At 37.5% G+C, this 72,089-nt stretch overlaps 3 protein-coding genes across 3 annotated transcripts; all 3 read left to right on the top strand.

Annotated features, from left to right (window-relative positions):
- The first annotated feature begins 7,858 nt into the window (after positions 1 to 7,858).
- LOC104094542 (BTB/POZ domain-containing protein At5g41330) lies at positions 7,859 to 9,780 on the top strand. Its single transcript, XM_009600494.4, has one exon. It carries the CDS (start codon positions 8,057 to 8,059, stop codon positions 9,446 to 9,448), a length of 1,392 nt encoding a protein of 463 aa, XP_009598789.1. The 5' UTR covers positions 7,859 to 8,056; the 3' UTR covers positions 9,449 to 9,780.
- Positions 9,781 to 32,740: 22,960 nt separating this feature from the next.
- Positions 32,741 to 35,411, top strand: LOC104103878 (cytochrome P450 86A22). The gene is made up of 2 exons (XM_009611820.4): positions 32,741 to 32,992; positions 33,424 to 35,411. Exon 2 carries the CDS (start codon positions 33,446 to 33,448, stop codon positions 35,102 to 35,104), a length of 1,659 nt encoding a protein of 552 aa, XP_009610115.1. The 5' UTR covers positions 32,741 to 32,992; positions 33,424 to 33,445; the 3' UTR covers positions 35,105 to 35,411.
- Positions 35,412 to 49,119: 13,708 nt separating this feature from the next.
- Positions 49,120 to 49,512, top strand: LOC104103879 (uncharacterized). The gene has a single exon (XM_009611821.1). The coding sequence runs from the start codon at positions 49,120 to 49,122 to the stop codon at positions 49,510 to 49,512; it is 393 nt and encodes a 130-aa protein (XP_009610116.1).
- Positions 49,513 to 72,089: the final 22,577 nt, after the last annotated feature.

The following is a 72,089-nucleotide window of genomic DNA, read 5'->3' as shown; positions in this document are numbered from 1 at the left end:
TGCGATTACATCAGAGGTAGAAATTTCCAGAATTGGCTTAAGTTCACAATTCTATCCGATTTTGATCTGAATCACACTCGGGGTACTCGGGACCCCATCCAAACATACCAACAAGTCCATAAATATATTACAAACTTACTCGGGGTTTCAATTCCCGCCAAACAACATCAAAATTACAATTCACACCTCGATTCGAACTTTTAAGTTTTAAACTTTTCAATTTGTAAATCTTGTGCCAAAACATATTAAAATAAATCAGGAATGACTTCAAATTTGACACACAAGTCATAAACGACATAACAGAGCTATTTAAATTTCCAGAATCGGATTCTGGCTCCGATATCAAAAAGTCAACCCCGTGGTCAAACTTGGAAGTCTTTAGCCTTTAAATTGCTAATTCCGTTAAATGGTCATAACTTGAGCTAGAGACCTCCAAATTAAATTTTGAGAATACATCCAAGTCCCAAATTACGATACGGAGCTACCGAAACTATCAAAATACTGATGCGGGTCCGTTTGCTAAAAATATTGACCAAAGTCAACTTAGTTGAGTTTTAAAGCTCTATTTCATATTTTAATCCATTTTTCATATGAAAACTTTTCGAAAAATTTTACGAACTGCGCACGCAAGTCGAGGAATGATAAATGGTGCTTTCCAAGGTCTTAGAATACAGAATTACTTATTAAATTTAAAGATGACATTTTGGGTCATCACACATGTGCTAGAATGTTCTTTGCCTCTATAATTTTCCTCACCATCCAGCTTGCTTGTTTTGGCACTGTTAAGTACTCCAACTGGTGCCCTTTTATATAATATGCATGTATTCACCTTATCCATATCCTATCTTCTTTTCTTGCCAGATCCCAGTATAGTTTTATAATAGCAACCTTGTTCCAGATTCTTAAGTTTATTAAATTCCAGCCTCCACTACTTTTAGGGTAGCAAACTCTCTCCCAATTAATTAATGATTTCTTTGTTATGACATTGTTGCCTGTCCATAGGTAGCTCCTACAGAAACCTTCCACTGCTTTCATCACCTTTGCTGGTAGAATAAAAAATTGAGCCCAATAGGATTGCACACCAAACAATACACTACTTATCAGTTGACTTCTTCCTGCATAAGATAATTTTTTTACTGTCTATGATGTGATTCTTGCCACAATCTTCTCAATGAGAGGCTGCCACTGCATTATTATCAGCTTCTTAGTACATAGAGGGACTCCCAAATACTTGAATGGTAGCACTCCTTTTGTAAATCCCAATTTCCTTAGCATCAATTCCTGATCATTCTGTGTTACCCCTAAAAAATAAATGGAGCTCTTCCCTAGATTCGCTTGCAAACCTGAAGCCTTTGAGAATTGATTGAAGCTGTTAAGTACTTCAGTTACTGAAGAAATATCACCTCTAGAAAATATCAACAGATCATCTACAAAACATAGATGAGTTATTTCCAGCTTTGCACTTCTATGATGATAATGAAATTGTTGCTTCTCTGTCATCTCCTTTAAGATTTGACTCAGATATTCCATTGCAATACAATAAAAATGGAGACATGGGGATCTCCTTGTCTGAGTCCCTTTTCAGTATTGAAGGGATCCGTTGGCTCTCCATTCACCATGATAGTGTAATTCACAGTTTTGACACATTCCATCACCCAAGCTATAAATTGTTCAGGAAATCCCAATAGATTCATACTTTGTTCCAAGTAGCTCTATTCAACTGAGTCATAGGCCATTTGCAGGGCTATTTTTATCATACATTTTGGTGTCACATGTTTCCTTGTATATCCCTTGATTAATTCATGAGCCATTATGATGTTGTCACCAATTTTTCTTCCTGGAATAAACCCAGCCTGTGCTTCACAAATGATACCATCAATTACCTTTTGTAATCTTGCTGCAAAGATCTTGGAGATTAGTTTATATAGCACTGTGCAGCATGCTACAGGTCTGTACTCTTTGATTGTTGTTGGATTATCAGTCTTGGGGATCAAAGTAATAGCTGTACAATTAATGGCCATATACAATCTTCCTGTTGAAAAGAACTCCCTCACTGCCTTAGTCACCCTTTTTACCAATATTGTGCCATGTTTTTTTTGTAAAACACAACATTATACCTATTAATTCCTGGGGCCTTGTCATCCCATATGCCTTTCAGACCTTCATGTACTTCTTGCTTTGTGACTTCTACACATAATAATTGTCTTTGTTCTTGATTCAGTGTTGGTCCCTTCTTCATTACCATTTTGTTTACTGCTGGAAGGTTCCTTGCAGCTGTTCCCAGTAGGCTCTTATAGAATCTAATGGTCTCTTCTTTAATCTCTCCTGGTTGATTAATCTTTCTTCCCTCCAAAGTTGTCAATCTTTTATCTATTTCCTGTGGTTCCTCTCCTTCATTACAGTTGAGAAGTACTTTGTGTTTGCATCCCACAGCTGTATCCATTTAGCTCTTGCTTTCTGCTTCATAATACTTTCTTCAACCATTGACCATTTCTCTAGTTTCTGTAATGCACTCCTTTCTTGTTCCTGCATGATCTCATTATAATTCTACTGCAGCTGACTCTGAATTATCATAAGCTCATTTCTTGCATCTTCTATATTCTGAGTTACATTTCTGAATTCACTATTGTTCAGCTGCTTTAGTCTGGGCCTGAGTGCTTTCAACTTCTTCCATATTCCCCTTATGAGCCAAGGGTCTTTTATTTGCTTCAAAGTGTCTTCAACCATATGTTCAAAATCTTTATGTTCTGCCCATACATTGAAGAATCTAAATAGACATTTGATGCTCAGCTGGTCATCTCCCATTGCAAGTAACATTTGAGCATGGTCTGATATTCCTGGTACGTCATACTTCATTACTATATTACCCCATTTCATCATCTACTCATAGTTCCCAAAAGCTCTATCAATTCTGCTTAAAATTCTGTCTTTCACTTGTTGTTTGTTAGTCCATGTGTAGTAGTCTCCTCTCCATAGCAGTTCACTCAGATTGGTTCTTTGCATATAATCAACAAAATCTTGAATATCAGCCTGATGGACTGGATTCCCATGTACTCTATCCATTGAGCACATTATTGCATTAAAATCCCCTATCACTAGCCAAGGTTTTGTAATGCCTTGAGCTAGTGTTTTCAGATATTCCCATAGCTCCTTTCTTTGCTCAATAATGTTGAATCCATAGATGATAGTGATCATATAATCAATCTGTGTGGCAAGCCCTCTTACTTCACAATGCATCATTTGAGCACCTTCTACTAGCTTAGTAACCTGATATCTGTTGGTGTCCTATAGTACACATATTCGACCATTACTAGCAGCTGAATAGTTATATAATCTATCTCATCATGGAGCTATATTTTTACTAATAATTTTAGCCTTATTCTCCTTAACCCTTGTTTCTACAATAGCAACTATTCTTATTTTTTTTGTTTTCAGAATTTTCTTTACTTCCTTCTGCTTATACCTCTTATTCAGTCCCCTTATATTCCACTCAAGCCAAGTCATACTGATCTCTTTGTTTTACCTCCTATATCAAGAGGTTCAGTTTGAGCCCCTTTCACCTCTCTACTCAAAATTTGAAACCCATTCCTCACTGGTACTGAACCAAGCACTGGAAAATTGATATCGTTCAACTCTGGACTTGCTCTTTCCACATCTTTACTCCTGTTTGTAGCAATTGGTATTTTATCTTTTTGTTGCACTTGCATAGTGTTCTTCACCTCCCCTAAACCTTGCCCTGCATCTGTGACAACATTTGTTTCCACCTGATGGTGAATGACTTGGTTTTGCTCTGGCATAACTTCCTCATCTATTTGTTGCTTTGCTTTGCCTTTCTCTTTAGTGATCCACTGTTGTACTATCTTCTTTGGCCCTTTTTTTTCATTCATTGGTACCCTATACTGCTGCTCCTGTCTTCTCCCTTCTTGCTGACACTTATGTCCAATAACTTGGCATTTATCACAAAAACTTTGGTTTCCAATCATAAATGATTGGTTGCAAGAAGGCTCTCCCATTTGGATCCTCCATAGTTATTTTATCTAGTAGAGGTTTGGTCACATCAACTTCGATTAGCATCCTTGCATAAAAAACTCTTAACTGTTTTGCAGTACATTCATCAGCATACATAGGAGATCCAATTGAACTGGCAATCCTACTTAATGAATTAACCCCCCAGCAATTCAATGGAAGTTTAGGAAATCTGATCCATAATGGAAGTTTAGGAAGTTTAGGAAATTCAATAGGTTTATTATTGATTGTATATGGCCCAGAAAATAAAATCTCCCGCATGTCTTCCCTCATTTTGAACTTGATGATGTAGTATCCATCCTCATGCATAAACAGATCTAGTTTTGGGATAGCGTTCCAATTTATATCTATGTATCTCTTCATGACATTATATCCCGGCAAATCCTCAATTACATAAGCTATTAAAGCCCCTCTCCACTTCTCTCAGTTTCTCTGTCAACCTCTTCCCTATCCAATTGTACAATTATTTGTCCATTGACAACTTGTGGTGGGATATATGTTAGTGCCATATCATTTTCTGCCGCTCTATTCTTAGCAAATAGATTTACCCACACTGGATTATCCGCCGTCTTTGGTTGCTCCTTCCTCACCTCTACTGGATTTACTGTTTCATTGGTTTGTGCTTTTGGAGTGATACTAATTTCCTTTGTTGCTTCCGGTTCTAGATTTGTTCCTTTCACTGCTACTTCTGAACTCATTTGAATCTCCTGCATGCCTCCATTTGAAGTCTCTCCTTGATTCTCTTCTTTAGACCCCCTTTGTGCATGAGGGGATATTGACATATCTTCTTCATTTTTCCTTGGATTTGCGCTATGATTCCTAGCTGTACTTCCAAAATTGATGACCGGTATCTTCCTTGGGCGACCTCGCCTTCTTCCTTGACCACTACCTCTGCCTCTCGCCCCTGCCATAGACACACCGGTGCAGGTTAACTACCTTACGCCGAGAGCATTGAGAGAGAGTTCTTTAATTATATAAAGAATGTGATCGATTGATCGATCAATTTTCTGTTGGAGTTTCGTGCTATTATAATAGTATATGGATAGATAAAAGAAGACAAGATTAAAAGAGTGAAATATTATTTTCCTATATATTTAATAGTTTTAATTTTATTCTTACATCGTCTTACAACTTAATGAGAATAAATTAATGTAATTTGTTGAAAATACTAAATGTTAGTAGAATTGTTCTTCAATAATATTACTCTAGTTGTTGACTACTTTAAATGGACGTAAATTTGTGTACTGGCCTTCCAAATATTTGACCTTTTTAATGATTTATTAAAGGTAAAATATTAATTGCCTTTAAGTCATAAATTTAGGTATATACTTCAAATAAGAAAATACTTAATAATCAAAATTTCAGTGAATTTTCGAGTTCTAAATATTAGGAAGATAATTTAATTATAATTTTATCCAATATAAAATCTATTTTTAAAGGGTAAAAAAGGCGATCGACATTTCGTTAAGGACCTTCGTACTTTTAATATAGTATAGATTAACTAACATGTTTTGGCAGAACTTTAAAATTTATTATTAGAAGTTAATTACATTTAGTATAATGTTGGACTGAAAGTTTTCCATAAGAAACAATTTAGATCGATAAATTTGTCAAACAACGTGGAGTTAAATCATGATAATTACACTAACTTTTTCAAGCAAGGAATGCAAATTTCAAACTAAAATAAAAAATAAGATTGGATCAAAGCTGATTTAAAGAAGATAATATAGTTTAAGGGTCTTAATTTATTTCTTCAAGAATCATGATGACTATAGTGCATTAAAATTTGGGGGCTGACTAGAGGAGCTACGCACATGAGTGGGCGCCGCCAATATTGTTCCATTTTTGTAAAAAAATAAAACCTTTTCTTTTTATATAGAAATTAAACTCAATAGAATTATTGCACGAAGCAAATATTATCTCAAATATTGTCACCCTGGTTACTTTAAGCCTATTTGGCCAAACTTTTGTTTCAAAAAATATTTAGAACTTTTTTCACTTTTAGCTCGCGTCAAAAACTGTTTATATTTGGTAGCTGAAAAAATATATAAAATTTATATAATATATATATATATATATACACACACACACACACACTTTTTTGATTATTATTTTAAGAGCGACTACACAGTATTATTTTACAAATATTTATTTTTCTTAAAGAAACACTTATTATAAAAAGGTGTTTGACCAAGTTTTTAGAGGAATTTTTTTTGAGTAGTATCAGGAGCTATTTTTCAAAAGAAAACAATAACTTTTCCTTATAAACACTTTGTGAAATCTTAGGCCAGTATAAATTACTGGGGAGAAATTCAAAAATAGTCTGATTTACAAGTGATAATTGAAAAATAGCCACAGTTTCAAAAGTAATTGAAATTTAGCCACTTTTCATGTAAAGATAAATCTTAATGAAAATACTGTTCAAAATCCGAAAAATATTCTAGCATAATATACTGGAGTTCCAGTATAATATACGGTCCCGCATAATATGCTGGAAGTTCATACACATGTGCTCCAATCTTCAGTATATTATGCTGGAACTTTTCGCGTGTTGGAGTTCCAGCATATTATGTTGGAAGTTCATACACAGGTGCACCAATCTCCAGTATATTATGCTGGACCGGTCCGTGTTGCAGCAAAATAGTGGCTATTTTTCAATGACTTTGCAAACACTAGCTATTTTTGAATTACCAGTCCGAAAACTAGCTAGCTCATGCTATTTTTACCTATTACCGCTCTAATATTGACAATTAATAATTTTTAAATTAATTAGCAAAACATAGACTATATTTTCTGCAAAAGTATTTTTTTCCAAAATACTTTAAGGAAAGCAGCTTTAAAAATTTGGCCAACCAAACTACTAAGCTAAAAGAAAAAAAAGAAAAAAAAGAAAAAGAAGAAAAAGAAGAAGCAATATAATAGAAACCCATAAGCATGCCGCCAATATTGTTTGGTCCCCAAGATATGCGACTATTAGTTGTAACTTTCAATTGAGAGTAATTAACATATGTTGGCCAAATTATAGGGGATGTGTACCTAAAGATTTATTAAATTAAAAGTTCATTATAGGGTTGACATTGTTTTGGATTTTAATAATTGCAGTGCCACCTTCCCCTAAATAGCCATAATATTAATACACATAATATTTCATGTTTTAATTTCAATACTTGTTCAAGACATAAATCAAGCTTTTTTTAACTTTCATTTGATGAACTTAATTATAAAAGACTAGGGCAAAGATCACTTTTAATTCGCAACCGAAATTATTTATATCTGATAGCCGCAAAAGTATATAAAATTTATATATATATATAATCGACTATTATTCTGATAGCGACTATACCGTATAATTTTTCTAAAAGAACTAGCCTTTAGTATTATTCAAATTCTTGATTGAACAGTACAAAATTAAAAGATCATTAACTATATTCATATAATCCTCTTTCCTTTCCCTTTTCGTCTATAAACTATACTCCTTTTTGTTCCTTTTCCCCATTCCCAAACCACAAAAAAAAAACAAAAAAAAAAACTAAAAAATAAAAAAACAAAAACAAAAATGTGGTCTAAGTTGGAATGCTACATTAACCCTCGTGCAATAAAAGTCAACAACTTGAAATTCTAGAAACCAAAATACAAAAAGCCATTATTGACCAGCTGCGGTCTTTTTGACTTTCTAATTTCTAGAGCCCCTTTTTTAGCAAATCCACATTTTTTTAATAACTTAATTTTCCCTTATTTTTCTCCATTCTTTATTCATCATCCAACCACGAAACTTCTAAAAATAATAATAGTCTAAAAATAATAAGTCTTTTTTTGTTAGTCTGTTGAATTCCAAGATCCCAACTTTAACTTTCTAGAAAATCAAGCCCCTATATATATACTCTTGAAGGAACATTCTTGAATTACCTAAACTACCAAATTTTCAATAAAAATTGAGTCTTTATATTTCCTCTGATTGAATTCCAAAAGTCCCAACTTTATTTTCTTGAAAAAATTATTTGGTTCTGATTCTTTTTGGATTCTCAAAAAGATGCCACCTTTTGCTGGATCTAATCCTCTTTCTTATAGTTTTTCAAGAAACTCCATTGATTCAGCTTCAAATATTATCACCATTGATGTTGGAGGTCAGCTTTTTCAAACAACCAAACAGACCTTAAAGCAATCAGGTTCAAAATCCCTTCTTTCTGAAATTACCAATTTTGATATTGGTGTCATTCCTTTTATTGATAGAGACCCTGAAATTTTCTCTATTTTACTTTCCCTTTTAAGAACTGGAAATTTACCCTCAAAAGCTAAAACCTTTGATATTCAAGATTTGATTTTTGAATCTCAGTTCTATGGTGTAGAACACCTTTTGTTGAATTCTCAATCAAACCCATCTCAGTTTGAGCCTTTTGATCTTGAAAAATCTGTTATTTTGCCTTTAAGTGGTAGGGATTCACCTACTGCTATTTCCACAACTCAACTTGGTTCAGTTCAAGTTGCTCATGGTTGTAAAATAACTTCATTTGATTGGTCACTTAAGAGAAAATCCACTATTTTGACTCAATTTGCTGGAATTGATTCTATGTTATCTTTGTCCCCTAGTATTGTAGCAGCTGGTGCTACTGACTTTTCAGGATTACAAATTATTGATGTTAGTAAAGGGTTTGTTAAGGAGACATTAAATTGGGAAAATGTGACTAAATCTGGTTCAACAGTACAAGCAATTGGATCCTCAAAAGATTTCTTGTTTACTAGTTTTGAATCAAGTAGGAGAAATTCTAACTGCATTATGATATATGATCTTAATGATAGTTTTAGGCCCGTTGCTGAGATTGGACATTATGAAATATTTGGTGCTGAATTGGATTCAGCAATTCCAGCTACTAAATTGAGTTGGATTTCTAGTCATAACTTGTTAATGGCGGCTGGATCGCATAGCGGACCTTCTGGTGTAAGGGGGAATATTAGATTTTGGGATATAAGGTCAGGTAATGTAGTGTGGGAGATAAAGGAAAATGTTGATTGTTTCTCTGATTGTACAGTTTCGGATGATCTTTCCGCCATTTTGAAAGTTGGCGTGCATTCGGGTGAAGTTTTCATTTCTGATTTGAGGAATATTGGTGGTGAGAATTCTTGGACTTGTCTTGGTGATCAAAGAAAGGTAACAAATGGTAAAAAAGAAGGTTTTGGTTGTAAGATTGAGAGTCATGGAAATCAAGTATTTTGTAGTAAAGGAGGAAATCTTGAATTGTGGTCAGAGGTTTTGATTGGTAATTCTATAAAAGATAGAGTCTTTAGGAAAAACTCAATGGGAAGAGCAAAAGATATTTGTGGTAATAAGATAACACACTTCAGTTTTGGAGGGAACAAAATGTTTGTTACAAGAAAAGATCAGCAATATGTTGAAGTTTGGCAGAGTTCAGTAAGGGGATTTTAGATTTTACAAGCTTTGGCTTTCCCTGGCCCCGGCCTCTCACTTCATTTCGTTCTTCTTCTGTACTGTCGCTTGAATGAAGACACCCGATCGGCCCGACTCTAGTAGAAAGAAAGGGTAAGCTCGGCAACTTTTACACCAATTTTCAAGTGAGATCGGTCGAGTGGTTTCAGTTGGTGGAAGAGTAGATTAGCTGGAATTGTTTTTACTAAGTAACCACCTTGTTTTCAATTTCTGATTCTTATTTATTTATCTGTAAATACTTTCTTTAGTTCATTGCAAAAAATTGTATGTATATGATGTGTGGAATATCAAAACATAATATGCTTGCCAATTTCTTCCATCTAGAGCTTGCTTTTCTCTACCTTATGTATGATTCCACTGTCACAATTTCCAGCCTTCCCATTTTCTGAGTTTTTGTGACTCGCTTATTTCAATTTCACGGAAACAACCTCTCTACCCTTTCGGAGTAAGAGTAAGGTTTGCATACACAATACCTTTCCATACCCCAACAACAAACCCAGTATATTCCCACAAGTGGAGTTTGGGGAGGGTAGATAGTACACAAACCTTACCCCCTACAGTGAATGTAGAGAGGGTGTTTCCAGTAAACCCTCGGCACGAGGATCCTCCCCAAACCCCACTTGTGAGAATTCACTGCGTTTATTGTTATTGTTGTTGTTGTTGCTTATTTCAATTTCAATTTGTCACCAGTTGTTTGGGTCTGAATTTGCTGTGATATTGAGGGATCCTTATTTTACTTTACCAGAAAATCTTGCTGGCTGCTGGGACATATATAGCACATGTTATATGTGTTTTGTACAATACAAGTGGAATTGTTTCTTAGTTTTCACTTGATTCTGTCATTATGGGACTGCTTAGAATAGATCTCAATAATATAAATTAAGTAATAGCGGCCAAGTCCCCCAAATACAGTTCCATTGAATTTTCTCCTTTTATTGTCCTTTTTGGTTTCTCACATGGTATCCGGTATCTGCGTATTCGTGATCATATCATATTTATTCAAGAGTCAAATAAAAGTTATGCCATAAATTAATAACAAACAGTGGCGGAGCCACATGTACCAAGGAGGCCCCTTCGCCGGAAAATTACACTGTATAGCTTGGTAAATTTTTAAAAATATGTATATATACTATATAGCGACATCCCTTAACTTTTTGGTGAGTTTGTTTATTTATATTTTGATTCCCCTTATTCTGGCTCCGCCACTGATAACAAAGAGAAGGAATATTAATGGTGTTAGTTTGATAATCTGAGTTCCTGCAAACTTTTTTGAGTATTAGCATCTGATAAGTAAGAAAAGGTACTGTTCTTTTGTCAATAGGAAAACTATATATATATCTTTTCGCTTATAAATGCTCCAAATCCAATGGTAAACTTCAGTTGCTGAATAGTCTGGTTTTCAATAGTCACCTAGTTGAGACACCTCATTAGAGAAAGTGCTAAATGAGTCAAACAACAAAAATAACATACCCAATATAATCCGTGGAGTATGGGGAGGGTACCCCTATCTTGTGCAGACAGAGAGGCTGTTTTCGATAGACCCTCGGCTCTAGCAAGCATGCATAATCAATCATAACATAATAGAGAGAGAAAAACAGTAGTGAAAAAATAAAAAAAACAGTAATTCCTACAAGATAATAGAATAACCAGAACAAAAGTATCTGGCAGTAATAAAAATCTAATGGAATATGAAACTACCCGGATAAATGAGTCAATGATATTATATTATATCGAAAAGGATGGAAGTGATGAAGCTTTATTTGGATCTTAGTGTTATTACTCTGTATTTGTAAAATAATTCTGGAGAAGATAAAATAACATATAAACATAAATATAAAAGAAACAAAATTTAATCCAAGCTCACTGAATTCACAGTGTTTCCTTAAGTAATTTAATCCCCTCCTAGTACCCAAGGTTGTGGATTATTTTCTCCCAGGATAGAACGAATTATACACTGGTGTAGCGATACTTCAAACCCCAGTGTTTCAGCGAACACAAAGTTCGGTAGCAAATCACACTTACTGTTGCTTTGTTTGAAGTTAAAACAATGCAGAAGAAAGGAGGAGAAGTTAGAAATTCATATGGAAAATTTTAGAGAATGGACTGGTATTTATAGCCAATGTTGAGCTCAAACTGAAGAGGTGCAACTCTTCAAAACTTAAGAGATGCAACTCTTCAAATCCGAAGAGGTGCAAACTGTTTCTTCAAATCTGAAGAGGCGCAAACTGTTTCTTCAAATCCAAAGAGGTGCAAACTGTTTCGGCCATATTATAAATGTCTTTTACAAAAAGCGAAGGGCATATACTGTTCAGTTGGATTTAATATTAACAAATAAATTTGGTCCAAAAAATCAATTATTTGACCCGAGCCGAGTCGAGCACACCGCGGTGACGACGACGGCGTGAGGCTTGCCTTCTTCTTAACTCTTTAGAGCTAGAAGAAGTGCAATTGTATATATACCCATAAAAACTTTTTCCTCTTCCAATATGGGACAATGTCCCTTTGTCAATGAGGGAAACTCAAATATTTTTAATTTTTCTCCATTTTCCATTCACCCTCTTTTAAGCTACATTTAAGCTTAAAAACCCAACACTTGGTTCCGTCTTATGTTAATTGTCATCTTGTTTTACATCCACTAATTGACATCAGCTTTACCAATGCTTTGTCTTATGCATCCTAGACAATCTGTTTAATTACCAAACTTATTGTCATGTTGTTTTATAGCCACTAATTGGCATCAGCTTTACCAAAGTTTTGGCCTGGCATCTAGACATCAGTCTAATCAGCAAACTTAATCTGAGATGAGGAATCTTTTCTCTGTATTTAGTGAACATGTCAGCGGCTGATTGGGGTTAGGACTACGTGCATACTACCTTCCTCATATTCTACTTGTGAAAATATACTGGTTATATTGTTGTTATCAACAGCTGATTGAGTTAATTATATATAACCACGTGGTGAAAGGAAATCACATAGTTTATAAACTGGTTGGTACCTCAATTAGATTTTGCATCATTTTAGCCTTTAGATAAAGCATAGTTAATTTGGTATGTTGGTTGGTTTTGATTGCTCAACAAGTTTGCAACTAGTTGCCAAAATTTGAGAGACTATTCATGTTTGCAGACTGAAATTTTTCAGACTGATAATCTGGACAATAGGACGGGGAGCCATGGAACAACTGTAAAATTGTCTCCGTGTGACCTATAGACCACGGGTTCGAGCCCTGGAATCAACCACTAAAGCTTGTATTACGGTAGGCTGCGGCCTACATCACACACCCCCTTAGGATACGGCCCTTCCACGGATCCTGCGTGAACGCAAAATACTTCGTGCACCGGGCTGCCGTAATCTGGACAATAGAACACAAAACCTCTGTCAAAATTAGAAATTAAAAACTTGCAAACCTGAAAGTTATGTATGTTTAATCTTAACCTGTATGTTGGGGTTCTCTTCCTTTTTTCAAAAAGTTTGAAAAATATCTTTAGCCATTCGATATCCGAAACTCACTGCGCGACTAATTTGGAACGTTCACAAATCACAATGGTACATGTAAAAGATGTCGCACTAGTTTTTATATTCTTTTCTCCTTCACAATAAACTCTAATTCACTTCAGCAACTACTGACTAATTATTATATTCTTTAGTCCTTCACTTTTTTTCAGCCCTGCTCTCATCTCCTGAAATTGAAATCCAACATACAGAAGGTGCAAATCCCTCCTTCCTGATGTTGACTAGGTCAACATTTTCTAACCAATACTCCGTTGTTCCCTCATCGTTGCACCGTTAGCGAAGACGCTGAGTCCATCCAGGTGAAACCTCACCGTCCAGCTGCTCGAGCACTTGATCAATCTCACCAGGATATTCAATATCTGCTTCCTCATCATCACTATTTTCATTTACTGATTCTTCGTTATCTCCTTCTTCCTCCTTTATTTTCACCATTGCAATTTCATCTTCTTGAACGATACTGGAAGAAGAATTCGTATTGTTGTTCTCTATAGAAGCGTATGCAGTGTAGAGGCTATGTGTTCAACTAAACCCATAACTTTACTCAGACAAGCTGAGGCCGTCTTTCGACACAAAAGGTTAAGGAGTTGGAGTGTCTGTGCTGATGACACTGCTGTATAGGTCAAAATCTGCCCTAGAATATTTAGGGCAAGATAGCATTAAGAAAAGGGTTAGTCGAGGTCGACTAGGAAGCAACGAGATTCGTGGTTGAAATGTCAACAATGGTCGAGGTCGAGCACCGTTAACAGAACTGTAACGGCTAATTTTCAAAATAGGATATTAAAAAGAATATTCTAATGAATATTTTTTTCACTTGTAATATTAGGGTTTGTTAGGGATATCTCTTATATGTACACTTTGATAAAAAGATTCCCTCTCTTACCAAGAAACAAATAACACCCTTTTTATCAAAATTCTTGTCCACATTATTCCACACTTCCCACCAGATCCGAAGATAATTCGAACATCTAAGGATTTATTTGTCATTCATCATTGTTACGAGGAATAATATCTAGCTTCTCCTTTATTGGGTGAGTCATTTCTTTATTTATTCAAATGCCATTTATTATTGTTCATTGCTATTTAATACTCATTTATTACTCACGTTATTTGGAATGATTGTCACACACCATTATTATTTTTTTACCAAATCTGTTAATATTAATTACGCTTTCATAACTCGCATCTAAAAATATTATTGTTAATTAGGATTTACCCCTTAATATATAAATTTAATTATTTGAGCCAAAAACCACACTTTTTGGTCAAACAACTGCTTTGCTCTTTCCCTTTCAAGTAATCCATTTCCTGCATGTATTGTATAATGTTTGTATTTACAAATGATGAACACCAACTGCCACTATTATCCTTACTCATACTAGTACACTATAAATGCATATGAAGATGAATCTTGAATCTTTATATGTGACATATTTTTTGATAATTGAGAAATCCCTGGTTAATTATTAATTAATTAGGATCAAAAGTCAAGGGAATGTTGGCCTGCCTGCCCCTCTAGCCTACTCCCACTCAAATACCTGACTTTGTGAACATCCTGTGTTGCATCCTAACCACTTTCCCTAGTGCGTCCTTACCACCGGGGATAGAGCTAGAGCATCGGGAGTGGGTTCGGTCGAACCCACTAGTTTTGGTTCGAACATTGTATTTGTCTTAAAATTTTTATTGAATAATTTATAACCCAATAACTTAAAACGATTAAAATTTTGAACTCATAAGCTTGAAATCCTGGCTCCGCCTCTGCTTGCCGCATCCCCTTAAACTGCAATTAAAATAACTAATTTCATTATCTGATATAGAATAGTGTTGGTATCAATCCTACTCCTTAAAGTTGAGATTCAAAGGACAAAGCACTTCTTATAGAGATTACCGCAGATAAAAGTGCAAAAACTACTTTAACTAGAACTAGAAAACCTATTCATATATTATTTTGAGTACTACAAAACCTATTAAAATATTATTTTGAGTACTACAAAAGCTTATTTAATTTTTATTACTACACATCCGAGAAACTACATAAAACCAAACTCTAAAACAATTTGGGTTTCCCAGTCCAGTTATGAATTTTTCTTCCAGCTTTGAATTTGCGTTGGAATCCTACTCCAAATAAAAGATTTTATTATATGGAGAAAGATAGAGGCACATTATGGGCGAACGTATTATTTGGTTTGAGCAATTGGGCCATTTAAAATGTTGGGCTATTTGGCTGAGTAGAATACTAATGTGACGTAGAAATAACACCAGGTAGCCACTATAATGATTATTATTCTGAATTTTAAATTTTTACTGAAGTTAAAAATTTTAGTTTAATATTTCATGACAAAATAAGTAACTGGCTAATCTCTAAATAAAATCCCTTAGAGTGGCTATTTGTGCACTTGGCCCACTAATGAGACATTACCAATGTAATAACAACTTAGGCTTGTGGTATCTGTGCGCTAGCTGAAGTAAGGGAATAAGGTAAAGAGAGCATAAAACTTCCATTATTTGGTTAATCCCTTGAACTAACAATCGATATAAGCCTGAATTATGTGAACTAACATGTATGCTCTCTTTTCCCTGGTATAAAAACGCCTTGTGCTTCTGGAATATTTATAGCCTGATGGCTGATTGACACATCGTAAACAATATAATGTATTGCATTTCCTACCTTAATAGTTGGTTTTAGGGGCGGATGTAGCTTACCGGTTATGGGTTCATCTGAACCCATAACTTTTGATACAAAGTATAAAATATATTTAAAAATGTGTTAAAATCTCAATTAATAGTACAATGAGTTTAGTGCTAAAAATCTTCAAAGCTGAACCCGCAACTTTTCATACAAAGTATATAGAATGTATATAAAAATCTGTTAAAATCTCAACAAATATTAGATCTGAACTCATATTTTTAACAGTACAATAAATTTAATACTGAAAATCTTAAAAGCTGTACCCATAAATTTAAATCTGGATCCGCCTGATTCTTGAAGTGAAACATTGGTAGAATTCTATGGTTGACTTGTACCTATTGCACAAGTCTAATAGTAGTAATATCGACCTTCATTCCATCTTTAAGTGCTGACTTTGATATTTCAGCGACTTTTGATTCTTTATCATCCTGCAATTTGGTAGAAAAAATTTATCCGCCCTCGATATTATATTAAACTATTAAACATATGATATGTGTCGTTAATAGTTAATATTTGCGTATATATAACCTTAATGTACCGCTTAATCATGGTAAACTAATATGATTTTGATGTACCTAACGAATGTGTGAGTCAATTTTTTCTAAATACTAGTACAAAATAAGAAAGTCAACGTCTACACGCACACACACATATGCGTCTTAGTTTTAAGTTTGTTGGTAGTTTACAAACGAGACCATGAATGCAAATTCTATTAATGGCATTTCTTTCAGTTTGTTTGTGAATGTCACAATAAAATATAATATATAAAAAAAAAGAAACCAAAAAATAAATGAAGATCTTTAAAATAGCAACTTGCAAAAGGGGTTATTATTGCAAGGAAAAAAGGTCGTTGGTGCAAGAATTATGTTGTGGTTTATGTCCAAACGTCGGCAGAAAATCTCGCATTTTTATTACTATCTATTTTTTCCCCAAAACGTGGAAAATCTGAAAATGACTTTTCTTACAAAATTAAGATGTCATGACGTACATTAAGTACATTGGATATATCTCAGTTAAAAACTTTTGTGCTTCTTATTTGGACATGTGGAAGGGATAATGTTCGAGGGATGTGAAATTTTACTAGTATATATGAGCATTCACAATTATAGTAAAATTAAGCTATATATATATAGTATAAGAATTAAGATATCTACTAATATCGTAGACTCGTCATATCAATTACTATTACCTGTATTTCTCAATTAGGAATGTAATCGAAAGATTTCGTTTTTTTTTCATTGTTAAGAATAATTATTGCGGATGATCATCCAATTTTTAATTTACTGCACTAAAGCCAAAAAATATTCAATTATGTTTATATATCACGGAAAATACAAAGTACAAAAAATGCTAATCTGGTGGCGGAAATATAAGCAGTTTTTTTTTGGTTTTCCACCCGGTGTCCGCTATCCGCATTGGAGCCCGACCGTATCTGTATTCGTGTCGCATAGGGCCCCATTCGGGGGGAAGCGCTACATACCAAGGATTTTTCCATACCCAGGGCTCAAACCCGAGACCTCTAGTTAAGGAAAGAACAACCTCTCATCGAGCGGCGTACGCAGAAATTTTTATAAGCGGTGTCGAAATTTATAAAAGAACAAAAATAAATAATATTAATTATCATACTTCTAGACAAAAAATAACCTTAGTAGAGGATTTCACAAATATTTTCCAAAAATAGTTGTTATGTGGGATTTGAACCTTTGACATCTTAGAGCCAAAAAATAGATGCATTACCAACATGCCAAGAGACAATTTGTGTTGAGCAATGTTATTTTTTTCTACTTGATCGTTTTCACATAGTATTAACACATATATTTAGTAAAAAATTTGACACCGCTTTATCGGACGTACATCCGCCCCTGACCTCATCCGTTGCACCATATCCTTGGACGGTTACACAAGCAGCATATTGAGGCATGTATATTTTCTTAATGCAATAGTAAATTGTATATATACTTCTGATCTTGTCCCACTAACATTTTAAAAAAATACTACGAATTTCATCGTTAATCTGTTGCTAAATTGCTAGTAGCTAACAGAAATATTTAATAATTTATCGATAATCCGTCGTTAAGTAAGATTAACAACGACTTTTGCTATTTAACTATAGAATTTGTCCGTTACTAATCCGTATTTTTTAGTATGAAAGTGATGCTCTGCCTCGTTAGTTCGTCATTGCCTGATTGAAACCTCTACTTGTATTATTATCATTAAGAAATTGACAAATTATATTACAAAAAGTTTAGGAAAGAAGTGACTGAATGATCCATAAAGTAATGCGTTGATTGAGTCTTCTGCATATATGAGTATATTACACGGCATGCAACAACGACATTCCATATGTCATGGGCTGCTTTCCATCATCGACCCATGACCCTTGGACGCGCCCCGTGGCGTCCCGGCAAGCCTCCCAACGCCTAGCGCCACGGTCGGCCCCGTGGTCTTGGCAGCGCCAAGTGACAAGCGAGCATGCGCCTCTGTCGCCCCACCGATAATCAATGCCAGCGCCCAGCGACTGGCCAATGCCATCAGTGCCGCGCGCACCGACAATGCCGCGCGCACAAATCATCAAGTTGTCATCAGCGCCGCACATCCAGACAGTGCCCCGCGCGCAGGCCCAATGCCAAGCACCAGCGCCCCGCCGCTGGCAGATCCAAATAGTGCCGCGCGCGCCCACAGCAATGCGCGCGCAGACCCTGCTGCCCAAGACAAAGTTGCTGCCATCGGACTTGCTTCCATAGAAGACTAAGTCCTTTTCATTGTAATTATAGAGTAGTTTTACTTCATTCATTTTCAGTGTGCTTCTACAGCTTTCTTAGGTCAACTCATGTAACTTTGGTTTATTTTTTTAAGCATTATTAAGGGGGACCAAAGCATTCAAACATTCAAGCATTCAAACAATTCTCTGTACTGGTGTCTCTCCCCCCGACACCGCATAGCATCTTGTAATAGCTTTCATCATCATCATCATCATCATCAATACAATCATCAGCTTTCATCATCAGTTGCTCATTTTTCGTTGCTCAATTGAACACGACATTGGTTTTCCCGTACGGCACTGACAATCTAGTCTAGCGTACGGCGAGGACCTCAGTTGGCGCATAGCAACCGCATTGACATCGGTTGCTTAGGCTTACGTCGCCCTTCCAAAGAATATCAGGAAGGCGCCGCATAACAGTTGGTATCAGAGCCTAGGCTCGACATCGGACGAGGGAAATCATTGGCATCATCATCACCATTTCTGACCATGGTGAATCATGGGGATCGAATCACGACCCTAGAATAGACGGTTGACGCATTACGGCCCATCATGGATACGTTGCCTGATCTAAAAACCAGCCTAGTGCAAAGGTTGGACGACCTGGACCGCAGAATGTGGCAAGCCGAAAATGACATTGCAAACATCAGTCAAGACTCCGAGGAAGACCGACAAACGGCTGCCGTCGAGGCAACCAAAATTCATGCCCAATTCGAGGACCTTCAACAGGAGCGTGCCGAGGATTTAGCCCATCGGGAACTAGAGGCAGACAAACTGACAGTCATGCAGCAAACCATAGACAACTTGACAGGCCAGCTCAATGTTGTCAATGCTGCCCTTCAAAGCCTGCTCAAAGGAGGCGAAAACCATATCAGGGGTGCCATGAACATTGCCCCCATTCCACAAAAGCTCAAAATTCCGGAGCCCAAGCCATACAACGGAGCCCGGGATGCTAAAGAAGTGGAAAACTTCATCTTCAACATCGAACAATACTTCGATGCCATTGGACATTTGGAAGAATCCAAAAAGGTAGCAATTGCTGCCATGTATCTTCAAGGCGATGCAAAACTCTGGTGGCGAGTCAAATACGAAGCCATCAGGGCCGGTGAAGATACTCTCCAGACATGGGCAGAACTGAAGGCCGCCATACGCCTACAGTTCTTCCCCAAAAATGTGGAATACAATGCACGAAGAAAGTTGCGTGAACTCCGCCACACCAGGTCGGTGCGGGACTACGTGCGTGAATTCTCCGCACTCATGCTAAACATACGGGATATGGGGGACAAAGACAAACTGTTCGCATTCATAGAAGGTTTGAAACCTCATGCTCGTATGGAACTGCAAAGACAACGGGTAGATACCCTGCCCAAGGCCATTCAAGCTGCAGAGTGCCTTGGGGATTATCAGTTGGAAACTCAGAAGGATAGGCCCCAGCCGCCTGTCCGAGGGGGATACAACGGGAGCCAACCTAGCAACGGTGGCCCCAACAGAAACGGAGGAGATCGAGGTGCATCCAAATCCCAGACTCCTACCTCAAGCAGTAACACTATTGCATCAGTCAACAACCATCAGGGCAGAAAGCCCCCATCAGAATGCCGTCATTGCGGCGGGGAACATTGGAACAATCAATGCCCCAATACACAAGTCAATGCTCAACAAACTGTTGACGATAACGAGACAGACACCGACGACCGAGACGGCACCGATCAAGTAGGTGCCTTTAACGCATTTGTCGGCTCCATTCATGATACCTTGGCGGGAACCAGCACTGGCAACCCCAAGAAGAAGGCATTCCCAATAGACAAGAAAGGGAAAGGAAAGGCGGACGAAAGGCCTCCCACATCACAAAAGAGGACCCTAATATTCGTTGACATGAAAGTAAACGGCAGACCTATTCGGGCATTGATAGACACGGGTGCTAGCCACAACTACCTGGCCTCAACTCAGGTGCAACGCCTCGGTCTAGCAGTGCAAAAATGCAAGGGTCATGTCAAGGCTATCAACTCTCCATCTCAGCAAGTGAATGGAATAGACAAAGAAGCGTCAATCCAACTTGGCCCATACAAGGGAATATTCGACCTACGCATAGCTATCATCGATGACTTCGAACTGATAGTGGGATTGGAATTCCTCAGGCAGACCAACACCATCCCGGTACCATATGCCAACATGCTCCTAATGATGGGAGACAACGGGGCCAAACCCCACACCATACCATGCATATCCAAGAAGATGGCCGCTGGAAACATCACGGCCATGCAGTTTAAGGAGGGAACCAACAGACCTGAACCCACAGTTCCGGCTGCCCTCAACATCATCAAACATGCATCACATCATCGGGGTCCAACAGCTCATGGCACCCCTCATTGAGTGAAGACTTGTCAAGCATTCCCAAAGAACAAGTCGGATCACCCAGCACAGGCGGGACTCTTGGAGCCGCTACCTGTCCCACAGAGACCTTGGGAAAGCATTTCCCTGAACTTCATCACAGGATTACCCAAGGTCGGAAATCATGCAACCATCATGGTGGTAGTAGACATGTTTTCCAAGTATGCTACCTTTATCGCAGCCCCACAGAACATGTCGGGAGAAGAAACAGCTCGACTCTTCTTCTCCCATGTTGTCAAACATTGGGGTATGCCCAACAACATCATCAGTGACTGCGACCCATGCTTCACTAGCAAGTTTTGGACCCAACTCTTCAGTTGCCTCGGATCCAAATTGAGTTACAACTCAAACCATCATCATCATCAGCAAACACATGATCAAACAGACCGGTTCAATGACATGCTGGAGGAATATCTCTGCCAATTTGCTACCGGGTCACAAACACATTGGGTAAAGCTTCTGGATGCTGCTCAACTGTGTTTTAATTCACAAAAGTGCGCCCATACAAACAAAAGCGCTTTTGAAATTGTTACTGGACAGCAACCGCGACTCCCACATAATGTGAATGCACCAACCATACCATCATCTCATCGAGCTGCCAGTTTCTCCACAGAATGGGAACACACTTTGAAGATAGTGCAGAGCTATATTGTCAGGGCCCAAGACAGGGCAACGAGGCATGCCGAACAAAACCTTCACTTTGCCCAACATCAAGCAGGGGACAAAGTGATGGTAAGAACCCCGAGGCGGAACTTGTTTGCAAAGAGGACCCAAGATCCTCGCCTATTGCCAAACTTCATCGGGCCTTTTTCTATTGAAAGGCGCATCGGGAAATCCACATACCAGCTGAACACACCAGCCTGGTGGGAAAATCCATCCAGTCTTCCATGTCATCCGCCTCAGGCCATTTCATAAATGCATGGAAGATCATTTAGAACGACATCCCACAGCACCGAGGGGAACAGACCTCCCAGCCATCAAGAGCCTGACCAATCGTCATCATCCTGCAGGTAAGGCTCCGAGGACGTCACTAACTCAGGTGGGGGAGAATGTCATGGGCTGTTTTCCATTATCGACCCATAACCCCTTGGACGCGCCCCGTGGCGTCCCGGCAAGCCTCCCAACGCCTAGCGCCACGGTCGGCCCCGTGGTCTCGGCAGCGCCAAGTGACAAGCGAGCATGCGCCTCTGTCGCCCCACCGATAATCAATGCCAGCGCCCAGCGGCTGGCCAATGCCATCAGTGCCGCGCGCACCGACAATGCCGCGCGCACAAATCATCATGTTGCCATCAGCGCCGCACACCCAGACAGTGCCCCGCGCGCAGACCCAATGCCAAGCACCAGCGCCCCGCCGCTGGCAGATCCAAATAGTGCCGCGCGCGCCCACAGCAATGCGCGCGCAGACCCTGCTGCTCAAGACAAAGTTGCTGCCATCGGACTTGCTTCCATAGAAGACTAAGTCCTTTTCATTGTAATTATAGAGTAGTTTTACTTCATTCATTTTCAGTGTGCTTCTACAGCTTTCTTAGGTCAACTCATGTAACTTTGGTTTATTTTTTTTAAGCATTATTAAGGGGGACCAAAGCATTCAAACATTCAAGCATTCAAACAATTCTCTGTACTGGTGTCTCTCCCCCCCGACACCGCATAGCATCTTGTAATAGCTTTCATCATCATCATCAATACAATCATCAGCTTTCATCATCAGTTGCTATGGGAAGAAAAATCTAGTCTAGCGTACGGCGAGAACCTCAGTTGGCGCATAGCAACCGCACTGACATCGGTTGCTTAGCCTTACGTCGCCCTTCCAAAGAACATCAGGAAGGCGCCGCGTAACAGATAATATGATTTAAATCAACAAAGACCCAATGACCCGTGAGCAGTGACTAACGGTGGTGCTATTTTTTTTGTCCTATATAAAATAAATTCAAAGGGAAATCTAAGATTTTATATTTTTGGATCTTGGACACAATTTTTTTTATTTACAAGATTCTATATAAATTATTTAAACATATTAAGTGATTTCTTAACGCATATATTAGGTTTGAGACTTCGACTATAGAATCGGTCCCGCGTAATTTGGAGAGGATAACCACATTTGACGGCCAATTACTCTACTAGTAATAGGTTTTCATTGATGAGGGTGAAAATAACTCCATTGTCAAATTGTCATGTCTAGAGTCTAGACGACTAAGAAGTGAGTAGAGGTTGAAAATTGAAAGTACAATGTTATGTAGAAAAATGTCTTGCCAACTTTTATCCAACATATCACAAAATAGCAGAATTTTTACCTAGGGTGATAAAGATGATGCTCGGGTCAGTTTGCGTTCACTCCAACTATTCCGCAATAATTTGGCTGGCCATCAAAATTTAGATAAAATTAATTACCAAGTATACTTTATTTTTATCAAAATTTTAATTTTAGGGTGTGTTTGGTACGAAGAAAAATATTTTTTTTAATTTTTTCATACTTGGCTGACTTTAAATATTTTAAAATATTTTTCTCATAAACTCATTTTCTTCCAATTGGAGGAGAGAAAAATGACTTCCCTACGAAAAGAGGAAAAATATTTTCCAAAACTCTTTCTCAACTTTTTCCATCCTATTTTCCACCTCTACCCTCCACCCTGCCCGGTCCTTATCCCCCACCCCCACCCTCCACCCCAAACCATCGCCACCACCCAGCCACCCTCCCAATATCGCCACCCCCACTCTGGCTCCTAGACCTCGACCTACCCTCCCCCCGTCACCTGTTACCCATTTCGTCTCATATAGTGTTTGCCTATATTATATATTTTTCAAAAATATATTTTACTACATAACCAAACACCGAAAAATAAGTAGGAAAACTACTTATTTTTCAAGAAAACATCCAAGAAAAATATTTTTCTTCGTACCAAACATACCCCTAATATCTCGTGATTTTCATCTAGTTCATTAACCACTAAAAGTCACACATTTTAAGGGTTTGTTCCAAATTCTTATTTAGGCGTGATCAATTTAGGTAGCTCTATCTTAATAAAGTCGTGACAGAAAAGATAAGAAGAAATTCGTTTAGAGTAAGATACACTGAATAAATAAATGGAGTGGACAAAGAAAGAATTATACGTCTGATGGCAGTGAAAAAGCATGAGAAATATTCAATGGGTGAGCTTGTTCAGAAGTCAGACAAGTCCATGTTTAATGTTTAATGTTTAATGTTTAATGTTATGTGTTGTGAAAGGTTGTCCAACCACAACAACTTTTAAAGCTTCCAGGTTGTCTGTCCATCTCTCTTTTGTATCCATTGCCGTCTAATTACTTATGGCTGTGGCCCCAACTTTTGCATAATTTATGATATTCGAACTTTGCCCGTCCGATAAATTTAGATTCGCACTAGTTAGGTTTTTTTTGGTTTCTCATCCGGTGTGTGGTACACGGATTAAAATCTTATTATATTTGGATTCGTGCCGCGTATGATCTCATTCGGGAGAAAACGCTCCCTACCAAAATTTTTTCCATACACATGGCTCGAACTCGAAATCTCTGGTTAAGAAAAAAATAACCCTATCCGCTTCACCACATCCTTTGGTGGTGCACTAGCTAGGTTCATTTCGAAGAGTAACGTGCTAATTACCAAAGGTTTTTGATTCGTAGAGTTTGAATTTAAAATAACTACCTAAAGGTGAAAACACCTCGACCATCCCATTATTATGCATCTTGTTGATTACTGTCACGACCCGAAATTTTCACCTTCAGGATCGTGATGTCGCCTAACATTTCACTTGCTAGGCAAGCCAACATTAAAATAATCTTAACTATTTTAAGCAAATTTAATTAAATAGAAGTCAATTACTGAAATAACGTGCGCAAGACCATAAATGTTGAATTATCAAAATACATTCCGAATTTGGTGTCACAAGTGCACGAGCTACTAGAATAATACAAATAAAGATATGAATAAAATTCAAGCTATTTGAAAGATAATACACAGCTGAGATAAGATAGAAGGGGACTTCAGAACTGCGAACGCTGTGCAGTTATACTTCAAGTCTCCTTTGAGTAGCTGAATCCGAGCACGTCTATGGCATGCTACTGGGACCAACTCCAAAATCTGCACAAAAAATACAAAGTATAGTATGAGTACAACCGACTCCATGTACTCCGTAAGTGTCGAGTCTAACTTCGATGAAGTAGTGACGAGGCTATGACAGGACACATACGTAAACAACATGTACAAGTATATACAAATACGAAGCAACAATAAAACAATAAATAACACTTTATAAATTTGGGAGGGAACATGGGAAGGGGGTTGATATAATAATTTCAGCAGGAGAATTATCACTTAGCAGCCAAATAGTTTCTCAATAATAAAATGAGCAACTGATTATATGAAAATGGCACGGTACCATCCTTTGTGCTTTACTCTCATTTGACACAGCATCATCCTTCGTACTTTTACACTCTCTGAAAATGACACGGCATCACCCTTCATGCTTTTATACTCACAAATGGCACGGCAACACCCTTCGTGCTTTTACACTCTTCCTTACCATGACAATGATATTATAAATAATAAAAATAGCACGACATCACCCTTCGTGCTTTTACACTCTTCCTTACCATGAAAATAATAATATAAATTTGGAAGAGTATTTAAATGTGGGGATATACACTTATCAATCAATTAAATACCTGAATACCGACTTCACATCCCAAAATATTCAGCAATAATTAAATGAATAATAATTTCACAAGTAATGATCAAATAATCAATAATAAACTTAAACATGAATATCTTAATTAAATAGGTAATTATTCATAATAAACAAATTCCACCAGCATGCTTTGACTCAACCACAAAGCATAAGTACTCGTCACCTCACATATACGTTATACCCGCACATTAAATCACGTAGCAAATAGACAAATAAGTCTCACTCCCTCAAGTCAGGGTTAACCACGACACTTACCTCACTTTGCAACCAAATTCAAGAATCCAATAAACCTTTGCCTCGCGAATTCGTATCCGAAATTCTCAAATCTAGTCATAAACAATTCAATATACTCAATACAAATCGTAGGAATTAATTCCATATGAATTTACTAATTTTCCGGATTAAAATCTAAAATTCATCTAAAAATTCAACAGTGGGGCCCATATCTCAAATTTCAGAAAAACTTACGAAATCCAAACACCCGTTCCGAGACGAGTTCAACCATACAAAAATTATCAAATTCCGATGTCAAATAGACCTTCAAATCTAAATTTTTCATTTTAGAAAAGTTTTACAAAAAATTCTAATTTCTTCCATCTAAATCCGAAATAAATGATGAATATAGACATGGATTTATGAAATATAATCACTTTTAGTTATAGAACACTTACCCAATTCAAAGTCATGAAAAATATCTTTGAAATCGCCTAAATCCGAGACTCAAAACTCAAAAATGAGTAAAAATGACTACTTCCGATTTTTATGGGTTCTGCCTAGCCCTTTTTGTATCTGCGGACACTTGACATCATGTGCGGATTTCGCTTTTGCAAAAATGGGGTCGCTTCTGCGAGATGGCTCGCTTTTGCGGACAAGAGTCCACTTATGCGGACTCGCTTCTGCACAAGGCTGCCCCTTCCCCCTTTCTCGCTTCTGCAGCCAAGGCTTCTCATAAGCGAAGGCACCAAAAGCAGCAAACTTTCAGATTTTGCTTAAGTCCAATTTTTGTTCCGATTTCGATTCGAATCACACTCGGGGCTCGGGACCCCGTCCAAATATACCAACAAGTCCCATAACGTAATACAGACTTATTCGGGGTCTCATATCACATCAAACAATGCTGACATTACAATTCACACCTCGATACGAACTTTTGAGTTTCAAACTTTTCAATTTACAAAACTTTTGCCGAAACATGTTAAATGAATCCGGAATGACTTTAAATTTGGCACACAAGTCATAAATAACATAACAGAGCTATTTTAATTTTCAGAATCGGATTCCGGCCCCTATATCAAAAAGTCAACTCCGTGGTCAAACTTAGAAATCTTTAGCCTTTAAATTTTTAGTTTTCGTTAAATGGCCGTAACTTGAGTTAGGGACCTCCAAATTAAATTTTGGGCATACGCCCAAGTCCCAAATTACGATACGGACCTATCGGAACTGTCAAAATACTGATCCAGATCCGTTTGTTTAAAATATTGACCAAAGTCAACTCAGTTGAGTTTTAAGGCTCTATTTTACATTTTAATCAATTTTTCATATAAAAACTTTCCGAAAAATTATACGAACTGTGCACGCAAGTCGAGGAATAATGAATAATACTTTTTGATATATTAGAACACATAAATAATTATTAAATTTAAAGATGACCTTTTGGGTCATCACAATTACTCTCTCCGTCTCAAATATGTCGTATTTCTGTTTTACATACCTCTTATGAAAATACTCCCTTTGTCTCAAACTATCTGCTATGTTTCTCTTTTACACTCCTCTTTAAAAATATTAATTGGGAGGAGAGTTGAACTATTTTACCCTTATTTATGTCTTATGATATAATCTATCTTCATTTAATATTTATTTTATTTATGTGTTATTTCCATCTTCAAGAACAATTATTATTAAGAGTCAAATGGAAAAAATATAAAATATTTTGTCTTGAGCTTCTAAAATGATAAATAATTTGAGCACAACAGATAATTTGAGACGGGAGGAGGAGTAACAATTAGGAGGTATTTGACTATTTTACCGTTATTTATGTTATATTGATTTTTGAACAATATAATATTATCCCATAATTGAGGTGTTTGTAGTCTCAAGAACAATTACTACTAAAGGTAAAATAGAAAAGAAAATTATAAAATTTGTCTTGAAATTAGAAATCACGACAGATAATTTGAGACGGGATAATTATTTATTTTTGTCTGAAAGTGAATCCATTAAATTGCAAATTTTGTAGGTAGCTTTTAATTCAAATATAATAAATTAATCCATATCCGACAAATCATTTGCTAAAACAGATAAATTCGGTGTCTTTTCCATACTTCTTCCATTCACTTTTTTTCTTTACCCTTTGTGCGGTATTTTATCTCTTGCAATTAATAGACAATTATTGATCTATTAATTGCTTTATAAAAGTTAGGTGTAATTGCTTCCACCGCGTTTACTCGGTCTCCACTCCAAATTTCATTTATTTATTTTCAAACTTAGGTCTAATATTTCGATCTTGCAATCACTTGTGTGGCTATGACTATTGATTGCATATGGACCATTTCCATACTACATTTCGAGGTCATTCTATTTTTTAATTTTGATTGTATTTAAATTTCAAGATTCATTTCTCCTTTTGGTTCATAACAAGTAACTTTTTTACCTTTTAATTTTGATCCAAAACAAATATCCTTTTATATAACTAAGAAAGTATGCACTTTATTTTTCCACATGTACCCTTATTTACTTATTCTTAGAAAACAGAGCTACGGTGAGTGCTACTATAACTACTTATGTAAATTTTTATTAAGGATAATTTAGTCAAAATACTTATTTTTTTTTAGAAGTTAGTATTTTTTTAATGAGCGTGTTAAAAATAAAAAAAATTACTTATTATAGACCAAAGAGAGTATCTATTAATCTATATTATTAATCTAGATGTGAGTAACAGTATCATTCTCTTTAAGATGAAGGAAAGAAATAATATAATTTTATTTTCAGCGTAGAACTGATACTGAGTTTTATAAACCAGTTGGACATTCTCTTTATTGTCGGGTGAAACAAGTTTTTGGCATATATGAAATAATTCAGCCCGCTAGTGATATTGTTCGCTCTGGGTCTACATCCTCATGAGTTTAAAACGCGTTACTAAGTTTTAAGCTTGTTAACTTATATACACATCATCCCTCTCATGTTTTGTCGATGTGAGATATTATCTAAAATCTGGGGTGTTACTACATAAATCTTCCTAAGATCTTTTTTTAGACTTCAATGACTTGCCAACTAACATCCATTCTTCTAATTTTCTAATTTTCTAATTCTACACACAAACCTCTTCACTACCAATTCAATAGTCATTATGTATTCATTATTAACTTACAAATGTTGACTTACCACAATGGTTATTTTTTCTTCCTTATCTTAAGTCTTTCACACACAAGAAACATTCTGTTATGGTAAGATAATATGTTAGTTTCGTAATTATTTGAGAAGTGATATATATAATCTCCTCACACAGTAGCAAGGCCAGAATTTTCATCAAAGAGGTCCAAAAAATTTAAAAAAATAAATATGCGGAGAAGCTAAAGGAATTCAACATCTTATAAATATATATAAAATAATTACCTTATATACACAGTGTAATTAATATTCTTCTCCCCTTAGCTCCGCCACTATCCTCACATATTTCCCCTAGCTCTTTCCCTTTTCAAAAAAGTAATGAACTAATCATTTCAATTTCTTAAATATATGATAAAAAGAGGGGAAAGTAAAAGCTAATAACATTTCAAGAACAAATTTACTGTTGTTTTCTTGTTGCTTTTGTATGATTTTTTCTTTTTTCTTTTTTACCCTTTGGATAAGGGGACGTAAATGTTGCATATGACTTGAATCCTATAAGTGCACGAGGCTCGACTGTAAATCAACTTCAATTATCATTACGTATTCATTGTTTACTTACAGATATTGACTTACCGCAATGGCTGTTTTTCTTCCTTATGCTAAATTTTATTATTAGTTATTTCAATACCGGCATTCGAACTAGATTAAATGTGAATTTGCACCAAAAAATTTCCAAACAAAGATAACTTCATAAATAGGATTCAAACATGAGACCTGAGCTCTGGTTATACTAAATTCACACAAGAGACACATTTTTATAATAAGATCATATACATGTTTAATTTTGCAAGTACAAGCAAAGATATATATATATATATATATATATATATATATATATATATATATATATTTATAATAAGATCATATACATGTTTAATTTTGCAAGTACAAGCAAAGATATATATATATATTGTCAATCACATTCAATAACTTCAAAATGACTGAGTGTTTATTAGTTATAATATACAATAATTCTACTTGTTTTCTTTCCCTTTCAAAAGATAATATATTACTATAAATAATTAGTACATATCGCATGCTTGGGAAATCATAATACACTATTTTTCATCCATATTAGTATAGGTACTTGTTAACTATCACATGTTTTTAACTCCCTTCTCTCTCTCTCTCTCCATTTGCTATTATTTGTAATCTTATAGAGATTATTTGAGAATTGAGATTGCTGAAACGTGGAAGTTTTGGTTCTACTAACATTGGATTACTTTTGACCTTTTAGGATTCCAATCTAATCAATGATTATTGATCAGTCTTAGGCCTGTGTAATCATATCTTAATCAGGTAAAACTCAGGATTTGCTTAAAAATATTAAGTTTTCCTGAAGCATCTCTAATAATTAATTCATTAAACAAGAAGGCTAGTCTAAGTTTAATTTCCAATTAAGCGCCTTTTCTTAATTAATTTAATTAATAAGAAGTTTCGTGCACTTTTCATATTCTTTTATTTAGCTTGTCAATTTGTTTAATTTTAGCATTCTAGTCGTCAAAGGATAGCCGGTGACCAAGAGTATTCAACTAAAAGTTTACACAATTAATATATTTTAACTTGTTATTATATATAGTTGTTGACCTTATATTTTATTGATCCTATTTATAGTAGACAATTACCTATAGCTATCCTTTAGGTAATTATAATCTGAGGAGTCATTCGCTTTGTGGATAAAAGATAACAATTCAGGGATTAAATATTATTAAATTATTTCATCATGTGTTTGATTGAGTTTCTTTTCTAGGATTAATTATATTGCGCAATTGTAATATTATTTTATACAAACTTAATTTAATATGGGATAACAATCCTGAAATTACTAATGTTGAGTTAAAACGCCAAAATAACCAAGATGCCCTTCTTCAAGGCTCTTCTCCAAAGTCCATTCAAAAAATCTAAGGTTAAAAATTGAAACACAAGTTTATCCCAATTTATCTAAGCATAAAATCAAACATGTAGTTTATATTATATCCCATATATCTCATTTTCAATGAACCAAATAACTATCAATAAAAGTATATCCATTAAATATAACAATCATTATTTAATCCCCATATTAAAATTCCATCTCAATAATCTCTGTACTTTTCATCAAACAAACGACCCCTTATAGTGTAAAAAAATTATCTGTCAATTAAACTATATAAAAATACGTCAAGATGCACTCTAGTTTTGCGTTAGAAAAAGAATATGAAATCCAAATTAATATGATATAAATTAATTTTCGCTGTCAATATTCTATTTTGAGTGTGTTTGACGAAGAATGTAAAATGTGAGCAGTGCATAGGATCAAGAGTTTAAAGCATTAAAGTGTTAAAAATATATATTGTTGGATTCTTCACTGAAACCTAACTGATTTTTCTCCCTAACATATGCCGGTGGTCCATGTATCTTTCCCCATAAAATAAGAAAGAAAACTACCGCTAATAATTCTTTTTTTTCTAAGTATAGTTTGTCTTTGTATAGTTTTCTCAACTAATCTCATTAACTTTTTCTTCTTCTTCATTTAATGCTAGAATTTAAAGAAGAAACTCTTTCCTGCCAAATTAGGTGAATGCTGCATTTTATTTCTCTATTCTTTCTTGCATACACGGCAATTCGATATACAAAGTATTCTGTGTCATGTATGGTTTAGGGAAGGACCAGTTTATCCTAATACAAACATTAATGACTGCTTCCACGACTCGATTTGCAGGTTAAGAGTTGAATCATAGTGTTTTACTTGCTTTTGTTATCCTACTTTAATCCAATTTTTTTTGTCTAAATATTATTTTTTCACTTTAGAAAATTAAGAAAGCATTAATTATGTTTTTCCATTTTTGGCTTTATAACTACTCCATGAAGGCAAATAATTATAACTATTACTCTTTTCATGAAAGGATAAGAACAATTTAATTAATCAAATATTTTTTATGAATATTATTACATGATTTCTTAATAGTTTTGCCAAACTTTACTCTCTCTGGTCCTTTATTTGTCTTAAGATTTTTATGCACCCATTAAAAATCCCTTACTAAGATTAATATAAATTTCTGCAGATAATTTATAATGGGAGCAACGCTAGGTTTGAAAGAAAAAAAAAAAACTTCCACTTGGTTTTCATTAAAAGAAAAGGCAAAAAGAAAAACCCACATCTAATCCGGAATAGTAATATAACAATTGCAGTTGCAAAGGAGAAATAAAAAAAGAAAGTTTCTGTATTTTAATCATTTGTTCAGAGGCCAAGTCGTAGAAGGTATCTTTATCAGTTTCCTATAATGGAGACTATTAATGAGGGAAGTTCAAGAAATAGCCATTAGAAGAATCAATAGGATTTTGGAGAAATTTGCATCATACTCAATATATTATACGCGGAGCCAGAATTTAAAGTTTATGGGTTCTGAATTGTCGTCGAATATATAACTCTGTTTAAGTTACTGAGTTTGCAGTTAAATATTTTTACATATTTATTGGTTTTTATCATACAAGTACTAATGTAAGCAAAAGTTACGGAATTTGACCGAACCCGTAAATGATATTGTAGCTCCGCCCCTAATTATATGTGCATGTGATTCTGAGTTAATGGTGTTAGAGTGTTAGCTGGTTTTAAGTAAGTCTGTTTTTGGCTCTCCAACGACCTCTGATGGCATTTATTGTTCTTTGCTTTTAAAGCTGTGTTTTAGCATACAATATATGATCAAAAGATTATACACATAGTACACACACTCCCTCTCTCACATTCACACACTTACATTTACGTGTATCATGCATATGAATCTATATATATATAAATCTTTAATATTTGTACTGTGATATGTCTATATATTCTTGAGTTTATTGTTTTTCAACAACAATCCGGCCCCTTCATTTATTACCTCCTCTTCCACTTAACTTCTTCTTCTATAAATCACTTTATTTTCTTTCTTCTCTGTCACTCACAGGTCTTCTCCTTTCTTCTTTTCTTTCCCTTCAACTCCCACTTAGCTTTTATTAACAATTTTTCTGCTTTTTTTTTAATTTACTTTATAAAGTTGTTATCTTTTTTATTTATATCTTCTTGAAGCTCAAGTGTTAGGATCTCTCAAGTTAGACAGCCATTGTTGCAGGTAAGCATATGACATTTCTAGTTCTTTACTCTCTTTTTTAAGGACATTTGGTTCAAAAATTTCTTGAAAAACAAATAAAAATATTCTTTGGAAATTAAAATAACACCAAACTCCATTTAGTCAAAATACTAACACAAACATTTTCCAAAATCATTTTATCAAATATTATGAACAACAAACTCTTTTGGGGCATTTGCACACATTGTCTTCTTTGTGGTCATTATTTAAATGGTCTCCTCTACACTGAGTTTGTTGTTGTTGTATTTAGATTTTGTCTCCGCTTGGCCGATGGATTAAATTTATTTGCAAAAAATCATTAAATTAGTTTTAAATTTGACCCATTGAGCTAACGCATAATTTAAAAAGTGGCCTAAAAAGTCCATTTTTGCAAATAATTCAATTTTTTGACAATATTTTTATGTTTTGGACAGGGGGTTAGTGTTGTTAGAAGATATGGATGTATCAACGGGCATGATGATTATAGCAATTGTAGCAGCTTACTTACTATGGTTTAAATCCATAACGAAATCCATGAAAGGGCCCAAAGGCCCAAAAATGTGGCCCATAGTTGGAAGTTTACCCGGCCTTCTTGAAAATGGGACCCGAATGCATGAATGGATCGCGGAAAATCTTCGGGCCTGTACCGGTACGTACCAAACCTGCATATTTGCAATTCCATTTTTAGCCCGGAAGCAAGGTCTCGTGACAGTCACGTGCGATCCAAAAAATTTAGAGCATATATTGAAGGTTAAGTTTGATAATTATCCCAAGGGTCCTACTTGGCAAGCTGTGTTTCATGATTTGCTTGGTGAGGGTATCTTCAATTCAGATGGTGACACGTGGCTTTTCCAGCGCAAGACTGCTGCGCTGGAATTTACCACCCGGACCTTGAGGCAAGCCATGGGTCGATGGGTTAACCGAGCCATCAAGAATCGATTCTGCCCGATTCTTGAGATGGCTCAGGTTCAGGGCAAGCCGGTTGATCTTCAAGACCTTTTGCTTCGGCTCACTTTTGATAACATTTGTGGCTTGGCTTTTGGCAAAGATCCGGAGACGCTCTCTCCAGAATTACCTGAAAATAATTTTGCCACGTCCTTTGACCGAGCCACCGAAGCCTCATTGCACCGATTCATCATGCCCGAGTTCGTTTGGAAGTTGAAAAAAATGCTTGGACTTGGAATGGAGGTGAGCCTGAGCCATAGCTTGAAACAAGTGGACGATTACATGACTGACGTCATCAATACACGTAAGCTAGAGTTGTTGAATCATCAGAACGGTGGACCCCAGCACGACGACTTGCTCTCCAGGTTCATGAAGAAAAAAGAATCCTACTCGGACAAATTCCTCCAACACGTGGCGCTCAATTTCATCCTAGCTGGACGTGACACATCATCCGTCGCACTGAGTTGGTTCTTCTGGTTGGTCAGCTTGAATCCGAGGGTGGAAGAAAAGATACTCGTCGAACTCTGCACCGTCCTGGCAGAAACACGTGGCAACGACACGTCAAAGTGGTTGGAAGAACCTCTAGTGTTTGAGGAGGTTGACCGATTGACATATCTCAAGGCAGCATTATCCGAGACCCTAAGACTTTACCCGTCCGTGCCTGAGGACTCAAAACATGTCATTTGTGATGATTATTTGCCCGATGGCACATTTGTACCGGCAGGTTCCAATATCACATATTCAATATACTCAACTGGTCGAATGAAATTCATATGGGGCGAAGATTGCTTAGAATTCAAGCCAGAAAGATGGATGTCACAAGACGGTAACAAGTACCAAGTTCAAGATGCATTCAGATTTGTAGCATTCAATGCAGGACCAAGAATTTGTCTAGGTAAAGACTTGGCTTATTTGCAAATGAAATCAATAGTAGCAGCAGTGCTACTCCGCCACCGGCTCGTGGTGGTGCCAGGCCATAAGGTGGAACAAAAAATGTCACTGACATTATTCATGAAGTATGGTCTAGTTATGAATGTGACCCCTAGAGACTTGACACCAATTTTGGCTAAAATTGCAAAATTTGGCAAAATTGAGTCATGTGCTGGAGAGCATCTGATCAATAATGGCATTCATCAACCAGAGGCTATTGCAGTAAATGGGATTGCTTGAAGATAAATAATGCAAGTATTATTAATTTGTTATTGATATAGTAGCAGTTATATACAGTAACATTTATCGTTTGTGGCTGGGATGAATCACCAATAATGTCTGAAGAGGCTTTTATTTCCTCAGTATACCAGATAACTTTTTGCCAAAGTGGAATGTTACAACTTAACTTCTTCTTTTTTAATTTTTTTCCTTTTCTTATCACCTTCATATTGTTTTCTCTGTTCCAAAACATAGTAAATGATTATACATATAGATATTGTACTTCATTAGTCCATTTTGTGAAATAAAATACAGTTGTGATTTTAAAGTTCTGCACTGTGAATACTTGTATCATTTGTCTTATTAATATTTTGATAATTAATATATGGTGGCTATGTATAAAGAGTTGCATTATATTGTTAGTAGATTCTTTTTTTTTTTTTTTTTAAATTTCTTTCGGTATCCAGTATCTATTTTGGGGACCAACTAATCTGGATTGGCGATGCGAAGATTTATTTTGGAGGCTAAAACGTTTTCTACGACTTCATTCTTAGAGCTTAAACCTGGAGCTTTTGGTTAAGGACATAGAGTTACTCGCCACCTCATCACGGAGTTTGTTGATGCTATCTGTAAATTTAAATTAAAAGAATTCATGAATTTCATGGGCCACATGCCATGATATATGTACCCTACATTTCTTTAGAAAAATGCTCTCACGTTCTCAAAACTAGATTTACGGCAATAAATGCAACGATACTTGTCAATCACTATTGATTGATTAGATTTTGTTATTTTGACTAGCTAGTAACCGATAATCCTACCCTTATTATAGAGCTTGAGTTTTCTTAGCAATGTGAAAACTGATTATGAAATTCTTCATATAAAAACTGCCAACAGATGGACCATATATATCATCTTGAACTCAATTAATTCTCTCCTCCTTTTGTTAAAGTTCGTCTGCTAAATATTCTTGTGATTTCTATAGGCCAAGCTAAACTTTCACGAATAATGCATGTAACAAGAGACAAACGTCGTTAGGAACAACTTGTGAGCACGTAATTTTGCCCTATGCCTAAAATACTCCTAAGAATACTCCAAAATAGTTTAATTGCTTTTATGAAATTTTAGAATTTTATTTTTATTTTTATTGGTTTGGCATTCATTTGCATATTTAGCATATTTAGTGGCATTGCAAATCATGAAAATAACAAAAATATTTTTTATTTTATTCTTTACATTTTTAGATCTTAATCACATGTTAATTGCATTTCTAGAATATATAAAAAAAATCATTAGTCATTTTAGTTTGAAGGATTTTGTTTTAGAATTTTGCATTAATTCACAAATTTAGCTAATTAATTAGTTTAATTGTAGGTTCAAAATAGGTATAATTAGAGTATTAAATAAGTGTTCAAATTTGAAAATGAAACACAGAAGGAAAAAGGAGAGGGTTGCTGGGCCAATTTTGCATGCCCAATGCCAACTCAATACCTGCCCCAGTCCACTCCAAAATCGGTCCAGCTCTTTAAACAACCAAACGACCTCGTTCCCTCCTTTAATCCTGGCCCTTCATCTCAGCTAATCCAACGGTTGAGAACTAATTCCCTTTCCCCCATATAACTGTCCTAAGAGACCAGAACCCCCCGCCCAAAAAAAAACCCTCTCAGGTCCCTCTCTCTCTCATCTCTCTCAAATCCTCTAACCCTAGCCGCCCACACACCCAAAACAGCCTCTGGCGGCACCACCTCCAAACACCCTCAAACTTTTACCAAATAATTCCCACATTCATATCTCTCCGAATCTCTTAACTTTTCTTTCAAAGTTTCCTTGTTCTTGTCGATTTTTAGATCTTGAAACTAAACCCTAGCCGCCACCATTCCTCTTTTTAATCACTCGACTGTCTTCATCCGTTTACGGTTGGAACTTACATGATTCGAAAGCTCTTGATGAGAGCTATCCACTGATGTAAGTTTCACGCCGTATCTCGGAGGTCACATTTTGGTCAAAGTCACTGTTTGACCTCCCAGATTCCTTCGGAATTCTTCGTTGTTTTGCTTAAAGATTGTCCTACACCCCCTCTCATTTTCTCTCATATAGCACACCCTCATACTCTATATAACAGACCTTACATTTCCTCATTCACACACACTAATTCTCTGCAAAATCCCTCATCCTCACTCATTTTTCTCACAAAAAATAATTTGAAAGTTGAAATCAGATCTAAAACAAAGGAAAAGAACTATCGAATTCATCAATATTGTTTTATTAGTTCTGGGTTCTTTGTGGATTTTTGGGAGTGGGTGTTGTAGGTGCTTTGTGTTGTTTCTGCTGCTGCGTTTGTTCTTGTTGCTGCTTCCTTCCAACTTTAGAGATTTATTTTCTATTCTTTGTTTGGCCCTGCATATTCCTCTTGCTTTGAATAGGTCAGTTCGAACACTCATGTACTCATATTTCTATGTGAATAAAATTTTCGATTTCTACTTTGGTTTGTTGTATATTTGTGTTAATATGGCAATATGAGTTAATTTGTAATCCTATTTGATGTGTTACATCAAACAACGTGTATAAAAGTTGACTGTTAAAGCATATACTGACTCTATTAATTTCTGACTGTTTGAGCATGAAGTTCGATTCAAATATATTCCTAATATATTTCTAAGTTGTGTTTAATAATAAAGGCATGATGTGGAAGACTACTATTGCGATGAGTATGGCTGCAGTTTATGGATCTGGCCATTAATTGGTCAAGTCTGCAAACCTCAAAGCCAAAATGGATTATCGGAGGCGTTCAGAGCCATTGTAGATTGTTTAGAATAGAAGTATAAATATCCCATTGTGGTTTGTACTATTAATTTAAGATGGAATGTGTTGTATAGTTTGATCAAAGCAGACATGACAGTAATGCCAAAATCTAGATGTGTTAAGACTTGGATGCATGACTAAATGCGATAATATTTTTTTGAGGTTAATTTCTATTTTTGATACATCCAAAGGTTTGAAATCATCATTAAGTTTGTTAAACTCAGAGTAGTAGCCATTTCCGAAATTAGTAGTTGCAATTAAAATTGAAATTATGACTTTACTCTAATAAGGCTTGATGTGGGCCTGGAGTTTCACAGATTTGGAACTCAATGATGTCATTAGTGATACAAAGATGGGCTTCTCGCTTGAGCCCATTTGCCTATCTTATTTGATTAATCAATGTTGATAAGATAATAATATATTAAGTTGTTAGATGCCTTTTAAAATGCCTTAACTAGTTTCCCTTCATTACTGTCTAAATGCTTTAAGTTGAGTAGCTTTTAAACATTACAAATATGCTAATAAGTCCAGACTTAAACGGATTACCCATTAGCCTTACATATAAAGATGAGGTGATTTAGAAGTTAATTGACAACCCCATTCTAGCTTAAATAAGTAAACCACAACAATTTATTTCATACCGTTTTGAATTATCCGCATAGTAGAAATGCTTTAGGCGCGCATTTAATCTACTATCATGATTGTGTACACGTTCGCGTGACATGATTATGATTCCCAAAATAAAATCAAAGTATGCGGTCGTGGGACTTGGGCTAAAAACCATCTTGATAATTAATAAAGCGTGATTAATTGTGTACACGTACACGTGACATGATTTAACGTATCCAATAAAATAGATTTACGCACATGTGATCTGTTTCAAAGATAAATCCATAAATGCCATAATTAAAAGTGGTAAAAGATAAAATACACATAGGTTTTAAAAAAAAGTGTAATTAAATAATTAATTATGCCAGATATGATTAAACGCGACCGTGTTTAAACCATGAAATTCGGGAGTGCATCACACCTCTCCCGAGTTAACATAATTCCTTACACGGGCTTCTGTGTTCGTGGACCATAAATATAGTCAATTTCCTTGATTTGAGATTTTAAATTAAATCGGTGACTTGGGACATCATAATAAATATTTCAAGTGGTGACTCTAAATAAATAAATAATCCATTTTGAATAATGTCAGTTTAACTGGAAAAACTCCCTATTCTTCGGAAAAAGGAGGTGTGACAGCTCTGGCGACTCTGCCGGGGATACGAACCCAGAATCTCTGGTTCGGGGTTCAGAATTCAAGATTATAATATTATCTATACTTGGCTTTCTTGATTATTGATATTACTGTGTTTATTGGTTTAATGTACTAATTGTCACTCATTTACCGCTTTGATATTATTTAAATTGAATAAACTGCCTTCTTACGCCTCCCTTCTGAGTCTTCTGAACTATTGGTGTACACGTGCGCGTGGGCCATTTTTCTGTTAGAGGTCATACCAATTAGAACGAGGTTGGATCAGCAACTAGGCCTGGTAGACTTTCATGCTCCCGGTACATTGCCCCCATCTCGGCTCAAGCTGTCCGCTTGGGTAAGCCAAGTCTAAAACACACCCCTAGGATTTTAAACCTAGAATAACATAGCCTCATGCTGGATCCCTAGTAGGAACGTTTGTTTGCATCACGCCCATTTGACTTTGGGGACTCAATACAAGGGTTGGGTCCGTCTAGGACAGGTGTACTCAAAATAAAAGACCACCCTGATGCATCCTATGTGCTATTTGTGCATTTATTTATTTCGACTTGCATGTTGACCGACTTCTAGAATAGGGAAAGAAAATCAAGAAAATAAAACAAGAGTAAGGTAGGAGAGAGAAAATTTATCCGGTTCTGAAAAACTCTGGTATTTGAAAAATCCTGAAACTCTGCCAAAATTTTGAAAAAACAAAAATAAAAACAAAAGAAAAGTCATTTCAAAAGGCATGTTTTCCTGTTGTGTCAAAACTAACCGAACTACGTAGGTTCGATTCTCACCGGATATGAGATACGTAGGCAACCTCCATAAGGTTCGGCCTCATTTTTGAAAAAATAACCCAAAATAATAAAATGTGTCCAGTGTTTTGGTCAAATGAGTAAACCGACCCAGCTTCAGTTGCATCCCGAGCTGTTTATGTCGGAATAGCCTTAGAACATCTCCAAAATTGTTGAAGGGCTATTCTGGCAAGAACAGACGTGTCTGTCAATTGGGCATCACTTTTACCATAAGTGCCCTTTCCCGGCCTAAAATATTTTATTGCAGATGTGGTTGATTGAGCATCTCCGTCATCACCCTAAATTCATAAAATATGGCATGAGCAAGAACAATTTCATCGAGAGTTACGAGGAAAGAGTTAAAGATTACAATTCTCCAGAAGGGGTAGAAGCATGGATATCCTACTTAAGATCTTGAAACACAAGTCAAATTGAGTGGACCTTGGGATGGCTCCCGGTAAGGGAAGTGATACACATATCGGCTTTGAAAAGCTCTCTGTTGCTGATGGGTTTAAGAAGTGTCCAACCGTATGCACCGCAAAGAGTTCTAAGATAGCTGGGAAGGTACCAAGTGGTGCCCGAGGATGAAGATTTGAGTGTCCAAGTCATTGAGATACACCTAGAATCTCCACTCCCCGAAACTTTAATCCAGCAAATTTGGAATGGCTGCCGGTACTTGAAAGATGATACTCAGGTGCCAGATCCTGCGAGAGGTGAGGTAGACCCAGGTTATGCTATGTGGTTTGAGAAAATGTCTCGCATTGATGATGAGCCTGAGCCTGAAAGTCCCGCCAAAAGGCCTCATGTTCAGGATTTTGATGATAAAATCCGTGAACGTTTGGCTTGGGGAGAAAAGGAAAAGGAATACCAAGCAACCATAGCCTTAGAAGAAAAGTTGAGAAACCTCAAATTTGAGAATGACTTACAAGCGCAAGAAGCTGAAGGTGAAAAGAAAAGTCTAACCCGTGAGAATGAGACGCTCTGAGCCTAACTTAGGGAAATGAGAATAGCTACTGAAACGCCTGTAAGGAGTGAAAGGGATGAAAAATTAATGAGCAACTTGAGGCGAAAAGTGCATGACTATGCGGCCGACCTGACAAAGGCCGAAAAATATTTAGCAAAAGCTCACGCAAGGATGATCCAGCTAGGGAAAGATGCAGAAGAACATACAAGGTTATCCCCCCAGGTGAAGCAAAGTTATGACCGAGAAGTCGCGATCTTAAGGAAAGATTTGGATGTTGTTGAAAACGAAATGGGTCAACAAGTGAAAGACTTCAAGACAGAGAGGGAGGATTGCTATGCCTTGATTAACAAATTGGAAGAGAGTGTATTGACTTTGCAAAACCACAATAACAAGGCCATGCAAATAGTGGAAGTCCGGGAACAGTAGATTGTATGACTGCTCCAGGAGAAGGGTGCTATCAAGCTCAGAATCAAGGAAATAGCTGACTACACGGCAATGAAATGCAATGAGTGTGAAAATATGACTCGAGCTATGTTATTTTCTTCGGTGCTGTATTTCGCTCGCTAGGTCATGGCCGACCTCGAGTTCCTTCCAGAAGAGCTTACAAGCAGCCCTGCACCGAGACCGTCTGAAGTCACTCGAGCCCCCAGAATAACATTTAAGGCTCATCTGTGTTCTTGATCGTTCAGTCTTTGAGTCTGTATTTTACTTTTTCCTCGCGTCAAGTCTGTTTGTCTTTTCGTCCATTTTGAGTCTGTGTTATTTTGCTTTGAATCTGTATCTTATTCTTTCAAGTCAGTTATCAATGTCTTCGAGTCTTTGTAATGAAAAAACAAAAAGATTTTGTTAATGAAATATTGAAAACCCCAAAAAATTTCTTTACTTTCATTTTGCATTTATTCCCCTGAACTATGTAATGATCTGATTCATGCGGTGTCATGATACGTAGGCAATCCCTATCGGATGCGATCATATCCAAAATTAATTTAAGTTAAAATCAACAAAAAAGAGAAAATTGAGAGACAATTAGTAAAAGAAAAGGAAGAAAAGTGTGATAAAAAACAAAAGTGAAAACCAGGAGTAAAGACAATAGGAGAAAACCAGGAATGACAAAACAAAAGAGCAAAAGGGAGTGGAAATGAAATAAAAGAATTACAGAGTGGAAAAGAGATAGTGAAATCCGGGATGAAATACGCAGCCGTTGCAAAATTAATTTAGAAGCGTTTAACTGTTCAGGTGCGTTGCATCCCCAATGTGTGATTCCCTATCTGTTAAATGTCTCAAAACTGACAATGTTATTGTGTGTGCTGTAAGCCAGGTTCTGTTCAGGTGGTTGGTTTTGTCGGTAATCTGGCTTCTCACCCCTATTTTACAAGATCCAAAGGAAAGGTTCCAATGGCTTCAGAAATCAATCTCCGCATTATTAATCCCAAGGATAGCCCTGGATTGTCTATTTTACAACCTGAATTGGCAACTGTCGAAGAAAATAAGATGATGCGTCTCCGCATACTGGAAATGTAGGACGCTTGGTCTAATGGTAGGGAACCACCAAGTGAAATTTCTGGATTTCCCGAGCTGATCCCAAGGACGCGTGGAACCACCAACATCCCTATGACCAACCCATTTATCCCGTATGGGTACCTTACAATATCATCCAACTTTACCGGTATGCCTTCTGTGGTTCGCCCCCAGGCACCGTTTTTCGGGGAACCTTCAACGTTGTTCTCCGCACTACTAGTTTTCACCATGGCACAACCAACTGTGCCCAAGCCATGCTTTGAACCCCCAACATTCACCTTCTAAGGTCCAAAATTTCAACCCGATATGACTCATGTCACTCCAGACTCGTATGCTCTACAACCACAGTATGAGTCTCCGATTGAGTAAGAAAGAACAGTTAGAAATCCAAAGCAGGAAGAAATGGCTCAGAAGATGAAAATCTTGGAACAGAGCTTGAAAAACATGCAAGGTTTGAGTGGCCAAAAAAGTGTTTCATATTCAGACATAAGAGCCTCCCAGAAGAAACAATTTCACCCCCATTGGTGAATCCTATTCCAGTCTGCTTCAGAAGTTAATAAAACCGGGTCTATTGAAGTAAACATTGGGCCAGCACCTGCCAAGAACGTGGTTCTTTATGTTCCTAAGGCCCCGAGAAAAGAACAACTTATCCTCAGCACTCCCAAGAAGTTCGATGAAAGGAACGCTACATTGAATGTGCCAAGATTATATGTACCATAGGGGACATTTGTGGCGCGGGGGTAGGTAATTTCACCAAGGATGACTGAGCCCGTAGTTATCAGCCCCACACCATAGAGTTCTATGAAAGATCCTACCAAAGTCCCCTGGAACTACAACAGAACCGTGGTTACATACAAAGGGAAATAAATTATGGGGGAAGTGAATGAGATGAATAAGTCTGGGAGGTACCATACCCTAGAAGAGCTAAAGAAGTCCAAACAGAACAGGGATAAACAGATGCCATCCAAGAAGCCTGTAAGCAATGAGGAAGCGGAAGAGTTCTTTAGAAAGATGAAAACTTGAGAGTACTCAATAGTTGACCAACTCCGTAAGACTCCTTCCTAGGTCTCACTCTTATCTTTGTTACTAAGTTCGGATGAACATAAAAAAGTTCTCCTCAAAACATTAAATGAAGTGTATGTCCCGGTTGATACTTCTATCGAACAATTGGCCAAAAGACTTTTTGAGGTCAATAATATTTCCTTCAGCCGCGATGATTTGCCCGCAGAGGGAGCTACCCACAATAAAGCCCTCCACCTGACTGTCAAATGCGAGGGCTATTATGTGAAAAGAGTGATGTTAGATGGTGGGTTTGGGGTAGACATTTTCCCTCTCTCAACACTCCAGAGAATGGAGATTGGAACAGAAAGAATTTGGGTTAACAACATTTGCGTACGAGCTTTTGATGGGGTCAAGAGAGAGACAATAGGAGAAACTGATCTAATTCTAACTATTGGATCTGTAGAGTTTGAGGTGACCTTCCAAGTTTTGGACATGGAAACCTTGTACAATTTTCTCCTGGGTAGACCATGGATTCATGCTGCCGAAGTTGTTCCCTCCTTTCTTAAACAAATAGTCAAGTTTGAATATGATAATCAAGAGATTGTTGTCCATGGAGAAGATGAGCAATCCATCTACCGGGACCCCTCGGTCCCGTGTCTTGAAGCTAGGGAAGGCAGTGAGCACATTGTGTATCAATCTTTCAAAATTGTGGTCACTGACCAATTTGAAGAAAGGGCCTAATTACCTCAACCTTGCTTGTCTAATGTTTCGATCATGGTCGCCACCCAAATAATTAGAAATGGGTACAAGCCCGGAAAGGGGCTCAGAGTATCTCTATGGGGAATTACTGAGCTAATTTCCCCAATCGTCAATGAGAAGTGTTTTTGGTTGGGCTTCCAAGCTACAGAGGCCGACAAAACATGGGCTGACAAACGCAAAGAAAACGGGTGGGTCCTATATCAGCCCATTCCATATCTCGCCCAATCATTTGTCAAACCAAAGTATGTGGAGGAAGAAAAAGAGGCCTTCACGGATGAAGAAATCAATGATATCTGCGAAGCATTAAAACAAATGCTATATGAGTCCCACATGGTCCAGCCAGGGGAATACACGAGCCATGCCGATGGGTAATATATGGGGCCGAATTTCAATCTCCAAAACTGGGAGGCTACCGCATTCCCTGTCAGGCGGGAGTCCTGGTAGTTTAGTCTTGCCATCTCTTCTGCATTACGAGTTATTTCAGGGTGTAACTCGAATATTTTACTTTATTGTCTTTTAATTCTGATGTAAACCCTCATATCTTTCAATTCAATGAAATGAAATCAATATTTCATCGTCCATAGATGTCTCTTTTCTTTTGTTCTGATTTTGCTATTTTTATTATCTTTTTCTTTTCAGTTCTAATAATGAGGACTTAAATAACATGACATGCTTGCGGACTTTATGCCTAGATTCTAAAATGCTATCTAACTTTGAAATAATGAATCAAGAGCCAAAATATGATGAAGATGAGATTTTTAGGGAAATAAATCGAGAATTGAAAGAATTTGAGAATAAGCCTAAGACAAACTTAAATGAAACCAAGTCGGTTAATTTGGGTAGTTTAGAAGAGATCTAAGAAACCATGATAAGCATTCACGCTGATGAAAGAACTAGAGATGCCTTGATCCAGCTTTTATTTGAATTCAAAGACGTGTTTGCATGGTCTTATGATGATATGCCAGGGCTGAGCGTTGATTTGGTGGTACATAAATTGCCTACCTATCCTAGTTATCCACCTGTTCGACAGAAGCAAAGAAAGTTCAAAACTGACATTAGTGATAAGATCAAGGAAGAAGTCATCAAACAACTGAAAGCTGGTGTGATCTGAGTGGTCCGATACACCACATGGCTAGCTAATGTGGTACCGGTGCTAAAGAAAGATGAAAAAACCCGAGTGTGTGTTGATTTTCGGGATTTGAACAAGGTGAGTCCCAAGGACAACTTTCCATTGCCAAATATCCACATTCTTGTTGACAACTATGCTAAACATGAGATACAGTCTTTCATGGATTGTTATGCTGGGTATCATCAGGTTCTGATGGATGAAGAAGATGTATAAAAGACCGCTTTCACCTCACCTTGGGGCACTTATTGTTACAGGGTCATGCCATTTGCTATGAAAAATGCCGGGGCAACCTACGTGAGAGCTAAGACTGCCATCTTCCATGACATGATACATGAGGAGACTGAGGTATATATGGATGATGTGATCATTAGATCCAGAATGCAAGAAAACCATGTGCGAGATATGAGGAAGTTCTTTGACTGTCTGCGGAGGTATGACTTGAAATTGAACCCAACTAAATGTGCATTCGGAGTTCCGTCTGGGAAGCTCCTGGGGTTTATAGTCAATCGGAGGGGTATCGAATTAGATCCAACAAAGATAAAGTCTATTCGGGACTTGCCACCCTCGAAGAGCAAGAAAGAAGTCATGAGTCTGCTAGGGAGGTTGAATTACATCAGCAGATTCATCGCTCATCTTACTACCACTTGTGAGCTCATATTCAAGCTGGTAAAGAAAGATACGACAATCAAATGGAAATATGAGTGCCAAGAAGCTTTCGATAAAATCAAAGAGTATCTGTCAAATCCGCCGATATTGGTTCTACCCGAGCCAGGAAGACCTTTGTTCTTGTACCTGACAGTCCTGGAAAATTCTTTTGGTTGTGTCCTGGTGCAACACGATGTAACCGGGAAGAGAGAACAAGCCATATATTATTTGAGCAAAAAGTTCACCAGTTATGAAGCCAAGTACACTTTGCTAGAAAGAACTTGTTGCGCCCTAACTTGGGTCACCCAAAAGCTAAGACACTACTTGTTGGCTTACACAACATATCTCATAACCAGATGGATCTTTTGAAGTATATATTCCAAAAACCCATACCCACTGGAAGGTTAGCGAAATGGCAGATCCTTCTCACTGAGTTTGACAGTGTCTATGTCACTCGCACAACGATGAAAGATCAAGCCTTGGCGGATCATCTAGCTAAGAACCCGGTCGATGATGAATACCAGCCATTAAGCACTTATTTTTCAGACGAGGAAACAAACTCAGTTGAAGTAATTCTAGAGAAAATTAATGCCTGGAAAATGTTCTTTGATGGGGCCATAAATGCAAAAGGCATGGGGATTGGGGCAATGCTGATTTCGCCCACCGGTCAACACTATCCGGTCGCATCCCGTCTTCAGTTCTTCTATACAAACAATACCATCGAGTATGAAGTCTACATCATGGGCATAAATATTGTAACACCCTAAATGTTTACTAATATTTGCATTTTTTATTGAACATATTTATAATGAGGAGATATTTTTTACTTCGCACTTCCAAAACATGAAATTGACAATACATGAAAATTCCTTACTCTAGGTTGTGTTAATATTGACAAAGAAGTTCCATGGTGTTGCTATGTGTAATACTTAATATTATTTTGATGAATTGTTGTTAAATACATTATAATTAAGTTTTTGGGATGCCACCCTTTTGTATTTATCTAAGGATATTTAGTAGTTGGGCAGCCATTTTTATTTCATATTTATCCAAAATTCTTAAAGATAACTTTGATTGACTTAGTCTTCCATAAACTCCACATCTGCATTCTTTCAAGAAAAAGAAAACCCCTACACTCTCTCCTTCTTATCACCTGAAAACTTCATGAAAAGCACCATAAATTTCCACTAAAACAACCAGCAAAATTCGTTCTTGGTAAAGCTCAAGTTGCTCATTTCTTTTGTGGTAAGTTACTAAACCCGTTTTTACACTAGACATCTATTAGTATTTTCTTCATATCTTTTTGTATAGAGCTCCGTGTTAAGTGATCTAAGACTTTCTGGAAATATATTTCATAGATCTATAACTCTTATAAAGGAATCAAAACCTGGTTTGTCTTTTATTTACCTGAAAATAGGCAATGAAGTACAGGGTAGGTGCTGCCCGGATTTTTTATTTTACCAACCCTCCCTGTACTACTATTAGTAAGTTTAGCATAACGTTTTGTACAAAATTGATATGGGGGTGATTCAAGATGTTCTGAAATGCTAAAATACATATCTACAACTATAAAGAAGACCACACAGTCTAATTTGTCCTTTTTCATCTTCAAATCTTAGTCACAACACGAGACAGTGATACTGTTCAGAATTTCTGTTTCAAACATTTTGGGTAATTTTCACCAATATCATGTTTAGTTTGACATGTTAAATCATTAAACTTATATAGATATTTTATTATGTATTTAAGGTATATATATATCATTGTAAAAGCTTAGGGGAAGTGTTTGAGGAAGTGGACGAATTTGGTTTGTCTAGGGCGTAGACGATTCGAACGTCCTCAAGTTATGGTTGAACTATTTTGTGGTAAAACACCAAGGTTTGTGTATAAACTTTGTACTCTTTTTATTTGCTGGAATATTTTGAAATAACGTGATATTTTATTTTTCTTGTCTTCAATTAATAGCATTGCATTCATGTTATATCAAGTATTGCAAGATATTTGCTAAATCGCCCACTCGTACAAATTGTTTGATCAATTTGCATTCTTGTCGGGACTTTGTCCTTCTTGTGTCAGTGACTTTGTCACTCATCTTGGCATGCCTCTTGATTTGGATCTTTTGCCATCTTGACTTTGGATTTGTAATTCGTCTTAAATTATAGAACTTGTCCGTGTTAAGTATGAACTGGGAAGCCATTTTTAATATGGTTCTTGATTCTCTTGACTATTGGGTTTTGACCCTACTTGATTTGGAGCTTCAGTCCATATTGATATCTGATTTTTCTAAGTGTGATGGCATGACGTACATATTGGGCGAAAAATAGATATTTGACAAGCTTTCTTGGATTGATAGTATATGCTTTCTCAACTCTTGAATCTTGAACATTGTGATTGATATTTGGAAACACTTCAAGGTTGATATTTGATACCTTTGATATATTTGTTCACTTGTTTTAAATTATATTTTATTTGAGCTACCTATGACTGAAAATAGAAATTGGAGAAGTTAATGGCTCCAAGCCCAAAGTTTATATGCCACTAAGCTTTATGCTTAGCGATAGTTGTTTTCTATCATAGGTAATGTACGGGATGAAATTTGAAGAAGGCCTTATGAAGTAGTCTTTTTGGGAGCACTTATTAAGATCACATTTGCATATGCACCATGGTTTTGTATAGTTTTGAAACTTGTACATGATATATATATGTCACACTTATGTATGTTATTTGGATGCTTGGATATTAAGACCAAAATCTTGTAACTTGAATTTGGTAACTTATTTTGCTGTTTTAAGGTGTGTTAATAACTCAAGTCTTGTAATATGTTAAATTTACACTTTGTCTTATATATATGTACAAAGAAAAAAACTAGTTTTCCTTTTTATACCCGATAGTTTGAAATTTAAGTACAATACAAACTTGCAGTGATGTTGATTATTCAAGAAGGGTTATATCACCTTATGTTGATATTTTGACATTGTATTTCATTTTTAAAAAAATAAATAAATTATGAAGAGTATTTTCAAAAAAGAATAAATATTGCACTTTGGACCTCATCGCATGAGCCTATTTCCGCTATTAAATTATTCTAAATATTTGTTTAATTAATATCTTCTTAATGTTGTAAGTAGTAAATTAGATTTGTTTCGTAAGTAGCACCCTCCCAAAGGGGTTGCTACAAATATGGTAGTTGATCTGGATGTACAAGAATTATTAATCATGGGGGGGTCTGATTTAATTATTCGGCAAGCCCAAGGTGAATGGGAGACTCGAGACATCAAGTTTATCCCTTATAGGCAACGCGTGGAGGATATCAGCAAACAGTTTAAGTCCGTCGAGTTCATCTATATTCCTCGATTCCACAATGAGCTAGCTGATTCATTAGTTACTTTGGCCTCAATGATGCCGTACCCGGGTAATGTTCATATTGACCCGCTGGAGATTCAGGTTCAAGAAAGGTATGGTTATTGTAACGCAATTGAAATGGAGCCAGATGGTGAACCATGGTTTCATGATATCAAGAGATTTTTGAAAATAAAAGAATATCCCGAGCAAGCCAATGGAGATCAAAAGTGAACTATCAGAAGGCTTGCAAGTAGTTTCTTTTTGAGTTGAGAGATCCTATATAAAAGAACTCCAGATTTGAACCTTTTAAGGTGCGTAGATTTCTGAGAAGCTGAAAAGATCATGAACGAAGTGCATTCAGGAGTATGTGGGCCTCACATGAACGGGTATGTCCTTGAAAATAAAATACTATTGGCAGGTTATTATTGGATGACTATGGAAAATGATTACTTCAGTTTCGTCCGAAAATGCCATCAGTTCCAGATACACGGTGACCTGATTCATGCACCACCTTCATATCTACATTCTACATCAGTGCCTTGGCCGTTCGTTGCTTGGGGCATGGATGTTATTGGGCCAATTGAGCTGAAATCTTTAAATGGGCACATATTCATCTTGGTTGCCATTGATTATTTTGCAAAGTGGGTCGAAGCAGTCACTTTCAAATTCATCACCAAGAAGGCAGTGGTGGACTTCGTGCATGCCAATATTATTAATCATTTTGATATTCCTAAAACTATCATTACAGACAATGCTGTAAATCTGAATAGCCATTTGATGAGGGAGGTATGCGAACAATTTAAAATTACACATCGTAATTCTACCCCTTATCAGCCTAAAGCTAATGGTGCCGTTGAAGCTGCAAACAAGAACATCAAGAAGATCCTCAGGAAAATGGTTCAGGGTTCTAGACAATGGCATGAAAAGTTTCTTTTTGCACTATTGGGATATCGCACAACCGTGCGCACATCAGTCGTGGACACTCCCTACTTATTGGTTTATGGCACTGAAGTCGTAATACCTACAGAAGTTGAGATTCCCTCTCTTTGGATCATTGTTGAAACCAAAATCGAGGATAAGGAATGGGTCAAAACCCGGTTGGAACAATTAAATATGATTGATGAAAAGCGAATGGCCGTTTTCCATAGGTAGTTGTACCAACAAAGAATAGCCCGCACCTACAACAAGAAAGTGCGACCCAGAAAATTCGAAGTGGGACAACTCGTTCTGAGACGTATTCTCCCGCATCATGAAGAAGCCAAAGGAAAATTTTCTCCAAATTGGAAAGGTCGGTACATTATAAGAAGAGCGTTGCCGAAGGGAGCGCTGTATTTGGGGGACATCGAAGGAAATGTCGCTGAGACAGCTGTCAATGCATATGCGGTCAAAAGGTATTACGTTTGACCCTTTTTCACAAGCTTTAGTATGCTCCGATTGGGATGACGAAGGCCTTCGTTTCTCGCTATCTAAACTCTATCAATCTTTTGCAAACCCTTTGAGCCGGTTCCCTTCCTTTGATTTTCCTCTTTGGAACATGGAAGTTATTATGAAAAACAAATTAAAAATAATTAAAAAAAACAAAAGAAAAGAAAGACAAAAGAAAATCAAAAACAAAGTTCATTGAACGACGTTCAACTTGATTCCGAAAGGATTGTAAGCAGCCTCTCTCTGGGGTTTAGTCACACTAAAACAAAAATCCACATTCCCCCAAAAGTTTAAACTGGGGCAGATGTTATAATGGTTCGGCGATAGTTTCGCCTGAATAGTTCCAAAGTTATAATTCAATTGAAATTCTTTTTACCCAAATCCTTTTCAAGTCCTTTTGATCAATCGACGAGAATGTTCAAGAATTGGAGGATATTGTTACTTGGATCTGAAACAACCAAATGAGAGAGTCTTATTGGTAAAAACCCTCACGGGCACCGTAAGGCGATGGTGAGTAAAGAAACCAAAATGAGAGAGTCTTGTTAGTGAAAACTCGCAAAGAGCACTATAAGGCGATGGTGACAAGAGAAATGAGAGAGGTTAGTTGGTGAAAATCCGCAAAGGACGCCACTGATCGAAAAGAGGATCCTCACACCCATTGCATCAACACAGTCCTAGGCAAGGTTTCTCGGTTTTGAGGTAAAAGTTGTGATGAATTTCTGAGAGTCGGACGGTTTACACCAATCAGGCATCCAATCCTAAATTCAAGTTATGTTCATTAAAGTTTGCATGTACTCTAGATAAGTCCTTCTTTCCTTTTCCCGAAAGGGATACCTCTTGTCTAAATTCATTGTCCATTCTATTGTTTGTTTTTCTTTGAATCCCTTTCGGTCTAACTCTGTTCCAAAACTAAGGAAAAAAAGGGATGGCAAAACTGATTTACAGGGCTCTCATTTGATACAAGCTAATATGTAAAAAGGCACCTAGCCTCGACAAAGGTATCAAGGCAACCCCGACTGGCCATGATGGCTGATGTTTTGAAATCGAGAACTCTCGAAAGAAAGAAATAAAATTGAAGTGACTACAATAGAAAATCAAGTTGAAAAGGTTGAGTCTCACGCGACTAACCGTCTTGGCAAGGTTTGAAAAGCCAAGGATTCCCCAATTCTCAGAAGTTAAAAATTGGAAGAAATAAGTCAAATGCACACGAAGGCAAAATAAAGTTGTAAAGGTTAAGTCCCACGCGACCAACCGTCATGGTAAATTTTGGATAAGCCAAAGGTTCTCCGGGGCTATAATTGCAATCGGTATTCAGGAGACAACCAATTGCGATTGAAATTATCATCAAAGAAGCCGGGCCGAGAACAAGTGACTGAAATACTCAAGGCCGCAAAACCAACCACCATTTCAAACTAACAATTATTATTTTTTTGAAAAACAGGAAACATGTGCAATCCAAAAGCAGCCTTGCAAGAAGAAGGTGCAACCAAACGAAACTGCGCGGGGGCTAGAAACAACGCTGCAAAAACAACAACTCCAAAAAGGGAAGTCTTCTCCAAATTCTTTCCCGCATTTTACTCATTCTCTTAGTAAAAAATAAGAAAAAGGGAAGAAAGTTCAAAATCATGGTAGTATAGGGCACACTAATCCCTAGATGCGTTTTCCAACATAGGGTCTCCACTCCTTAGTTGATTTTATCTTAGACATAGGTCTCCACTCCCTTGTCTTATTTCCAATATAGGGTCTCCACTTCCTAGTTGATTTTATCTTAGACATTGGTCTTCACTCCCTAGTCACTTTTCCAACATAGGGTCACCACTTACTAGTTAATTTTATTTTAGACATAGGTTCTCCACTCCCTAGTCTCTTTTCCAACATAAGATCTCCACTCCCTAGATGATTTTATTTTAGACATAGGGTCTCCACTCCCTAGTCTCCTTTCCAACATAGGGTATTTACTCCCTAGTTGATTTTATCTTAGACATATGGTCTCCACTCCCAAGTTGATTTTATTTTAGACATAGGGTCTCCACTCCCTAGTTGCTTTTATTTTAGACATAGGGTCTCCACTCCCTAGTATCCTTTCCAACATAGGGTCATCACTCCCTAGTTGATGTTATTTTAGACATAGGGTCTCCACTCCCTAGTCTTTTTTTCCAACATAGGTTCTCCACTCCCTAGTTGATATTATTTTAGACATAGGGTTTCCACTCCCTAGTCTCCTTTTCCAACATAGGGTCTCCACTCCCTAGTTGATATTATTTTAGACATAGGGTCTCCACTCCCTAGTCTTATTTTCTAACATAGGGTATCCACTCCCTAGTTGATTTTATTTTAGACATACGGTCTCCACTCCCTAGTCTCATTTTTCAATATAGGGTCTTCATTCCCTAATTGATGTTATTTTAGACATAGGGTCTCCACTCCCTAGTCTTCTTTTCCAACATAGGGTCTCCACTCCCTAGTTGATTTTATTTTAGACATAGGGTCTCCACTCCCTAGTCTTCTTTTCCAACATAAGGTCTCCACTCCCTAGTTGATGTTATTTTAGACATAGGGTCTCCACTCCCTAGTCGTCTCTTCCAACATAGGGTCTCCACTCCCTAGTTGATATTATTTTAGACATAGGGTCACCACTCCCTAGTCTCCTCGCCAATTTAGGGTACATCAACCCCTAACTGTGTTTTTTCCAGTATAGGGTCGCCACTCCGTAGTTGATATTTCCCAATATAAGGTACACCAATCCTTAGTTGAGGCACCATTTAGACAGTCAGGGTACACCAATCCCGGCCTTTTATTAATTTCAATAATGAAGTAATATAAATTTTGTTACAAATAACTCACGAAATTTTTCTAGTGAAAACTAGGGCAGAAAAATTCGTTTGTTTGTTTGTTTGTTTGTTTTGGTGTATGAGCAGGTTTTACCTCGAGGCACGGGGTTCGAGATAACCAAAAGAAGAAGTCTCAACCTAAAATAAAGAAAAGAAAAGGAAAAGAAGTGCATCCAAAATGCAAAAGCGGATGAAAATATGTGGACTCACGAGCATTGCATATCCCATTTTGTTCAGAAGAAGCTATAGAAGAATGAACTAGCACCTGCAGCTAGCTAGCATTAAGGTTCAGATCGAAGTCTACGTGAAGAACCAGCCAAGACTCAAGATCAAGCTTCAAAAGACTTAGAGATAGGAATCTTGTAACTCATAACTAATAAGCTTTTTTAGTTTTTATTTTATTTTAATTTTGGTGTAATAAGGAGTTCAACAAGCAGTAACAACAACAACAACAATGAAACTACAACTTTCCGGTAGTCCCAGCTACCAAAATTTTCAGAACTACACTAACTTGATTCCTTTATAGCCAAGGATATGTAGGCAACCTCGGAATCAAGGTTCAGTCAAACATTTTCAAAATGCTTCCCATGGAGTGTCAAACAGGCAAAATTGCTCATAATTGCTCACTTTATCTTTGCTTGAAAACTCTTCATGCTCTTGAGAAAAGATGGGCAATAGTGAGCACGTATTTTTGCCCCATGCCTAAAATACTCCTAAGAATACTCCAAAATAGTTTAATTGCCTTTATGGAATTTTAGGAATTTTCTTTATTTTTATTGGTTTGGCATTCATTTGCATTTTTAGCATATTTAGTGGCATTGCAAATCATGAAAATAACAAAAATATTTTATATTTTATTCTTTGCATTTTTAGATCTTAATCAGATGTTAATTGCATTTCTAGAATATAAAAAAAAATCATTAGTCGTTTTAGTTTGAAGGATTTTGTTTTAGAATTTTGCATTAATTCACAAATTTAGCTAATTAATTAGTTTAATTGTAGTTTCAAAATAGGTATAATTAGAGTATTAAATAAGTGTTCAAATTTGAAAATGAAACAAAGAAGGAAAGAGGAGAGGCCTGCTGGTTCAATTTCGCAGGCCCAATGCCAACTCAATACCCGCCACAGTCCACTCCAAAACTAGTCCTGCTCTTTAAACAACCAAATGACCCCGTTTCCCCCCTTTCAATACTGGCTCTTCATCTCAGTTAATCCAACGGTTGAGAACTAATTCCCTTTCCCCCATATATTTGTCCTAAGAGATCAGACCTACCCCCCTCCCCAAAACAAACCCTCTCAGATCCCTCTTTTCACTCATGTCTCTCAAATCCTCTAACCCTAGCCGCCCACATACCCAAAACTGCCTCTGGCGGCACCACCTCCAAACACCCTCAAACATTCACCAAATAATCCACACATTCCCCTCTCTCGAATCTGTTAACTTTTCCTTTAAACTTCCTTGTTCTTGTCGATTAGCCGTAGCCATTCCCCTTTTTAACCACTCGTCTGTCTTCATCCGTTTACAGTTTAAATTTACATCATTCGAAAGCTCTTGATGAGATCGGATTGTCCGTTGATGTAAGTTTCACGCCATATCTCGGAGGTCACATTTTGGTCGAAGCCGCTGTTTGAACGCCCATATTCCTTTGCAACTCTTCATTGTTTTGCTTAAATATCAATAGGTAATTTCTTTTTTTCTTTCCTCTTCGATTAAGTAGTTTTCTTTTCTTCCAATTTTCTTAGAGTATGTCGCTCTTCTCAAATGTTAAAATTGATTCAGATTAATGAGGATTCAAGATTAGATGATCTCATGTTTTGCATGATTTGGTTAATATTAAATTACATGGTAGTTAGTTTAATTACATGATGTGTTAGGATAATTGATTTTGAATTTAGATGTTGAAACAGATTGTTTGTTAGGTTAATTTGCATAATTGTCTGCCTTCTTTGATCTCTGTATCCGCCAGGTGTTCCTGTTAAAATTTATTTGTAAATATTAGGAGTTTGAGGGAGTTAATTGAAATAAAGAAATTTAGGAGAATCTTGCTTAACTAATTGAGATATTTCTAGAAGAGGAAAATGACTGGTTTAGTAATTAAAGAAGTAGTAATGGGTTGTTATTTGTGGACTTAAGAGTAAATAACAGAAGAAGGAAGGGCTGAAAAATAGAGTGAAATCTCTGAATGGACAACTGTCCAAAAATCTGTTAAAAATAGATGCTTTCTTTCCTATTTTTCAGCTGACAGATTCTCCTACACCCCCTCTCATTTTCTCTCATATAGAACACCCCCATACTCTATATAACAGACCTCACATTCCCTCATTCACACACACCGATTCTCTGCAAATTTCCTCATCCCCACTCACTTTTCTCACAAAAAATGCTCTGAAAGTTGAAATCAGATCTAAAAATAAGAAAAAGAATTGTCGAATTCATTAACATTGTTTCATTAGTTCTGGGTTCTTTGTGGATTTTTGGGAGTAGGTTCTGAAGCTGTTTTGTGATGTTTCTGCTGCTGCATTTGTTCTTTCTGCTGCTTCCTTCCAACTTCAGAGATTTATTTTCTATTCTTTGTTTGGACCTGGATATTCCTCTCGCTTTGAATAGGTCGGTTCGAACACTCATGTACTCATATTCCTATGTGAATGAAATTTCTGATTTTTGCTTTGGTTTGTTGGATAGTTGTGTTAGTATGGCAATATGAGTTAATTTGTAATCCTATTTGATGTGTTACTTCAAACAACGTGTTTAAAAGTGGGATGTTAAAGCATATACTGACTCTATTAATTTCTGACTGTTTGAGCATGAAGTTCGATTCAAATATATTCCTAATATGTTTCTAAGTGGTGTTTAATAATAAAGGCATGATGTGGAAGGCTACTATTGCGATGAGTATGGTTGTAATTCATGTATCTAGCCATTAATTGGTCAAGTATGCAAACCTCAAAGACAAAATAGATTATCGGAGGCATTCGAAGCCATTGTAGGTCGAGTATTAGGGTTGTAGGTTAGGAGATAGTTGAGTCGTTCCTTACTTTGTTCCATTGTAGGACTAGTCATGTAGGGTTTTTGTCTGAGATAGCTAGTGGCAATGTTGTGGATTACTATTTCGCTTTTCAATACATGTCTTATTTACTAGCTATCACTTTTTCTTTGCATCTTTCTTCTAGATTTCATGGTGTTCCTATTGTTCTTATGATTGTCATGGTGATACTAATATTGTCTCCCTTTGCTTTGCATCCTTCTTCTGGATTTCATGGTGTTTCTATTTATCATATGATTGTTGTTGTGATACTAATATTGTCTTCTTTTTGTCCTTTTGTGTTTTTGTTTTTTTTGAGCCGAGGGTCTTTCGGAAATAGCCTCTCTACCCCGTCGGGGTAGGGGTAAGGTTTGTGTACACACTACCCTCCCTAGACCCCATTAGTGGGATTTTACTGGGATGTTGTTGTTGTTGTTGTTATTGTTATTCGAAGCCATTGTAGATAGTTTAGCATAGAAGTATAAATATCCCATTTTAGTTTGTACTATTAATTTAGAATAGGATGTGTTGTATAGTTTGATCAAAGCAGACATGACAGTAATGCCAACATCTAGATGTGTTAAGACTTGGATGTTGTTACGACCCGGTCGGTCGTTCCGAGAGTTGTAGCCCCATTTTCTCCATTTCTTCTTATTTATGTGTTGTTCAGCTGTGTTGAGTTGTATCGAGTTAGTAGGTTTGGGTTCAGAGTAGTTTTGGAGTGAAATGAGACACTTAGTCTCTTAGTTAGAAAGCTAAGTTAGAAAAGTCAATCGAAAGTTGATTTATGAGTAAACGAGTTCGGACTTGGATTTTTATGATTCGGTTAGCTTCGTTGAGTGATTTTGAATTAGGAGTGTGTCCAGAATATAATTTGGAGGTCCGTGGAAGAATTAGGTTTGAATTGGCGAAAGTTAGAAATTTGGCGATTTTGGTCGGCAGTGAAAAATTAGGTATCGGAGTCAGAATGAAATTTTGAAAGATGGAGTAGGTTCGTAGTGTCATTTGTGATGTGTGTGCAAAATTTGAGGTCATTCGGACATGGTTTGATAGGTTTCAGTGTCGTTGGCGAATTTTGGAAGCTTAGAAGTTCTTAGGCTTGAATCCGATGTTAGATTGGTGTTTTGGTGTTGTTTTGGGCATTCCAAAGGTTCGACTAAGTTCGGGTAGTGGTATATGACTTATTTGAATTATTGGTTGAGGTCCCGAGGGGCTCGAGATGATTTCGGATGGGTATCAGGGAGTTTGGAAGTTGGAAAATGCAACTGGAGCTGTTGTTCTGGTGTGTCTGCACCTGCGGATTGGGAACCACAGGTGCGAGCTTCGTAGGTGCGGGCTTGAGGCGCAAGTGTGCAGAGGAACCGCAGGTGCGGCTTGGTCTCCTGTGATGACCCAAAAGGTCATCTTATATTTTAGAACTCGAATCTGCTCTCTTAAGCCTTTAAAATCTCATTTTTACCCTTCTCGATTTACGTGCACAGTCTGGACAGGTTTTCGAAAAGTTTTTATGTTGAAAATTGATGAAAATAAGAATTTATGCCTTAAAAGTTCATTTTTATTGACTTCAGTCAACATTTTTGGTAAACGGGCCCGGATCCGTGCTTTGACGGTCCCGGTAGGTCCGTATCGAATTATGGAACCTGGGCGTATGCCCAGAATCGAATTTGGAGGTCTCTAGTTTGAGTTACAAATCTTTGATGAAAATTAAAAGTTTGGAAATTATTTGTTTATAAGAATTGATTGATATTTGACATTGTTAGTATCGGCTCCGTATTTTGGTACTAGAGCCCGGTACAGGTTCATTATGATATTTAAGACATGTATGTGAAATTTTGTTAGAAATGAAGTTGATTTGACGTGATTCAGACGCCCAGTTGAGAAAATAGAATTTTTATAGTGTTATTGAGAATTTCATTTGAATTGGTGCTAAATTTAGAGTTATAGGTGTTATTTTGGCAATTTGATCGCGCGAGCAGGTCCGTATGATATTTTTAGACTTGTGTACATGTTTGGTTTGGAGCCCCGAGGGCTCGGGTGAGTTTCGGATAGGCCACGAGATGTTTTAAACTTTGGAAATCTGGTTTTTCTGCAGAATCTGTGTTCTGGCATGTCCTTTTTCGCGTTCGCGAAGGCACTCTCGCGAACGCGAAGAGTAAACAGGGCAGCTGAGAATTTCTTCTTCGCGAACGCGAAGGCTTGGTCGTGAACGCGAAGCGATGGGGGCGTTACCCTTCGCGAACGCGACAAGCCCATCGCGAATGCGTAGCGTTAGGCACTGGCAGGGGAAGTCAGCCTTTTCTTCATCGCGAACGCGAGCAATATCTCGCGAACGCGAAGACCAGGGAAGGGTAGCCTACGCGAATGCGAGCACCGCCTCGCGAATGTGAAGGCTTGGCAGGCCATACACTTCGCGAACGCGATAGTGCTCTCGCGAACGCGATGAACATTGTCTCCTTGCACTTAACAGAATCCCAAAATGGGATTTTTGTCAAAAAACTCATTTTTCTCAAAAATCAAACGGTGAGGGGCAATTTTTCAAGAGTCATTCCTTCCCCAAATTGTTGGTAAGTGATTCTAAACCATTTTCTTTTAGTTACCCATTACATTTCTTGAATTTTCAACCTAAAATCTAGAGTTTTCATGGTAGAATTAGGGGTTAGGGTAGAAAATAGGGATTTCGGGAATTTGGGGATTTAGACCTCAATTTGAGGTAGGATTCCAAAACTAATTACATATTCGGGCTCGGGGGTGAATGGGTAAAAAGATTTTGGTCCGAACCTCGGGTTTTGACCAAGTGGATCCGGGGTCGATTTTTTGACTTTTTGGAGGAAAAATTGGAAACTTTAATTTACAAAATATAATTGATTCCTTTAGCAATATTTGATATTATTGAGTCACTTTTGAATAGATACGAGTGGTTTGGAGGTGAATTCCAAAGGAAAAGCCATGATTGAGAATTAAGTGGCCTTCATAGCGAGGTAAGTGTTGTGTTTAACCCTGACTTGAGGGAATTATGAACCTTAGATTATTTGCTAAGTGAAATTTATGTGAGCGGCGTATATGTGAGGTGACGAGTACTTATGCGCCGCCAATTTACTTATTTTCCATGTTCATCTGTTTTTCTTATATTGTCTTATTCCTATGCCAAATTATTACGTGTTATACTGGTGCTGTTCAAATTATCGTTCTTATTATGTTTACGAAATTTTCTGGTGATAATTGAATTTTTATTTCAAAGTTGAGATTGATATTATGGAACCAAATATTGAAGTAAGGTTTGTACTTGTTATTCTATCTCCCTGTTGTTATTCATGCATTGCATTATGGTAAGGGAAAGTGTTAATGCACGAAGGGTGATGCCGTACCATATTGTGAGTGTTAATGCACGAACGGTGATGCCGTGCCATATTGTGAGTGTTAATGCACGAAGGGTGATGACATGCCATATTGTGAGTGTTAATGCATGAAGGGTGATGCCGTGCCATATTGTGAGTGTTAATGTACGAAGGGTGATGCCGTGCCGTTTCTATTAATTTTATGGTGAGATTGAGAGTAAAAGCACGAAGGGTGATGCCGTGCATTTTTCTTTATTGTATTCATTATTCCTGTTGATTCATGGTATATTTACTGCTCCGATGATCATTCTGTTGTAGTTCTTTATCTGTATTCCCCTTAGTATTTCTCCCCTCCTGACATTTCCTGTTTAGTTCTTCATTCCTGTTATTTGCGTATACAATGTTAAATTGTACAGGTTGATTGTAGGTGCCTTGCCTTAGCCTCGTCACTACTTCGTCGAGGTTAGGCTAGACACTTACCATTACATGGGGTCGGTTGTACTGATGCTGCACTCTGCAATTTCTGTGCAGATTTTGATACCGGCTCAGGTTGATCGAGATTTACTATTAGTCCGCTGTCCGGAGACTCAAGGTAGATCTGTCGGTGTTCACAGACCTTGAAATCCCCGTCTATCTTTTTATGTCCTACTGTTTTCCTTCATTTAGACAGTTGTATTTCTTTCAGACTATTACTTGTAGTAAATTCTAGAATGCTCGTGAATTGTGATTCCAGATCCGGGTGGTGGTAGTAATTAATACAGTTTTATGATATTCCACACTTATTATATTTCATCTTAGTTAATTATTGTTAATTACTGAATGTAAATAAGGAATTGGTTTAATAATTCTCTAACGTTGGCTTTCCTAACAAGTGAAATGTTAGGCGCCATCACGGTCCCGTCGGTGGGAAATTTTGGGTCGTGACATCTCCACATCTGCGATGACCGCAGGTGCGGTAAGGTGACCGCAGAAGTGAAGCCTGGTGAGTTAATGAAAATCCGCAGATGCGCATATGGGGTCGCAGGTGCGGAACCCCTGGGTAGAACCTATATATATCACACTTCGCGAATGTTTACCCTTTTTCCTTCGTTATTGAATGGGTTTTTGAGCTAGGGCAGTGTTTTTAGAGGGAGAATCACGAGACATCAGTGAGTTAAGTCGCTTGGGTTTATTTACACGCGTTTATGATGTTTTTCCACTGATTAGCCATGAAATTAGTAGGGGTTTAGGGTGAAATTGAGGGAGTTAGGGTTTGAGTTTTGGAGAGTTTTAAGTGAGGATTTGAGGGACAAAACAAAGTCCGATTTTGACTATTTTATATGGTTAGACTCGGTTGAGGACGAGGTTTGTTATTCTGCCATGTTTTGACTGGTTTCGAGATGTGGGCCCGGGGCCCGGGTTTTGGCCAATTTTGGATTTTTGGCCTATTTATGTAGTTTTTATTGTGGAATTCGATTCTCTAGCCTATGTTGATAGTAGTATTCTGATTTTGGTTAGATTCAGAGCTTTTGGAGACCGAGTCCAGAGACGAAGGCATCCCAGAGTAGGATTTTACGCTGTTAAGGTAAGTAACAGTTTTAACTCTGGCTTTGAGGGTATAAACCCAGAGATTTGACATCACATGATTGTTTGGAAGTGATACCCATGCTAGATGACTGGCGTGTGGATGTGCACTGCGAGGGATTGAGACTTGGTCCGTCCCGAGAGGTTGTGAGGCCTAATAGCTATTATTTGTGGTTATGTGTTTATTTGTTGTTGAACTTGTTTGCTTTCATGTTAGAGAGCATGAATAGGCTTTATTCATGCTCACATTAATTGCACTCAGTCATAGATATTATTGTACATGTTTACCTCAGTCCCTATTGTTTTGCTGATATGTTGTGATACTTGATGTGGGCTGTGTTTCCCTAATTTGTTGATGATGGTGAGGCTAGAGAGGTATTTGACTGAGTGAGGCCGAGGGCCTGTTGTGAGGTATTTGATTGAGGCACGTGAGTTATCCGTGCGGATCCAGGTATTGATACCATAGCGCGTGAGTTGTCCACGTAGCACTTGAGTTGACCGTGCGGATCAAGGGATTGATACTATAGCACATGAGTTGTTTATGCAACACGTGAGTTGTCCGTGGTTAGCGCTTGGGCTTTGGGAGCCCCTACGGAGTCTGTACATACCCCCAGTGAGCGCAAGTACCTATTGAGTGTTGAGTGCTGAGTGCGAGTGACGAGAGCCGAGTGCTGAGTGATGGAGTGACATTGTTGTGAGGATTCATTGCTTTTGCTGTTGCTGCATTTTACCCGTTAATTTCTTTGTAGCATTTATTGAGTTGATGGAATTTATCTGTTTATTTCTGTTTATTTTAAATTGTGATAAAGAAATAATTGGATTGGTCTACTTAGCTCGTCACTACTACTCTGTTCCTTAGTTATTTCTATTACTACTGAGTCGGTTGTACTCATACTATACCATGCACTTTATGTGCAGATCCAGGTGAGTTAGAGCTCGGCGATCGTTGAGTTCTGGCCGGCTATCGTTGGAGACTGCAAGGTAGCTGCTAGCGCCCGCAGGACCTTGTTACCCCTTTTATCATTCCTTTTTTTGGACTGTATTGACAGTTAGACAGTTTTATTTCTTAGTTCATAGATTTAGACGCTCATTACTTAGTGACACCCCGATGTTTGGGGCTCATTTATGTATTTTCTATAATTAGATTTAGAGTTGATTTAGTTTATGAAAAATTTAAATGTTGGAAATGTTTTATTAAATTCTTATAATCGATTTAGTAGTAATATTTTGGGAAATAGGCTTGCCTTGTAACACGATAGGCGCCATCACGACCATGGTTAGATTTTTGGGTCGTGACAGATGCATGCCTAAAAGCGATAATGTTTATTGAGGTTAATTTCTATTTTTGATGTATCCAAAGGTTTGAAATCATCATTAAGTTTGTTAAACTCAGAGTAGTGGCCATTTTCGAAATTAGTAGTTGCAAGTGAAATTGAAATTATGACTTTACTCTTATAAGGCTGGATGTGAGCCTAGAGTTCCGCAGATTTGGAACTCAATGTTGTCGTTAGTGACACAAAGAGGATTCTTGATTGAGTCCATTTGCCTATCTTATTTGATTAATCCACGTTGATAAGATAATAATGTGTTAAGTTGTTGTTAGATGCCTTTTAAAATGTCTCGACTAATTTCCCTTCATCACTGCCTAAATGCCTTTTCTTAAGGTTGAGTAGCTTTTAAACATTACCAATATGCTAATAAGTCCAGACTTAAACAGATTACCCAGTAGCCTTACATATAAAGATGAGGTGATTTAGAAGTTAATTGACAGCCCCATTCTAGCTTAAATAAGTAAACCACAACAATTTATTTCATACCGTTTTGAATTATCCGCATCGTAGAAATGCTTTCGGCGCGCATTTAATCTACTATCATGATTGTGTACACGTTTGCGTGACATGATTATGATTCCCAAAATAAAATCAAAGTACGCGGTCGTGCGACTTTGGCTAAAAACCATCTTGATAATTAATAAAGCGTGATTAATTGTGTACACGTATGCGTGACATGATTTAGCGCACCAAATAAAATGGATTTATGCACATGTGATATGTTTCAAAGATAAATCCATAAACGCCATAATTAATAGTGGTAAAAGATAAAATACACTTAGGTTTTAAAAAAATACGTAATTAAATAATTAATTATGCCAGGTATGATTAAAGCGACCGTGCTAAAATTACGAAATCCGGGAGTGCCTCACACCTTCTCCTGGGTTAACAGAATTCCTTACATGGTCTTGTGTGTTCGCGGACCATAAATAGAGTTAATTTTCTCGATTTGGGATTTAAAATAAACCGGTGACTTGGGACACTATAATAAATATTCCAAGTGCCGACTCTAATTAAATAAATAATCTCATTTTGAATAATGTTACTTTAATTAGGAAAACTCCCTATTCTTCGGAAAAAGGAGGTGTGACACAACTGATGTAGAATTTCGGGGCCAGTTAAGGATGAAATGAATATAGTAAAAACGGAGGCAATTATACTATACAGAGGGGAAAGGATGTAGGTAATAAGTTGGACTAAAGGGTGAACAATATATTCGAGGAAACCGATTCAAAAGTTCAGATCATACTGGACTAATAAATAGGTGAAATTGCAGTAGATGGTGATAAAAATAGCTAAAACTGCATCAATATTATAAATAGTATCGTTGAAAGTAGCTATTTTTGCAAATCACCCTCTTAACAGTCAGCTCAGCCAATATCTCAGCACTCAAAAAGCCCAAACCAAAACCCAAACTGTAACGACCCGATCGATCGTTTTGAGCATTTACGCTCCTTTCAATTATTTGAGATCTTGCATAACTTCCTACGAGGTATTATGACTTGTGTGAATTGTCGATTTTGATTTTAAGGTATTTCGGAGTTAGCTTGGAAGGGTGAATTTCATGTTGGAAGCTTAAGTTGAAATAGTTGACCGGATATTGACTTATGTGTAAACGACTCCAGAATAGAGTTTTGATGATTCCAATAGCTCTGTATGGTGATTATGGACTTAGGAGCCTGTCCGAAAAATTATTTGGAGGTCCGTAATAGAATTAGGCTTGAAATAGCGAAAGTTGAATATTTGGAAAGTTTGACCGGGGGTTGACTTTTTGATATGGGGGTCGGAATCCGATTCCAGAAATTGGAATAGGTTCGTTATGTTATTTATGACTTGTGTGCAAAATTTGAGGTCAATCAAACTTGATTCGATAGATTTCGGCATCGAATGTAGAAGTTGAAAATTTCATAATAGATTAAAGTTCAAGTGAGTTCGCACAAGACCCAACTTCAAATGGGAATAAATATCATGATACGAAGTGTTATATGGTGTATTAACTATCAAATGAAATATATTTGAGTCTAGTTTCTAACGCTTTAAACCGTTTGTCATTTGGACCTTCCTACAAGAAGTTACGACTAAATTTACCAAAGGCTAGAAAAATACAATTCTGCGATCGCAAAACTGCTTTTGCGACCGCAAACTGGTTGCAGAATGGAGCAGAAGAGCCCAATTCTAGGCACCGATTTTTCGATCAACTTTGCGGCCCGCATACCCGTTCTGCGGTCCATTATGCGACCGCAGACCTGCTTTCAGAGGGTTAATTTTTCTATTTTCATAACCCAATCTCATTTCGATAAATAGGCTTTGGGACTTATTTAGGAGCAAAAACATGATATTTTTAGAGAGAAGGGAGATTGTTCTAGAGAGAGGAAGAAGCTTAAGTGTTTTGTTCATCAAGATCTTGTTCAAGCTTTGAAATCCTACAAGGAAATATCACAAGATCTTCACCCAAGAGGTAAGGTTCTAACCCCTAGTCTTCAATTTCGAGTTTGGGTAAAGATGGGTGATTAAGAGTATGATTCTTGGGTGTAATAGTATTATTTATACATATCAATAAGGTTTATGGAAATATTATTGAGTTCAAATGGGTAAAGATTGGGTTGAAAATTGTAGAAATCTTCAAAGACTTTAATTGAAGATTTGAGGGTCGAGTTGATGTCGGAATTTGGTAAAATTTATATGGTTGGACTCGTGGTTGGATGGGTGTTCATATTTTGTAACTTTTATCGGGTTCCGAGACGTGGGCCCCACGGGCAATTTTTGAGTTAATTTCGGATTTTATTGGAAAATTAGTATCTCCTTATGGAATTAATTACAATAATTGGTATTGACTGAATCGAATTAATTGTGGCTAGATACGAGGCTTTCGAAGATCAATTCTCATGGCAAGGGCATAGTGGAATAAAGAATTACACGGTTTGAGGTAAGTAACGGTTATAAATCTGGTCCTGAGGGTATGAAATCCTGGATTTTGGTATCATGTAACTATTTTGGAGGTGACGCACATGCTAGGTGACGGGCGTGTGGGCGTGCACCGAGAGGATTATGACTTGGTCCGTCCCGGAAAACTGTAAAGTTGAATAATTTATTGTTAGCTATATGCTCTCTATGTATTGATAAAATTTGACTTTAAATCATGTTAGAAATCATGCTTAGGATATGTGATAGTACTGTTGGGACCCACAAAGGTCGCGTACTTGTTGAATTGCCTGCTAAATGCTATATGTACTCAGTCTCAGTGTTTACTTGCATATTTTATCTGAGTCTCTATTATTATTATTATTGATACATCATATCATTGTGTTTTGGACTGATTTCATGATTATTGAGAGCCCGAGAGACTGGAGAGATTTATGACTAAGTGAGGCTGAGGGCCTCATTGTGAGATATTGATACAATAGCACGTGAGTTGGCCGTGCAGATCCTTATATTATACTATAGCACGTGAGTTGGCTGTGCAGATTCTTATATTATACTATAGCACGTGAGTTGACCGTGCAACACGTGAGTTGGCCGTGCAGATCTAGATATTTATATTATGGCACATGACTTGTCTGTGCATCACGTGAGTTGTCCGTGCAGATTATAGAGCTTGGGTTGTAGGAGCTCTCCGGAGTCTGTACACCCCCAGTGAGCGCGAGTACCCATTGAGTATGAGTGATGAGGGCTGGGAGCCCAACGAGTGATGAGGGCTAGGAGCTCAGTGACTGATTGTTGTCCTGAGAGGTTGTACTTGATTTCCATTTGTTGTTGCACCTAGTTGCTATCTATCATTGTTGTGAAATCTCTGAAAGATTTTATATACGGATTACATGAACATGAATTGTATAAAAATTGATTTGACATTAAACTGTCAGATTTGAAAGCATGTCTATTCTTTGTTGGAACTACTGAATATGAACTGTAGTTGTGTTGCTCTTCACTATCTTCAGTTCTTTATTTATTATTGTTACTTACTAAGTTGGTTGTACTCATACTACACCCTACACTTCGTGTGCAGATCCAGGTGTTCCCGGTCATAGCGAGTGTTGATTCTCTCGCACAATTGACTTTTTTGGAGATTCAGAGGTAGTTGCATGTTTCGCAGACCTTGTCTCTTCTTCCCTATCTCCTTGTTTATTGTATTTGGTCTCAAACTATTATAGACCGTATTTTCCAGACTTATATTCAGATTAGATGCTCATGTACTCAGTGACACTAGGTTTTGAGAGTGGTTGTATCGGTAATTGTACGATTTATGGATTTTATTGAAATATTATATTTTCAAACTTAAGAGAAATTGTGGTTTATTGAAATTTTCGGCTTGCCTAGTATTGAGATAGGAGCCATCACGACGAGTGAGATTTTGGGTTGTGACACAAACTTATATATATATGATAAATTCCTCGAATATTTTAGGAAAAATGATACTGTATAGCCGCTATAAAAATAATAGCTGATATATGCATTATATATGTTATATACAAAAATTATACAAATTTAATATACTTTTTCGGTAATATAATGACCCGGCCGGTCGTTTTGAGAATTAGAGTTCCGATCCCATTATATCTTATTTCCCCGCATTTGTTTCTGCTTTTGGGATTTGCCGGAGTGATTGGTTATGGAATTCGGGGTGTTTTGGGACACCTAGTCCCTAGTTGTGAGTTTAAGCCTTAGAAATTGGACCATAGTCCGAACTGTATGAAGACAGATCCGGAATGGAATTCTATCAACTCCGTTAGCGCCGTTGAGTGATTTTGAGCTAAGGAGCGCGTCCGGAATGTGTTTTGGAGGTCTGTAGTAGATTTAGGCTTGAATTGGCGAAAGTTAGTTTTTCGGCAATTTCGGCCGATAGTAGAAATTTTGATATCGAGCTCGGAATAGAGTTTCGAAAGTGCCTGTAGGTTTGTAGTGTCATTTTTGACCTGTGTGTAAATTTTGAGGTCATTCAGACTAGATTTGATGTAGTTTGGCATTGTTTGTAGAATTTGGAAAATTCTAAATTCTTAGGCTTGAATCCATGCTTAATTCATGATTTTGGTGTTGTTCGACGTGGTTTGAAGGCTTGACTAAGTTCGTATGGTGTTTTAGGATTGGTTGGAATGTTTGATTGAGGTCCCGGGGGTCTCGGGTGTGTTTCAGATATTTAACGGAATGAAATTGGACTTAGGAAAATCTGGTGCCTTTGTTGGTTCTGGTGTTTCGCCCATGCGGAAGGGAGGCCGCAGGTGCGGAGTGAGTGCACATATGCGGAACTGTTGGGGCTGGTGATGGAGTGCAGGTGCGCAAGTTTGACCGCACATGTGACCTCGCAGGTGCGCATGGGAAGCTCGCAGATGCGGAAATGGGCTTGTCAAGATGGGCTCGCAGGTGCGGCTGGTTGTCCGCAGAAGCGGAACCGCAGATGCGGCCCAGGGGTCGCAGGTTCAGACCCAACCTAAGTAAGTGGACTTCGCACCTGCGATGGGTATGTCCGCAGGAGCGTGACCGCAAGTGCGGTCCTAGGTCCGCAGGTGCGGAAATCGCTGGGTTGAAGAGGCAGATTCGAGGGTTCATTCCTCATTTTTTCACCAATTCGAATTTTAGCTCGGGAAGGCAATTTTGCAAGGGTTTTGAAGAGAAAATCAGTGGGTAACAATTCTTAACTCTAATTCGTGTATATTTCATTAATCTATTATTGTTTTCCTCGTCTAATTAAGTAATTTAAGGGTAGAAATTTGGAAATGGGTGAAAAGATTCCCCAATTGAAAATCTGAGATTTGAATGGGAATTTGACGTCGGGTTTATATGATTTTTGTTCGAGTGAACTCGTGAGTGAATGGGTATTCATAATTTGTAATTTTTACTTGATTCCGAGACGTGGGCTCGGGGATACCTTTTGGGCGTTTTTCCTAATTTCACATTTTAGCTTCGAATTAATTAGTTAAATTAGTTACTTGTAGTTATATTTAAATTATGCAATTAATTTGAATAGATTCGGGCCATTTGGAGTCGGATACTTGTGGCAAGAACGTGATATCAAGTTGATTTGAACGGTCGAGGTAAGTGGCTTGTCTAACCTTGTGTTGGGGACTTTTCCCTTAGGATGTTTGATATTAATTGATGTGTGGGAGTCGTGTACGTGAGGTGACGAGTACGTACACGGGCTATTATTGTAAAAATCCCAATTTTCCTTTCTTAACCATAAACTATGTTTCCCTTATTAAATTGCACTAATATGTTTAATTGTTTAGCTTAGATTAGAGAAACATGCTTACATGTTTTAACTGCCTATTTGACATTTTGTGTTCCATGCTTAGTTAAGTCCCTACCTTCCTTATCTGTGTTCAGTGTAAACTGTATAACTCGATGCCATACTTGTCATTTCATCTTGCGTTGCATATTTAAATTGGGACTATAGACATATTCCAGGAGATACCCCCGTCTTGCATATTTAAATTGGGACTACAGACGTATTTCGGGAGATCCCCCTGTCTTGCATATTTATTTTGGTACTACAGACGTATTCCAGGAGATCCCCATGTCTTGCATATTTATTTTGGGACTACGGACGTATTCCGGGAGATCCCCCATGTACAGCATATTCATTCGGAACTACGGGACGGTATCCCGGGAGTTTTCACATTGTGTTTACCTTGTTCTGAGCCGAGGGCTCCCTTAACTGTTAAATTTTTGAGAATTTTTTTAACTCGGTAGGGCCTTGACCCGACCTCGTCACTACTCGACCGAGGTTAGGCTTGGCACTTACTGGGTACCATTGTGGTGTACTCATGCTACTCTCTGCACATATTTTTCGTGTGCAGATCGAGGTGCACCTTATCAGCCGCACTATCAGTGAGCCGGGACAACTTTGGAGACTTCAAGGTATATCTGCCGCGTCCGCAGACCTCAGAGTCCCATTCTACTCTTTCCCATGTCCATTATCTTCTATATTTTTCCTTGTTAGATTCTGATATATAGAGACACTAGATCTTTCCTTCTGTAGTTTGTGATTCATGATGTTCCGGGTTTTGGGATTTGTTTTGTATTTTTGAATAGTTGGTTCAATTTATATTTTTATTTCATTATTCCGCAAAATGTTAGGCTTACCTAGTTGTAGAGACTAGGTGCCATCACGACATCACACAAAAGGGAAATTGGGTCGTGACAAGTTGGTATTAGAACTCTAGGTTCATAGGTGTCGTGAGTCACAAACCAGTTTAGTAGAGTCTCGCGGATCGGTGCGGAGATGTCCGTACTTGTCTTCGGGAGGCTATGTAACTGTTAAGAACAATCATATTCCTTTGATTTCCTTGTCGTGCGAGTTATTGACATCAAATTCTAAAACTCTATTCTATTCTTTCTCACAGATGGTGAGGACCCGTACCGGGAGGACCGACGATCCAGCACCCGAGCCCCTTGCCAGAGCCGCTAGAGGTCGTGGTCGGGGTAGAGGAAGACCATGCGGTGCAGCCTGAGCACCTGCGAGAGATGTGTCAGAGGATCCCCCAGCAGCTCCAGCTGGAAGGCCAGCACCGGAGATCCCCATTGCTACTCTAGCCCTCCATGAGACTTTAGCTCAATTCATGAGCATGTTCAGCACTCTAGCTCAGGCTGGATTATTTCTGATAACTCCCGCTATATCTCAGGCCGGGGGAGGGGCACAGACTCTCGCAGCCCGCACTCCTGAGCAGAGGGTCCAGGTTGATCATGCCCTAGAGTATATTCCTATGCTCCCAGTGGCTCCGGTTCAGCATAAGACCAGGGTAGCTGCTTCTGAGGTAGAGCAGCTCAGACTTGAGAGGTACAAGAACTACCACCCACCTACTTTCAGCGGACTAGCTTCAGATGATGCTTTGGGTTTTCTTGAGGAGTGTCATCATATTCTCCGCACTATGGGCATTGTGGAGACAAGTGGGGTTTCTTTCACTGCTTTCCAGCTGAGGGGAGCGGCATATTAGTGGTGGTGTGCCTATGAGCTGAGTAGTCTGGACGAGGCAGCCTCACTCACTTGGACTCAGTTTTCAGGGATGTTCTTGCGTGAGTATGTTCCTTAGAGCCTCAGGGATGCTTGGCGCACAGAGTTTGAGCATCTGTGTCAGGGTGCTATGACTGTGTCGGAGTATGCAATCCGTTTTAGTGAGTTAGCTCTCCATGCACCAGCTCTGGTTTCTACAGTCAGAGAGAGGGTTCGTCGCTTCATTGGGGGACTCCACCCCAGTATTCAGACCAGTATTGTAACGACCCGGTCTGTTGTTTTGAGAGTTATAACCCCGTTTCCCCCATTTCTACTTCTTTTTGTGTTATTCAGCTATATTATGTTATATCGGGTTAGTGGGTTCGAATCCGGAAGGAACTCGCCGTGAAATGAGATACTTAGTCTCATAATTGAAAAATTGAGTTAGAAAAGTGGACCGGATATGAACCTATGTGTAAACGACCTCGGATTTGAATTTTGATGATTCCAATAGCTCCGTATGGTGATTTTGGTCTTAGGAGCGTGTCCGGAATATTATTTGGAAGTCCGTAGAGGAATTAGGCTTGAAATGCCTAAAGTTTTATTTTTGAGAAGTTTGACTGGGGGTTGACTTTTTGATATCAGGGTCGGAATCCGATTATGAAAATTGGAATACCTCTATTATGCCATTTAGGACTTGTGTGCAAAATGTGAGGTCAATCGGACGTGATTTGATAGGTTCCGGAGTTTTTTGTAGAAATTAGAAATTTTAAAGTTCATTAGGCTTGAATTGGGGTGTAATTCATGGTTTTAGCATTGTTTGAGGTGATTTGAGGATTCGACTAAGTTCGTATGATGTTTTAGGACTTGTTAGTATATTTGGTTGAGGTCCCGAGGGCCTCGGGTGAGTTTCGGATGGTTAACGGATCAAAAATTGAACTAGAACAGCTGCTGCAATTTCCTTCTATTCGAAATTGCTTCTGCCCAGAAATCAAAGCCCAGATCGAGCTCAAGGTCGAGGGGCACGATCGAAGCCATGATCGAGCCCAGAGTCGAGGGCCACGATCGAAGGCATGATCGAGCTCAGGGTCGAGGGGCACGATCGAAGCCATGATCGAGCCCAGAGTCGAGGGCCACGATCGAAGGCATGATCGAGCTCAGGGTTGAGGGCCATGATCGAAGGCCAAGATCGAGGGCCAAGATCGAGGCAGAACTGAGGATGTCTGGGCTGAATTATAAAAATAGGGACTTCGTCCTATTTGCCATTTTTGACAAATTGGGGGTTCAGAAGAGGCGATTATTGATATATTTTCAAGGAAAAATTGAGGTAAATCCCTTATGATCATTTCTACTCCATAATATTGAATTAGCATCGAATA

The sequence above is a fragment of the Nicotiana tomentosiformis genome, chromosome 8 (assembly GCF_000390325.3).
Source record: "Nicotiana tomentosiformis chromosome 8, ASM39032v3, whole genome shotgun sequence".
NCBI classification, from domain to species: domain Eukaryota; kingdom Viridiplantae; phylum Streptophyta; class Magnoliopsida; order Solanales; family Solanaceae; genus Nicotiana; species Nicotiana tomentosiformis.
This window is presented reverse-complemented; position numbering and strand designations above follow the sequence as displayed.

What these genes read in the sequence shown, in the direction of transcription:
- LOC104094542 (XM_009600494.4), top strand. Translation starts at nt 8,057, where the DNA reads ATGCCACCTTTTGCTGGATCTAATCCTCTTTCTTATAGTTTTTCAAGA.
- LOC104103878 (XM_009611820.4), top strand. Translation starts at nt 33,446, where the DNA reads ATGGATGTATCAACGGGCATGATGATTATAGCAATTGTAGCAGCTTAC.
- LOC104103879 (XM_009611821.1), top strand. Translation starts at nt 49,120, where the DNA reads ATGGTAGTTGATCTGGATGTACAAGAATTATTAATCATGGGGGGGTCT.